Source organism: Thalassophryne amazonica, chromosome 1 (assembly GCF_902500255.1).
Source record: "Thalassophryne amazonica chromosome 1, fThaAma1.1, whole genome shotgun sequence".
NCBI classification, from domain to species: domain Eukaryota; kingdom Metazoa; phylum Chordata; class Actinopteri; order Batrachoidiformes; family Batrachoididae; genus Thalassophryne; species Thalassophryne amazonica.
Window position 1 is genome coordinate 835,098 of NC_047103.1, and position 72,089 is coordinate 907,186.

Consider the following 72,089-nt stretch of genomic DNA (forward strand, 5'->3'; position numbering starts at 1 on the left):
TTTATTTTCCAGATTCCATAAAGATGATGTCAGATAATTAAGTATTTTTGTTGTCACTTGAACTAGATTAAATGCAGCTTTTAATTTTGATGTTACAATGCCAAAAACATCGTGTAACTAAAAACAGAGTTCAATAAATCATTTATGGTTCACAAATGTAAACGTGCAAAACTGAATAAAATGAGAACGACCGTTTATAATGTTTTGTTGGGGGGGGGGGGGGGGGGGGCAGCAAAAGACTCAGCAAACAGGTGTAGTGCGATGGCCTCGATTGGACCTGATTAAATAAAATATATTAATCCTCTCTCAACTACAAAAACCCACTGGAGACAGACTGCGTTTCCACCCCAGTTGAGAAATTCCTGAGTCATCTGGAGATCTTCAGATAAGTTTTGGAGACATCACCCGATGGCCCAATACTGCTTTCTGGAGAAAAACAAGGTTGTAATTTGTGAACTACATGACATGATAATGGCTTAAAGTGGATATGACATTTAAAGACAACATAGTCTTATTACATGTAGCAAAGGTTATATCATTTGGTCAACCTAAGCATTTTGGGAAGATGGACGCGGTTCTCCCGTTATATACAACATTTGAACGTCCCGCCACTGAAAAATGTGCACGCCCCGTGACCAGCTTCCCGCTGAGCACCAAGTCTGAAATATGTCCCTGCGTGTAGACCGTACTGGCTTGTGCGCCTGGCGGCCGTTGTTTACATTTTTTTAGCGGCAGAAACTTTGGTTAAACACAGCTCTCAGGGACTTGTTTGTCAATATGCCTGACCAGTGTGTAGCAGCATATTGCACAAACACAAGGGTGAAAGGTTTTAGCCTTTCAAGTCCAGGCAGATTGACCGAAAGCTGCGGTGTTGTGTGATGCACGAAATGTCCAGCTACCGCTTTGGGATTGACACCTAAAATGTCAATCCCAAATAATATGTTCACAATAATCTTGAAATGGTAAAGGAACTTGTAAAAATATCAGTGCAATACGGAGTAAACATGGCAGCGGCATGTTCACTGTTGTTTTCGGTGATCTTTTTCAAAACTCTCGTCGTTTATTTCCTATTCTTTCGTGAAAATAACATAACTAAACACGGATGAATGCAAGGCCAGGCACTTGAAAATGGCAAAAACCCAAAGATAATGACGGTGGTCCGCAAGTAGTAGCTACACTATCATGCCTCCGGAACAATAACAAAGGCAGTAAACAAATGCTAGAATCGAAAATGCTATAATTAGAGTGTTATAAACAGCAGCAACAAAAATCAAAGCCTCCCTTACCATTCCATATTCTGCAGCCTTTCAGAATCCATCGGAATTGGCACGTCTCTTGCCTCTGCTTCGGCTCCGCCGTAAGCTCCGTCGGCATTATTTTCCAGAATGCTCCTGGTTTGAATGTTCATCTGAAAGATACAGCTCCAATCTGTAGGGTCTAATCACTGCTGCAACATCCTCAGGATCCGAGTCAGTCTCGATTTCCTCACAGAAATAATCCACACTTGAAGAGGAGTCAGAAAAGTTCTCCATCTCGTCACTGTCCATGCTGAGGTCCATCTGTTCCTGTTGTTAATCTAACAGACAAAGACGGGACTCTACACGCTGTGATGTTACGGCATCACGTGACCGCTGATGGAACGCGCTTTCCAAGAAACACACTTTTGAGAAGCTGTACAAACTTTATTTCTCAGTGATAATGATTAAAACCACTTTTAACTTAATATACTGTATGTATATTTTGATATTTATATCAGTTTTACCTCATTTTTTTAGTAGGTGTCATAACCACTTTAACGTCAGAATCTGAGATTTTCCAGGACAGGAGGAGACAAATTAAGGCAGGAACCTCTCCAGACTGCGAAAACTTCCCCCACAACCAGATGGAAGCCATAAATTGTTGATTCTTCACAACTAACTTTTATCTTGAGTAAAGCAAAGACCTTTGGTTTGAAAAAAGAATTTACATGAGTGTCTCTCATTTATATCTCACGACGTATAATGTTGTTGCATTTATTATTCAAATGAAATGCTTTGCATGTAGTCATTCCATTTGATGTGCTCATGTTAACTGATGTGGGTGACCTTTCTGCTGATGTTGAAGTACTCTGTTTATCCAAAGGATGTGTTTAACTGACTATTAATAATATGTCCATTTGAGTGTCTCAGAACAAATAGTATTTCAAATTAATTAATGTGTTTAAAAATAGTTGAATCATTTCTGCCTGCTCTAAGACATCAAGTGTCTGTGAGATACACACCCTCAATGGGCGGAGTTTGGTGATGTAAGTCTCCCTTTAAAAATTAGAACAGTGTCTTGCCTCGCTCTCTTCTGCCAGCCTTCAGCACCCTTCTGCCTTCTCTCTTTCTTTCTTCTTTGTAAACGCTTAATTTTATTTTGGGCCAAGAGCCATTGATAAGCTACGTTAAGCTACCACGTGGCATTCATTCATTCTTTACTTTTGGGACAAACTCAAAGTTTAACCTGATGCTTTAAAGGCGTCGAGCTTTTGAATTTTTAAGAGAACCTCCGAGCTGAACTTTTCAAATTAAGAGCGAATTTACAGAAAGGCAACTTTCCCTTTTTCATGATAAAGTTTTCTAATGCTCTTAAAGTTTTTTTTGTAATTCACAAATCACATAATCTAGTCCAAACAAACTTTATGAAAGCTACTAAGAACCCTTTTTCAACAAACACCTTCCACCTCCGGGTCACTGCAAGCTGACATGTAGCTGATTCCAAACCTGACTGCAGCAGCTACGGTAAAACCAGCCGACACCAGCACTGGGATCAACTGGGGACACCTCTGAGTGAACCCCTCCGACCCAGGTGAGCTCACCCTGCCCGATGTCTACGACGGACAGATGGAACCAGCCCTCCAACAGCAGCTAATCGACCCAGTCCAGGCTCCGTGAAGGAGGTTTGTTGTCAATGGATATAGGTGGCTCCTTATCCCTTTTCTTTAAAACATTCATGTAATATTTTTCTTCATAATTGGCTTCAAAATTCATCACTAAATTCCAATCATATTTATTTACTTAAAGTTTTAAGCTTCACCTCTTTCTTCCAACGTTTCATGAGTGCGTAAGAAAGTTGTTTCCCTGAATGAATTTAATTTTCATCACTGTCTATAAAATGCCTGTCAAATGTTCATTTCTTGTATAAATTGTAAATAAATTATAAATATTTTCTGCTGTGGCTTATTTTGTGTACAGAAGGAAACTCTTGGTCAACTGTATTGTGAAAATTCATGATTTTCAGATCAGAGATTGATTAAATTAAATCAAGACTAATTAATTCATTTGAGACTGATAAATTGTTTAAATTATAGTACTTATGCTATATAAAATAAGAATAAGTGGTGCCCATTAATGCATAATAAGTATTAAACCCTAAATTAATTATTTTGGTGACCCGTTATTTTGGGGCCTAATCCAGTCTAATTCAATTTGTTGTGAAAGTGTAGTGACACGGACCCACAACAGGGGGCGTAAATGAACGGACAATGAAAGAGTCGAATATGAACACTTTACTGTTGTGAATGAGCACAACACAGAGGAATGTGAAATTTTGCAAACAGTCAATCACAAGGGTGACGTGTGGGCAGGCTCGAGGATAGAAGACGTCTGTCCTGAGATGAACCGGAACCACACGATTTCCTCCACCACCGAACCCGGAGAATACTGGAGCCGCCAAGTCCCGAGTCCCCAGGTGGCCACCGTCTTCGAAGGTCGGATCTGGTACTGCTGGCAGGGAGCAGAGACAATAAGATATGGGTGTGTGCACACCCAGTAACAACAACGGTGGGAATTCCACCTCCACCTCTAACACACACTCGTGCAGCTCCTGTCTAACCACTTATCTGGTAGAGGTGTGAAGCGAAGCCGTCGCTGATCACACCAAACGCCAGTCTCTCAGATAAGGAACACCACAGGAAAGCGGCTGCAAAAAGAGTTCAGACTGACACACAGTTTACTTTAAGGCTGAGAATATTACCTGAACGGTTCAACGATATCTCAGCAATGAGGTGGAGATGACGTCCGGGTTTTATGGAGTGAGATGATGAAGCATGGGGATGGGTGACAGCTGTCACCCCCGGCTGTGTCTGTGGTGGCAGCGCCCTCTCGTGCCTGAAGCCCGCACTTCAGGCAGGGCGCCCTCTGGTGGTGAGCCAGCAGTACCTCCTCTTCTGGCGGCCTACACAACAGGACCCCCCCCCTCGACGGGCACCTCCTGGCACCCGACCAGGTTTATCAGGGTGTCGACGGTAGAAATCGGCCAGGAGGGCCGGATCCAGGATGAAGCTCCTCTTCACCCAGGAGCGTTCTTCGGGTCCATACCCCTCCCAGTCCACCAGATATTGGAACCCCCGGCCCATTCGACGGACGTCCAGGAGCCGGCACACTGTCCAGGCCGGCTCCCCGTCAATGATCCGGGCAGGAGGTGGCGCCGGACTGGGAGCACAGAGGGGTGAGGTGTGGTGTGGTTTGATCCTGGAGATGTGGAATACCGGGTGGATCCGCAGTGAAGCTGGGAGTTGGAGCTTCACTGCGGCAGGGCTGAGGACCTTGAGGATTCTGAAGGGTCTGATGAACCTGTCCATCAGTTTCGGTGATTCCACCTTAAGCGGGATGTCCTTCGTCGATAGCCACACCTCCTGCCCGGGCTGGTATGCAGGGGCCGGGGACCGCCGGCGGTCTGCATGGGTCTTGGCCCTCGTCCGGGCCTTCAACAAGGCAGAACGGGCAGTGCGCCACACCCGACGGCACCTTCGAAGGTGGGCCCGGACCGAGGGCACACCGACCTCTCCCTCAACCACGGGAAATAATGGGGGCTGGTACCCCAAACACACATCAAACGGGGAGAGGCCGGTGGCAGAAGACACCTGGCTGTTATATGCATACTCAATCCAGGCCAGGTGGTTGCTCCAGGCCGTCGGGTGCGCGGATGTCACACAGCGGAGGGTCTGTTCCAACTCCTGGTTGGCCCATTCTGCCTGTCCGTTCGTCTGTGGGTGGTACCCGGACGAGAGGCTCACGGTGGCACCCAGTTCCCTGCAGAAACTCCTCCAGACTCGAGAGGAAAACTGGGGACCACGATCCGAGACAACGTCAGTAGGTATCCCATGCAGACGGACGATGTGGTGGACCAGGAGGACCGCTGTCTCCTGGGCCGTAGGGAGCTTCGGGAGGGCCACGAAGTGGGCCGCCTTGGAGAATCGGTCCACTATCGTGAGGATGGTGGTGTTGCCCTGGGACGGTGGGAGGCCCGTGACAAAATCCAGGCCGATGTGGGACCAGGGGCGATGAGGCACAGGAAGTGGTTGGAGCAGTCCTTGGGACTTCCTGTGGTCAGCCTTGCCCCTGGCGCAGGTGGTGCAGGCCTGGATGTACTCCCGGACGTCGGCCTCCATAGACACCCACCAGAAGCGCTGCCGGACAACTGCCACGGTCCTTCGCACCCCCGGATGACAGGAGAGCTTGGAACCGTGACAGAAGTCTAGGACCACAGCCCTGGCCTCTGGTGGGATGTGTAGTCTGTCCTTTGGTCCAGTTCCCGGGTCCGGGCTTCATGCCAGGGCCTCCCGGATGGTCTTCTCCATGTCCCAGGTGAGGGTGGCCACGATAGTGGACTCAGGAAGGATGGGCTCCGGTGGATCCGACAGCGCAGTTTTGACCTCCTCTTCGTGTACCCGGGACAAGGCATCCAATCTCTGGTTCTTGGTCCCGGGGCGATAGGTGATCCGGAAGTCAAAACGCCCGAAGAACAGTGACCAGCGGGCTTGCCTGGGATTCAGCCACCTGGCGGTCCTGATATACTCCAGGTTCCGATGGTCAGTGAAAACCGTGAACAGCACAGACGCTCCCTCCAACAGGTGTCTCCACTCCTCAAGAGCCTCTTTCACTGCAAGGAGTTCTCGATTGCCGACGTCATAGTTCCGTTCAGCCGGGGTCAACCTGCCAGAAAAGTAGGCACACGGGTGAAGAACGTTATCGGTCTCTCCGCTCAGGGATAGCACGGCTCCTATCCCTGAGTCAGAGGCGTCCACTTCAACCACAAACTGGCAGCTAGGGTCGGGCTGCACCAAAACTGGCGTAGTAGAGAACCGTCATTTCAACTCCTTGAACGCGGCTTCGCACCAATCCGACCAGGTGAAGGGGACTTTTGGAGAGATCAGGGCTGTCAGGGGGCTAACTACCTGACTGTAGCCCTTAATGAACCTCCTATAGAAATTAGCGAAGCCGAGGAACTGTTGGAGCTTCCTACGGCTTGTTGGTTGGGGTCAATCTCTCACCGCCGCAACCTTGGCCGGATCAGGGGCGATGGAGTTAGAGGAGATGATAAACCCCAGGAAGGACAAAGAAGTGCGGTGAAACTCGCACTTCCCACCCTTCACAAACAACCGGTTCTCCAACAACCGCTGTAGGACCTGACGTACATGCTGGACATGAGTCTCAGGATCTGGAGAAAAGATGAGAATATCGTCCAGATATACGAAGACGAATCGGTGCAGGAGGTCCTGCAAGACGTCGTTAACCAAGGCTTGGAACGTCGCGGGGGCGTTGGTGAGGCCGAACGGCATGACCAGGTACTCAAAGTGACCTAACGGGGTGTTAAATGCCGTCTTCCACTCGTCTCCCTTCTGGATCCGAACCAGGTGATACGCATTCCTAAGATCCAGCTTAGTAAAGATTTTGGCTCCATGCAGGGGGGTGAACACGGAATCTAACAACGGCAACGGGTATCGGTTGCGAACCGTAATCTCGTTCAGCCCCCTGCAATCAATGCATGGACGGAGTCCGCCATCTTTCTTGCCCACAAAAAAGAAACCTGCACCCATCGGGGAGGTGGAGTTCCGGATCAGCCCAGCAGCTAATGAGTCCCGGATGTAGGTCTCCATTGATTCGCGCTCACGTCGTGAGAGGTTGTACAGCCTGCTGGACGGGAACTCAACGTCTGGAATCAGATCAATGGCACAATCGTACGGACGGTGCGGGGGAAGGGTGAGTGCCAGATCCTTGCTGAAGACGTCAGCAAGATTGTGGTACTCAACCGGCACCGCCGTCAGATTGGGAGGGACTTTGACCTCCTCCTTAGCATGTAAACCAGGAGGAACCGAGGATCCTAAACACACCCGATGGCAGGTTTCGCTCCACTGAACCACCACCCCAGACGGCCAATCAATCCGGGGATTGTGTTTCAACATCCATGGGAAGCCCAAAATCACGCGGGAGGTAGAAGGAGTCACAAAAAACTCGATCTCCTCCCGATGATTTCCAGACACCACCAGAGTTACTGGTTGTGTCTTGTGTGTGATTAAAGGGAGAAGGGTGCCATCTAGTGCTCGCACCTGCAATGGCAAAGGGAGCGCCACCAGAGGGAGCCCTACTGCCCTTGCCCATCTGCTGTCCAGCAGATTCCCTTCTGACCCCATGTCCACCAGTGCTGGGGCTTGAAGGGTTAAATCCCCGCTTAGGATTGTAACTGGGAGTCGTGTGGAAACATGTGTATGTCCCACGTGAATGTCTTGGCCCACCCTTAGCCCAGTTTCTAGGGGCGGGCGTTGGTGTTTAACCGCTTGGGGCAGTCTCTCTGCATGTGCTCATTTGAACCGCAGACAAAACACTCCCCGCGGGCCAGTCTCCGCTGTCTGATAGGTGGTCTAAATGTGGCCCTGCTCGTGTCCATAGCTTTGTCAGCAGGGGGAGCTGTAGCCACACGGAGCGTTGAGGCTGTGGAGCGTGGGGAGGGCGGAACCTTTTCGAACCCGGAAGGGAGAGGGACGGTGCGTGCCCGGCCACGTCCTTCGTCTTGCTCCCGACGGCGTTCCTCCAACGGATTGTCTAACCATATAACGAGATCGATAAGCCCATCTAAATCCCGCGGTTCTTCCTTAGCTACCAGGTGCTCCTTCAGGACCGACGACAGTCCGTTTATGAAGGCGGTGCGGAGCGCAACGTTATTCCAGCCGGACCTCGCAGCCGCGATGCGGAAGTCGACTGCATATTCGGCTGCGCTCCGGCGCCCCTGTTGCATTGACAGCAGCACTGTTGAAGTGGTCTCTCCTCTGTTAGGGTGATCAAACACTGTTCTGAACTCCCTCACAAACCCAGTATAAGAGGTAAGGAGCCGTGAGTTTTGCTCCCAAAGCGCTGTAGCCCAAGCGCCTGCCTCACCACGAAGCAAGTTAATTACATAAGCCACCCTGCTGGCGTCAGACGCGTACATCACAGGTCATTGTGCAAAGACGAGCGAACACTGCATCAGAAAGTCCGCGCACGTCTCCACACAACCCCTGTACAGCTCTGGGGGACTTATGTATGCTTCAGGGGACGGTGGGGGGGTTCGTTGAATGACCAGTGGAACGTTTATATCCGGCACCGGGTCGGCAGGAGGAGGAGCCGCAGCAGCACTCTGATCGCGCACTTCCACCTGTGCGGTGAGAGCCTCCATCCTGCGATTAAGGATGACATTTTGCTCGGTCATCAAATCCAGCCGAGCGGTAAAGGCGGTGAGGATTTGCTGCAACTCACCGAGCACGCCTCCTGCAGACGCCTGTGCACCCTGCTCTTCCATTGGCTGTCCAACAGATGGGTGACACCCCTCGGGATCCATGACGCTGGCCGAGATATCCTGTTGTGAAAGTGTAGTGACACGGACCCACAACAGGGGGCGTAAATGAACGGACAATGAAAGAATCGAATATGAACACTTTACTGTTGTGAATGAGCACAACACAGAGGAATGTGAAATTTTGCAGACAGTCAATCACAAGGGTGACGTGTGGGCAGGCTCGAGGATAGAAGACGTCTGTCCTGAGATGAACCGGAACCACACGATTTCCTCCGCCACCAAACCCGGAGAATACTGGAGCCGCCAAGTCCCGAGTCCCCAGGTGGCCACCGTCTTCGAAGGTCGGATCTGGTACTGCTGGCAGGGAGCAGAGACAATAAGATATGGGTGTGTGCACACCCAGTAACAACAACAGTGGGAATTCCACCTCCACCTCTAACACACACTCGTGCAGCTCCTGTCTAACCACTTCAAGAGATAATGAGTGACAGCTGTCACCCCCAGTTGTGTCCGTGGCGGCAGCGCCCTCTCGTGCCTGAAGCCCGCACTTCAGGCAGGGCGCCCTCTGGTGGTGGGCCAGCAGTACCTCCTCTTCTGGCGGCCCACACAACACAATTTGGGAGTTTAATTACTTATTCACTCAACTAAATGATACATATAATTTGTCCCCATAGTGATGCCTGAATATATGTAAAGCAAAGTGTCTCCACTCAAATCAGTAAAATAAAAACGCTACATATTTATTGGTGTGGAGGCTTTATCACTAAAGACGCTACATTCTTCTGGTGCCTCTGTGTGAAGTTTAACCCATTTTCACTACATTTTGTTGGTGCTCCGTGTGAGCGTGATTCAATAAATTATTAAAAAATGTATTCCAATAAATTTATTAATATTAGATTTTATTGGTGCCCCGGTGTGAGCCAATCCCGGTTTATGCCACACCAATAATCGCTACACAGGGCTGTAGCCAGAAATCTGGGATGAGGGGCTGACTCAGACTTTTTTGTTTTTGTGCAAATATTTTCTCATTTTCAAATGGATGCCTGCAACACATTTCAAAAAAGTTGTGACGGGGCAACAAAAGACTGGGAAAGTTGATGAATGTTCAAAGAACATCAAAATGGAAACGAGTGTCATGATTGGGTATAAAAGCAGCATCCCCAAAAGGCTCAGCTGTTTACAAGCAAAGATGGGGTGAGGATCACCACTTTGTGAACAACTGCATAAAAAAATAGCCCAACAGTTTGAGCAATGCTTCTCAATGTTCAATTGCAAGGAATTTAGCGATTACATCATCTACATTTCAGAAGATTCAGAGAATCTGGAGAACTTTCTACACATAAGCAGCAACGCCAAAAACCAACATCATTGTGTAAAGGATCTTACCGCGTCGGCTCAGGAACACTTCAGAAAACCATTGTCAGTTAACACAGTTCATCACTACATCTACAAGTGCAAGTTAAAACTCTACCATGCAAAGTGAAAGTCATACATCAACAACATGCTGCCATCCAAGCAACGTCTTTTTCAGGGACGTCCCTGCTTATTTCAGCAAGACAATGCCAAGCCACATTCTGCACGTGTTCCAACAGCGTGGCTTCGTAGTAAAAGAGTGCGGGTACTAGACTGGCCTGCCTGCAGTCCAGACCTGTCACCCACTGAAAATGTGTGGCGCATTATGAAGCGCAAAATACAACAACAGAGACCCCGGACTGTTGAACAACTGAAGTCGTACATCAAGCAAGAATGGGAAAGAATTCCACCTACAAAGCTTCAACAATTAGTGTCCTCAGTTCCCAAACGCTTATTGAGTGTTGTTAGAAGGAAAGGTGATGTAACACAGTGGGAAACATACCACTGTCCCAGCTTTTTGGAAACATGTTGCAGGCATCCATTTCAAAATGAACAAATATTTGCACAAAAACAAAGTTTATCAGTTTGAACATTAAATATCTTGTCTTTGTGGTGTCTTCAATTGAATATAGGTTGAAGAGGATTTGCAAATCATTGTATTCTGTTTTATTTACATTTTACACAACGTCCCAACTTCATTGGAGTTGGGGTTGTAGACCCTGGAGTAACACAGGGGGATTAATTTTCTTGTGCCCCTCATAGGTATATAGAATTAGGTACTATAATCTCAGACAAAAGTATTAGCATGCTAACTAACCACAATTCTTCTGTGAAGTTTTATGGCGGTTGGCAGAGTGACAGCTCCATTACTGCCACCATATGGCCAGGAGTATTAATCAGCACTGAATCCAAACACCAGGGCCCTCATGTAGAAAACTTGCATGGATTTCCTACTGAAACATGGTGTACGCTAAAACCTAGAAACTGGCGTAAGCACATTCCGTTTGTACATCCCACTGAATGTGGAATTGAGCACACATGCACACACACCAAGCTCCTCCTTTCCATGCCCCTGTTTAAAAATGCAAATCCATGTAAATAGCCCTGGGAGCTAGGATTCCCCTCTGTCAGATGTCAACATGAACACAGAAAATAATTTATGGTGAGTGTGCTACAGATGACTGGAAATGAAGTGGAGACATGCAGGGATAGTTTATTTGGTACCATGTCAAACAGGATATACATGAAACGGGGAACAATGTTAGTGGGAGTGTGTGTGTAAGGTCGCTGTGAACTCAGAGCAGCGCACACATGAATTGAAAAGAAATTAGGTGTGCAAGCCGACAGTATGTGACATTCACAACTTTTCAAATGTTTGACAAATACTGAACACAGAGAAACAGGGAAAACCTGCCCCCTCTTGGCCCTTTTTATAATACTTTATGCATTTGTGCATCACACGTGTTTTGAACATTGATGGAATGAAAATGTTTTCTATTAGCAAAAATGAATTCTTCATGGTGCCTTCATGGTGCCTTTATAGCAATAGGTGTGCAGTTAATGGCTCAGATTACATTTGGGAAACTGGCTCTCGCTTCAAATTGAGCTTTAATGTTTGAATGCAATGTACCTGGATAACATTCAGATGATTGTGTTCCACACAGCTGGCATGGCTCGGCTCAAGGTTGACTGGCATACTCTTAACTGATTGGCCAGCTCCGGCTGGAATGCTCCTGATGTTGGGAAGCCGATCATGGTTAGCACCTGCGTGGGCACAGACAACCTCTGGCTCATCACCATACTGCGCTTTGGTCCATGTTAATTGTTCATCAGTGTGTCTCTGATGTGAACATCACTCTGAAAAATCTTGTTTTCACACTATTAACAATTCTAAGCATCAACTCTACGAGTCAGCAGAGGAACAATAGCTGTAGAAACATGGGTACGCCAGCCAGGATTTGCGCACTATGCATTTCCACGTTCATTTCACTTTTGATACATCTGAACATTGCCGTGGAGATGGACGCCACACCATGTTTTTGTGTGTTCACAGCCTTTGTACATGAGGCCCCTGGACACTTTGGCCCGGAGCGTTGATAGATACTGAATCCAAACACCCGGCATTTTGGCAGGGAGTGTTAATAGGTACTGAATCCAAACACCTGGCATTTTGTCAAGGAGTGTTAATAGGTACTGAATCTAAACACCTGGCATTTTGGCAGGGAGTGTTAATAATTTACTGAATCTAAACACCTTGCATTTTGGCAGGGAGTGTTAATAGGTACTGAATCTAAACACCTGGCATTTTGGCAGGGAGTGTTAATAGGTACTGAATCCAAACACCTGGCATTTTGTCAAGGAGTGTTAATAGGTACTGAATCTAAACACCTGGCATTTTGGCAGGGAGTGTTAATAATTTACTGAATCTAAACACCTGGCATTTTGGCAGGGAGTGTTAATAATTTACTGAATCTAAACACCTTGCATTTTGGCAGGGAGTGTTAATAGGTACTGAATCTAAACACCTGGCATTTTGGCAGGGAGTGTTAATAGTTTACTGAATCTAAACACCTTGCATTTTGGCAGGGAGTGTTAATAATTTACTGAATCTAAACACCTGGCATTTTGGCAGGGAGTGTTAATAGGTACTGAATCTAAACACCTGGCATTTTGGCAGGGAGTGTTAATAGTTTACTGAATCTAAACACCTTGCATTTTGGCAGGGAGTGTTAATAATTTACTGAATCTAAACACCTGGCATTTTGGCAGGGAGTGTTAATAGGTACTGAATCTAAACACCTGGCATTTTGGCAGGGAGTGTTAATAGTTTACTGAATCTAAACACCTTGCATTTTGGCAGGGAGTGTTAATAGGTACTGAATCTAAACACCTGGCATTTTGGCAGGGAGTGTTAATAGGTACTGAATCCAAACACCTGGCATTTTGTCAAGGAGTGTTAATAGGTACTGAATCTAAACACCTGGCATTTTGGCAGGGAGTGTTAATAATTTACTGAATCTAAACACCTGGCATTTTGGCAGGGAGTGTTAATAATTTACTGAATCTAAACACCTTGCATTTTGGCAGGGAGTGTTAATAGTTTACTGAATCTAAACACCTTGCATTTTGGCAGGGAGTGTTAATAATTTACTGAATCTAAACACCTGGCATTTTGGCAGGGAGTGTTAATAGGTACTGAATCTAAACACCTGGCATTTTGGCAGGGAGTGTTAATAGGTACTGAATCTAAACACCTGGCATTTTGGCAGGGAGTGTTAATAATTTACTGAATCTAAACACCTTGCATTTTGGCAGGGAGTGTTAATAGGTACTGAATCTAAACACCTGGCATTTTGGCAGGGAGTGTTAATAGTTTACTGAATCTAAACACCTTGCATTTTGGCAGGGAGTGTTAATAGTTTACTGAATCTAAACACCTGGCATTTTGGCAGGGAGTGTTAATAGATACTGAATCCAAACACCTTGCATTTTGGCAGGGAGTGTTAATAGGTACTGAATCTAAACACCTGGCATTTTGGCAGGGAGTGTTAATAGTTTACTGAATCTAAACACCTTGCATTTTGGCAGGGAGTGTTAATAGTTTACTGAATCTAAACACCTGGCATTTTGGCAGGAAGTGTTAATAGTTTACTGAATCTAAACACCTTGCATTTTGGCAGGGAGTGTTAATAGATACTGAATCCAAACACCTTGCATTTTGGCAGGGAGTGTTAATAGTTTACTGAATCTAAACACCTGGCATTTTGGCAGGAAGTGTTAATAGTTTACTGAATCTAAACACCTGGCATTTTGGCAGGGAGTGTTAATAGATATTGAATCCAAACACCTTGCATTTTGGCAGGGAGTGTTAATAGTTTACTGAATCTAAACACCTGGCATTTTGGCAGGGAGTGTTAATAGTTTACTGAATCCAAACACCTTGCATTTTGGCAGGGAGTGTTAATAGTATACTGAATCTAAACGCCTGGCATTTTGGCAGGGAGTATTAATAATTTACTGAATCTAAACACCTGGCATTTTGGCAGGAAGTGTTAATAGTTTACTGAATCCAAACACCTTGCATTTTGGCAGGGAGTGTTAATAGATACTGAATCCAAACACCTTGCATTTTGGCAGGAAGTGTTAATAGTTTACTGAATCCAAACACCTTGCATTTTGGCAGGGAGTGTTAATAGATACTGAATCCAAACACCTGGCATTTTGGCAGGGAGTGTTAATAGTTTACTGAATCTAAACACCTGGCATTTTGGCAGGAAGTGTTAATAGATACTGAATCCAAACACCTGGCATTTTGGCAGGGAGTGTTAATAGTTTACTGAATCTAAACACCTGGCATTTTGGCAGGGAGTGTTAATAGATACTGAATCCAAACACCTGGCATTTTGGCAGGGAGTGTTAATAGTTTACTGAATCTAAACACCTGGCATTTTGGCAGGGAGTGTTAATAGTTTACTGAATCTAAACACCTGGCATTTTGGCAGGGAGTGTTAATAGATACTGAATCCAAACACCTTGCATTTTGGCAGGGAGTGTTAATAGTTTACTGAATCTAAACACCTGGCATTTTGGCAGGAAGTGTTAATAGTTTACTGAATCTAAACACCTGGCATTTTGGCAGGGAGTGTTAATAGATATTGAATCCAAACACCTTGCATTTTGGCAGGGAGTGTTAATAGTTTACTGAATCTAAACACCTGGCATTTTGGCAGGGAGTGTTAATAGTTTACTGAATCCAAACACCTTGCATTTTGGCAGGGAGTGTTAATAGTTTACTGAATCTAAACACCTGGCATTTTGTCAAGGAGTGTTAATAGGTACTGAATCCAAACACCTTGCATTTTGTCAAGGAGTGTTAATAGATATTGAATCTAAACACCTGGCATTTTGTCAAGGAGTGTTAATAGGTATTGAATCCAAACACCTTGCATTTTGGCAGGGAGTGTTAATAGATACTGAAACCAAACACCTTGCATTTTGGCAGGGAGTGTTAATAGATATTGAATCTAAACACCTTGCATTTTGGCAGGGAGTGTTAATAGATATTGAATCCAAACACCCGACATTTTGGCAGGGAGTGTTAATAGATATTGAATCTAAACACCTTGCATTTTGTCAAGGAGTGTTAATAGCTACTGAATCTAAACACCTGGCGTTTTGTCAATGGGTGTTATTTTGGCAGGGAGTGTTAATAGGTACTGAATCCAAACACCTTGCATTTTGGCAGGGAGTGTTAATAGATATTGAATCTAAACACCTGGCATTTTGGCAGGGAGTGTTAATAGATATTGAATCTAAACACCTGGCATTTTGGCAGGGAGTGTTAATAGATATTGAATCTAAACACCTTGCATTTTGGCAGGGAGTGTTAATAGATATTGAATCCAAACACCTGGCATTTTGGCCTGGAGTGTTAATAGTTTATTGAATCTAAACACCTGGCATTTTTGCAGCGAGTGTTAATTGTTTACTGAATCTAAACACCTGGCATTTTGTCAAGGAGTGTTAATAGGTACTGAATCTAAACACCTGGCGTTTTGGCAGGGAGTGTTAATAGTTTACTGAATCTAAACACCTGGCATTTTGGCAGGGAGTGTTAATAGTTTACTGAATCTAAACACCTGGCATTTTTGCAGCGAGTGTTAATTGTTTACTGAATCTAAACACCTGGCGTTTTGTCAATGGGTGTTATTTTGGCAGGGAGTGTTAATAGATATTGAATCTAAACACCTTGCATTTTGTCAAGGAGTGTTAATAGCTACTGAATCTAAACACCTGGCGTTTTGTCAATGGGTGTTATTTTGGCAGGGAGTGTTAATAGATATTGAATCTAAACACCTGGCATTTTGGCAGGGAGTGTTAATAGATACTGAATCTAAACACCTTGCATTTTAGCAGGGAGTGTTAATAGATATTGAATCCAGACACCCGGCATTTTGGCAGGGAGTGTTAATAGATACTGAATCTAAACACCTTGCATTTTGGCAGGGAGTGTTAATAGATACTGAATCCAAACACCCGGCATTTTGGCAGGGAGTGTTAATAGATATTGAATCCAAACACCTTGCATTTTGGCAGGGAGTGTTAATAGATATTGAATCTAAACACCTTGCATTTTGGCAGGGAGTGTTAATAGATATTGAATCCAGACACCCGGCATTTTGGCAGGGAGTGTTAATAGATACTGAATCTAAACACCTTGCATTTTAGCAGGGAGTGTTAATAGATATTGAATCCAGACACCCGGCATTTTGGCAGGGAGTGTTAATAGATACTGAATCTAAACACCTTGCATTTTGGCAGGGAGTGTTAATAGATACTGAATCCAAACACCCGGCATTTTGGCAGGGAGTGTTAATAGATATTGAATCCAAACACCCGGCATTTTGTCAAGGAGTGTTAATAGATATTGAATCCAAACACCCGGCATTTTGTCAAGGAGTGTTAATAGATATTGAATCCAAACACCTGGCATTTTGGCAGGGAGTGTTAATAGATATTGAATCCAAACACCTGGCATTTTGGCAGGGAGTGTTAATAGATATTGAATCCAAACACCCGGCATTTTGTCAAGGAGTGTTAATAGATATTGAATCCAAACACCTGGCATTTTGGCAGGGAGTGTTAATAGATATTGAATCTAAACACCTTGCATTTTGGCAGAGAGTGTTAATAGATATTGAATCCAAACACCTTGCATTTTGGCAGGGAGTGTTAATAGATATTGAATCCAAACACCTGGCATTTTGGAAGGGAGTGTTAATAGATATTGAATCTAAACACCTTGCATTTTGGCAGGGAGTGTTAATAGTTTACTGAATCTAAACACCTGGCATTTTGTCAAGGAGTGTTAAATAGATATTGAATCCAAACACCTGGCATTTTTGCAGCGAGTGTTAATAGTTTACTGAATCTAAACACCTGGCATTTTGTCAAGGAGTGTTAATAGGTACTGAATCCAAACACCTGGCATTTTGGCAGGGAGTGTTAATAGATATTGAATCCAAACACCTGGCATTTTGGCAGAGAGTGTTAATAGTTTACTGAATCTAAACGCCTGGCATTTTGTCAAGGAGTGTTAATAGGTACTGAATCCAAACACCTTGCATTTTGTCAAGGAGTGTTAATAGATATTGAATCTAAACACCTGGCATTTTGTCAAGGAGTGTTAATAGATATTGAATCCAAACACCTTGCATTTTGGCAGGGAGTGTTAATAGATACTGAAACCAAACACCTTGCATTTTGGCAGGGAGTGTTAATAGATATTGAATCTAAACACCTTGCATTTTGGCAGGGAGTGTTAATAGATATTGAATCCAAACACCCGACATTTTGGCAGGGAGTGTTAATAGATATTGAATCTAAACACCTTGCATTTTGTCAAGGAGTGTTAATAGCTACTGAATCTAAACACCTGGCGTTTTGTCAATGGGTGTTATTTTGGCAGGGAGTGTTAATAGGTACTGAATCCAAACACCTTGCATTTTGGCAGGGAGTGTTAATAGATATTGAATCTAAACACCTGGCATTTTGGCAGGGAGTGTTAATAGATATTGAATCTAAACACCTGGCATTTTGGCAGGGAGTGTTAATAGATATTGAATCTAAACACCTTGCATTTTGGCAGGGAGTGTTAATAGATATTGAATCCAAACACCTGGCATTTTGGCCTGGAGTGTTAATAGTTTATTGAATCTAAACACCTGGCATTTTTGCAGCGAGTGTTAATTGTTTACTGAATCTAAACACCTGGCATTTTGTCAAGGAGTGTTAATAGGTACTGAATCTAAACACCTGGCGTTTTGGCAGGGAGTGTTAATAGTTTACTGAATCTAAACACCTGGCATTTTGGCAGGGAGTGTTAATAGTTTACTGAATCTAAACACCTGGCATTTTTGCAGCGAGTGTTAATTGTTTACTGAATCTAAACACCTGGCGTTTTGTCAATGGGTGTTATTTTGGCAGGGAGTGTTAATAGATATTGAATCTAAACACCTTGCATTTTGTCAAGGAGTGTTAATAGCTACTGAATCTAAACACCTGGCGTTTTGTCAATGGGTGTTATTTTGGCAGGGAGTGTTAATAGTTTACTGAATCTAAACACCTTGCATTTTGTCAAGGAGTGTTAATAGCTACTGAATCTAAACACCTGGCGTTTTGTCAATGGGTGTTATTTTGGCAGGGAGTGTTAATAGTTTACTGAATCTAAACACCTGGCATTTTGTCAAGGAGTGTTAATAGGTACTGAATCCAAACACCTTGCATTTTGGCAGGGAGTGTTAATAGATATTGAATCTAAACACCTTGCATTTTGGCAGGGAGTGTTAATAGATATTGAATCCAGACACCCGGCATTTTGGCAGGGAGTGTTAATAGATACTGAATCTAAACACCTTGCATTTTAGCAGGGAGTGTTAATAGATATTGAATCCAGACACCCGGCATTTTGGCAGGGAGTGTTAATAGATACTGAATCTAAACACCTTGCATTTTGGCAGGAAGTGTTAATAGATATTGAATCCAAACACCTGGCGTTTTGGCAGGGAGTGTTAATAGATATTGAATCCAAACACCCGGCATTTTGGCAGGGAGTGTTAATAGATATTGAATCAAAACACCCGGCGTTTTGGCAGGGAGTGTTAATAGATATTGAATCCAGACACCCGGCATTTTGGCAGGGAGTGTTAATAGATACTGAATCCAAACACCCGGCATTTTGGCAGGGAGTGTTAATAGATATTGAATCCAAACACCTTGCATTTTGGCAGGGAGTGTTAATAGATATTGAATCTAAACACCTTGCATTTTGGCAGGGAGTGTTAATAGATATTGAATCCAAACACCCGGCATTTTGTCAAGGAGTGTTAATAGATATTGAATCCAAACACCTGGCATTTTGGCAGGGAGTGTTAATAGATATTGAATCTAAACACCTTGCATTTTGGCAGAGAGTGTTAATAGATATTGAATCCAAACACCTTGCATTTTGGCAGGGAGTGTTAATAGATATTGAATCCAAACACCTGGCATTTTGGAAGGGAGTGTTAATAGATATTGAATCTAAACACCTTGCATTTTGGCAGGGAGTGTTAATAGTTTACTGAATCTAAACACCTGGCATTTTGTCAAGGAGTGTTAAATAGATATTGAATCTAAACACCTTGCATTTTGGCAGGGAGTGTTAATAGATATTGAATCCAGACACCCGGCATTTTGGCAGGGAGTGTTAATAGATACTGAATCTAAACACCTTGCATTTTAGCAGGGAGTGTTAATAGATATTGAATCCAGACACCCGGCATTTTGGCAGGGAGTGTTAATAGATACTGAATCTAAACACCTTGCATTTTGGCAGGAAGTGTTAATAGATATTGAATCCAAACACCTGGCGTTTTGGCAGGGAGTGTTAATAGATATTGAATCCAAACACCCGGCATTTTGGCAGGGAGTGTTAATAGATATTGAATCAAAACACCCAGCGTTTTGGCAGGGAGTGTTAATAGATATTGAATCCAGACACCCGGCATTTTGGCAGGGAGTGTTAATAGATACTGAATCTAAACACCTTGCATTTTGGCAGGGAGTGTTAATAGATACTGAATCCAAACACCCGGCATTTTGGCAGGGAGTGTTAATAGATATTGAATCCAAACACCTTGCATTTTGGCAGGGAGTGTTAATAGATATTGAATCTAAACACCTTGCATTTTGGCAGGGAGTGTTAATAGATATTGAATCCAAACACCCGGCATTTTGTCAAGGAGTGTTAATAGATATTGAATCCAAACACCTGGCATTTTGGCAGGGAGTGTTAATAGATATTGAATCTAAACACCTTGCATTTTGGCAGAGAGTGTTAATAGATATTGAATCCAAACACCTTGCATTTTGGCAGGGAGTGTTAATAGATATTGAATCCAAACACCTGGCATTTTGGAAGGGAGTGTTAATAGATATTGAATCTAAACACCTTGCATTTTGGCAGGGAGTGTTAATAGTTTACTGAATCTAAACACCTGGCATTTTGTCAAGGAGTGTTAAATAGATATTGAATCCAAACACCTGGCATTTTTGCAGCGAGTGTTAATAGTTTACTGAATCTAAACACCTGGCATTTTGTCAAGGAGTGTTAATAGGTACTGAATCCAAACACCTTGCATTTTGGCAGGGAGTGTTAATAGATATTGAATCTAAACACCTGGCATTTTGTCAACGGGTGTTATTTTGGCAGGGAGTGTTAATAGGTACTGAATCCAAACACCTTGCATTTTGGCAGGGAGTGTTATTTTGGCAGGGACTGTTATTAGATATTGAATCCATACCATAACCATATGCTGGCTACGACGTGCGGTGTTCCCTGGCTTTTACAGTAGTGTTCAGAATAATAGTAGTGCTATGTGACTAAAAACATTAATCCAGGTTTTGAGTATATTTCTTGTTACATGGGAAACAAGGTACCAGTAGAGTCAGTAGATTCTCACAAATCCAACAAGACCAAGCATTCATGATATGCACACTCTTAAGGCTATGAAATTGGGCTATTAGTAAAAATAAAAGTAGAAAAGGGGGTGTTCACAATAATAGTAACATCTGCTGTTGACGCTACAAACTCAAAACTATTATGTTCAAACTGCTTTTTTATCAATCCTGTGAATCACTAAACTACTATTTAGTTGTATAATCACAGTTTTTCATGATTTCTTCATATCTGCGAGGCATTAATTTTGTTGGTTTGGAGCCAAGATTTTCCTGGTTTACTCGTGTGCTTGGGGTCATTGTCTTGTTGAAACACCCATTTCAAGGGCATGTCCTCTTCAGCATAAGGCAACATGACCTCTTCAAGTATTCTGACATATCCAAACTGATCCATGATACCTGGTATGCGATATATATGTTGTGAAAGTGTAGGAACACGGACCCACAACAGGGGGGCGCAAATGAACGGACAATGGAGAAGGTAAATAACAAGGTTTTACTGTTGTGAAACGTGCACAACCAATACAACAATTGACAATTTGGGGTTAAGCCGAATTCCTCTGGTGTCGTGTGGGCAGGCTCGAAGGTAGGAGACGTCTGTCCAAGTCGAACCAGAACCACCCAGATTTCCTCTGCCACCGAACCCTGGAAGTACTGGAACCGCCAAGTCCCGAATTCCCAGGTGGCCACTGCCTCCGCTCGTCGGATCCGGTACTGCTGGCAAGAGAACAAAACACACAGGTGTGGATGCGGCTGCACCCAGTAACACAGAGAGGGGAGAAGCCGTCTCCACCTCACGTCACAATACTGCAGGAAGGTGAGTACTTATCTGAAGCAACGGCTTTGAGTAGACAGCTGTCCTGCAATGCTCAATAAGAAAGGCAATAATACAGCAGAGAATCGTTACCTCTATCTTAAGGCGATATCTCGGCACTGAGGTGGAGACGCCGTCCTGGTGATATACCTCCGTGCTGAGTGGAGTCAGCTGTGTCCAGTAATGGGTGACAGCTGTCACCCTGGCTGCTCTCGTAAGGCGGCAGCGCCCTCTGGTGCCTGGAGCCCGCACTCCAGGCAGGGCGCCCTCTGGTGGTGGTGGGCCAGCAGTACCTCCTCTTCAGCGGCCCACACAACAATATAGGCCCAACACCATAGTAGGAGAAACATGCCCATATCATGATGCTTGCACCACCATGCTTCACTGTCTTCACTGTGAACTGTGGCTTGAATTCAGAGTTTGGGGGTCGTCTCACAAACTGTCTGCCGCCCTTGGACCCAAAAAGAACAATTTTACTCTCATCAGTGTCATGTGTTGTTGTCCTATATTGTGCTGTTGGTTTTTGTTTCTGGATTATGTTGCTTTTCTGGCTGGGTGTGTCTTGCTTGGGTTTTGTGGTCCGCATTTGTCTTGTCTGCCTTTCTTTGAGCTTGGTGGGGGGCGTTTTACTCTGGTTGGGTCTCGCCTTGTTCTGGATCTTTCTGCACTTATCACTGGGAGTATTTAAACACCACTCGTTACACTGGTTTTTCGCCTGATTGTTGTGCCCTGTGCCATCGCTTCTAGCTCTGTACCTTGTTCATTCTAAGTCCTGCTTCCACGTTGTGTTTTGACCACCTGCCTGTTTTATTGACCACGCCATTGCCTGATGTTTTGGATTTGTGTGCTTCTCTTGGACTGCCTCTCTGTGTACCGAACCCAGCTGAGCCTTTCAGTAAACGCCTCCTTGAACCAGAGCTACATTGTCGAGTCCTGAATTTGTCTCCATCCTTCTTTGTCTGACAGCCCTGATAGAATGATCAGGCCAACAATGAAATCAGCGGACTCGAACCCGTTCCAGTCGGCAGTTCGTCACCATAGCCGCCAGCTGGCAGAACAAGAGGACTGCTTCACTGCTTTAAGCGCCGGAATCTCTGACCTGGTCAAGAGACAGGACGCCTTCATGTCCTTAGTGAGCACACAGATCGACCAGCTTATTACCACCGTGACACATCAGTCTCCGTCCGCCTCAGCTTCCACCAACCAGCCGCTTCCAGGACTGAGTGCTGCCCCTCCGGTACCTACAGCTGCCCCTGTTGTCTGTAACCAGCTGTCTAGACATGAGCATTTCTCCGGAGAATCCGGAGACGTCAAGCCCTTTCTTACTCAATGTGACCTGCATTTCGAGTTAATGTCAGCAATGTTTCTGTCCGACAGGATGAAGATAGCATTCATCATAACTCACCTCACCGGCCGGGCAGTGGCATGGGCCTCGGCAGAGTGGAGCAGGCAGTCTTCGGCGTGTGGATCACTCCAGGCGTTCAAGACTGCGCTCCTCCAGGTCTTCCAGCATACGTCACCAGGCCATGAGGCAGCCCGTTCCCTCATGCGCCTTTGGCAGGGAAACAGACGTGTCGCCGACTACGCCATCGATTTCCGTATTCTAGCAGCGAAGAGTGAGTGGAACCCAGCCGCACTCCATGACGTTTTCTTCCAAGGCCTTTCGATGCAGATCCAGGATCAGCTGATAGTGGTCGATCTCCCGGAACAACTGGATGAGCTAATCGCACTAGCCCTCCACACTGATCGCCGGCTGGTGGACCGGCCCCAACGAGACGTGCATGCCTCGTCCCAGCGCTCGGAAACTTCGTCCACTCATCATGCCGGGTCCTCCTCCTCCGGCTCCAGCTCGTCTCACGCAGACGTACCCGGCTGACCACCAAGGAGCGGCAGTGCCGGAGAGACCAGGGCTTGTGTTTCTATTGTGGTCAGATGGGTCATGTGGTCACTGAGTGTCAAGCCAGGGGTGCCCCTGCGCAGTCAAAATGGGTACGATAGGTGAGTCAAAATTCTATTACTTCTGTTACTCCTCAAAACGTGATCACGGCCAGCTTAATTTCTGATCATTCATCATGCTCTGTTCCGGTATTTATTGATTCAGGTTCAGACGCTTCAGTGCAATCTTCTCTCACCAGGTCTTTACACCTTAAGCTGTACCGTCTCTCACGTCCGCTAGTAATGCATGCCATTGATGGTCATGTGCTTGGTCACATCACCCACCGCACTCAGTCTGTTCAGCTGGTCATAGCCGGTACTCACTCAGAAACGATAAGCTTTCATGTATTTGATAAAATGACTTACTCCGCCATTTTGGGGCATCCCTGGTTAAAAAAACATTGTCCACAAATAAACTGGTCCGACGGATAAATCACTTCCTGGGGCTCCGCCTGTGCGGGGCCCTGTGTCGCGACGTCCGCGCGGATCGCTAGTTCCCTTAATCCTGATTTGACAGGGGTTCCTACTGAGTACCACGATCTTACAGAAGTATTTAGCAAAGCCAAAGCTAAGTCGCTGCTGCCACATCGTGCCTGATTGTGCTATTGACCTACTTCCGGGCACCAGTCCCCCATGGGGGAAACTGTTTTCTCTGACCAGCCCTGAACGCATCGCCATGAACGAATACATCCAGGAATCCTTAGAGGCCAGTTTGATTCGGCCATCATCATCTCCCGCAGGAGCGGGATTTTTCTTTGTAGAAAAGAAAGATAAGTCACTCCGTCCCTGTATTGACTATCGTGGGCTAAACGACGTCACTGTTAAAAACTGTTATCCCTTGCCACTGATAGCCTCCGCGTTTGAACTGCTAGAGGGTGCCATAATCTTCACCAAGCTCGATCTCCGCAATGCCTATCATTTAGTGCGGATCAGACAGGGAGATGAATGGAAGACTGCTTTCAATACTCCCACCGGCCATTATGAATATTTAGTCATGCCCTGTGGCTTAACTAATGCACTCGCAGTATTTCAGAACCTGATCAGTGACGTGTTACGTGATTTTTTAAATAAGTTTGTGTTTGTGTATCTTGATGATATCCTGATTTTTTTCCCCAGATGCAGAAACACACTCTCAACATGTGCGTACAGTGCTTCAGACCTTGTTACGCAATCAGTTATTCGTTAAAGCAGAAAAATGCGAATTTCACAAATCCACTGTATCATTTCTGGGATTCATTATTGCACCAGGGTCAATCCAGATGGACCCAGCTAAGGTAGCCGCTGTGCGTGACTGGACAACCCCAAAAGACCGCAAGGAGGTCCAAAGGTTTCTGGGATTTGCAAACTTTTACTGGAAGTTCATACAAAATTTCAGTTCGGTAGCAGCTCCTCTACATAATGTTACCTCATCCCTTCAGCCCTTTTGCTGGACACTGGAGTGTGACAAAGCATTTCAAGTCCTAAAGAAACGCTTTACAACGGCCCCTGTGCTACTCCTCCCTGACCCCGCCCAACAGTTTGTGGTCGAAGTGGACGTCTCTGATGTGAGAATCGGAGCTGTTTTGTCTCAGATCCATCCCACTGATAAGAAAATACATCCCTGTGCTTTTTTGTCCCAAAAACTAACTCCGGCGGAGCGTAATTATCACATTGGGGACCGCGCACTGTTGGCGGTCAAAGTGGCCTTCAAGGAGTGGCACCACTGGTTGGAAGGGGCACAAGTACCGTTTTTGGTATGGACCAATCATAAAAATCTAGAATATCTACGCTCGGCGAAATGACTCAATTCCAGACAGGCTAGATGGTCTATTTTCTTTAGTCATTTTAACTTTGTATTATCATACTGGCCCGGAACTAAAAATGGTAAAGCCGATGCTCTCTCTCGATGGGAAGAACCGTCGGATGAATCAGCAGAACCTAAGATCATCTTGCCTGCAACCTGCATCCTTTAAGTCCTTACCTGGGACATTGAGACCAAGGTTCAGTCCGCGACGTGCAACATTCCTGTACCTCAGGACTGTCCTCCGGGGAGGCTGTACGTGCCAGAGGCCCTCAGGGGGGAAGTGATTTGTTGGGCACATAGCAGCCATTTCGCTTGCCATCCAGGAATTAGAAAGACAGCCACAATCATCTGGGAAAGGTTTTGGTAGCCTCGATTACTCTCCAACGTAACGGAATACATCGGGGCATGTACTACCTGCGCTATGTATAAATCTTCCACCCGGCCACCTACCGGCAAGCTCCATCCGTTACCTGTTCCCACCCGAACTTGGTCACACATCTCAGTGGACTTTATTACCGGACTGCCTCCCTCCAAGGGACATACTGTAATTCTTACTGTTGTTGATCGACTATCCAAGAAGGCCCATTTTGTACCACTACCTAAGCTGCCATCAGCCAAAGAAACCACTGAGGCCTTGTTAAACCACGTGTTCAGATTACACGGTTTTCCACAGGACATCGTGTCTGATCAAGGCACCCAGTTTGTCTCTCAGTTTTGGGGAGAGTTTTGCCGACTCCTGGGAGTCACCTCCAGCCTCACCTCCGGGTATCACCCTCAGGCGAATGGACAGGCGGAGAGGGTCAATCAGGAGTTAGAGAAGGGACTACGGATTCTCGCCTCACAGCACCCGGCCTCCTGGTCATCTCAGTTATGTTATATGGCTGGGGGGGGGCCTGGCTGCCGGTTTGTTTGTCTGTTTGTTTTCCTCCCAGGTGGCGTGCATTTGGGACTGAGTGGCTGTGTTGCTGAGGCTGTCAGGACCTCACCCTGATCACCTGCGACTCGTCAGGACTCACAGCTGAGGTGCATCTGGATGGATTGGAGCATGTTGGCATTTAAGACTGGAGTGCACAGTGTGTATTTGCCAGAGACTCTACCTTGTGACCAGACGGGTGAGATCGTCATCTCGGGAGCCATCTCATCAGCAGCGGACGCTGAGAATGTCCAGGTTTGATGCACGGTCTGTGAAAGAGGAGGGGGTGAGGTCTCACGCTCGTCAGCACACTTCCTGAGGTACGTTGGATTTTGTGACTAACAGTTATACAGTCAGTAAATGTGGTGTCCCTCACACCTTATTGTATTGAGCTGTATGTTAGTCATGTATCAGCTTCCACTGCGGTGGAGTTTTGTGAACGGGATGTTCCATGCCTGCAGGTTGGGAAGCTGATCAGTAATCAAGCCAGGAAGTGTTTGCTGTTTGTACACCTTTAAGTGTTCTGTGTGTAGAGTGTGGACTCACATAATGGTTCCTTCTTTCACAGACTCGGTTGTTGCGGCCACCTGGGGGGTGTCGGCGGGGTCCTTGGGTCCGAAACAGCTTCTGGCTCCGGACCGTTAGCGCTGCTGGGAGCGCACCACGCCAGACCGCACCTTTTTGTATTATCACTGTTATGTATTAAATTCAGTTAGCCTTTGAACCGTGCTCTGCTTATTTCATACTGGGTCCTTCAAACGCTGGTCGGTTCTCCGAGCTGCGTCCGACACATAACAGTAGTCTCTGGCCAAACATCACGGACCCAGCGGTAGCAGAGACGGTAACGCGCCGGGAAGGCGGCAGCAGACGTTCAGTGGTTATCCGGATCAGTTGCGGGGCTCTCCGCCCGGAAGGTGCGTGTGTGAGACCCATTACTGGATACTAGTTTGTGCTCTCTTGCAGCCGTGTTCCTGTGTTGTGCCTCATCCGTGGATCGTGGTGGAGTGTGACTGGCGACGGCTTCGCGTCACACTCCGACCGGATGGGAGGTGTAAACGGGAGCTGCAAGAGTGCGTTTGTAATGGGTTCACGCGCACGGCGGAGCTCTGTTAGCACGGGTCGCTGGGCTTTCTGTGTTACAGTCGTAGCCCCGTTTCCCCGGATAAAGGTAACTACTGCGTCTGTTGTATCAGCTCCGGCGTTATTTAGTTGAGCACATTTTGGTTGTGTGTTGCACTCAGCTGCGCACACAAAAGCAGCTCGTTTGTTTTTTTCTGTCGCCCAAGGGGTTTTTTCATTTTTAGCACTCTGGTTCCCCCTTGTGGTGACTGAATCACGGTACCGTCAAGCTCTGGAGTAGGAACAGGTGTGTTCCATTTGGTTGAGCTTGACGGTATAACTCACTGATTTGTTTTGTGTTAGTTCATTTTGTGTGGGTGTTTTTTGAGTTGGTTTTTGTGTGGGCTTTTCTTTTTTGTTGTCCACTATTTGTCTGGGGGTGTGACCCTGTAGCCTTTGCTAACCAAGAACAAAAAAAAAAAAAAAAAAAAAAAAAGAAAAACGGGGACCCAAACAACTGTGTGTTGGTCTGTTTTTTTTTTCTTTTGTTTCTTTTTGTTTCACATCCCCAGGGTTAGATGGAGCGGTCCCCTGGGGGGTGATGGGGTGGTATTTGGGTTGTTTTTTTCTCTTTGTTTTTTTTGTTGTGCCCTCTCTTCTCCTCTGACTCCAGCCGGGTGTGCCGTAGTGTCGGCATTGCTGGAGGGGTGCAGTTAGGTTGTGCTGGGCGTTTCCCAGGTGGCCTCTGCACCCGGGAGGGGAGGGGGGGGGGGGTTTGGGGGTTTTTTTTGTTTTCCCTCCCCCAGTTTCCGCCCTCAGGGTTTGACTGTGGTGTCCTCTGGGGGGGAAAAGGCGTTGGGTCCATCTAGCCGTGGACGGCCGGGGCTGGGTCCATTGGTCGTGAGGGGAGGCGTCTCCTGGGGTTGACGAGTGGTCCTCTGGGGGGCGCTGGTAGTCCCCGTGGGTGACGGTGGATCCCAGAGGGACCTCGGCCGTGGTTATTACTCCTGGAGCTGGCGGGTGGCCCTCTGGGGGGTGTTGGTCCCTGCGTGTCATTTGGGGGGGAGGAGGGGGGGTATTTTGGCATTTTTGTTTGTGAGTTTACATGTGGGTTGTTTTTCTTTTCTCCCCTTCCCTGGGGTTTGATGGGACGGTCCCCTGGGGCGGGGGGGGGGGGTGTTTTGGTTGTTTTGTGTTATGACTAATCACACATGTTTGGTTAAAGGCTGACCGCACAGGTGTAGGAACTCCTGGCCACACCTGTGCTGAGACTGTCAAACAAGGGCAAAGATGCAGCCAGTTCAACCAGTCTGTTGGAGGACGAACGCAGACGCGGTTTCCAGTCATGGTCCCTGGAGGGGGGTGTTTCTCCTGGGCCAGGTGTGTGTGGTCGCCGGGAGGCTTCCCGTGAGGGTGGGGTACTGTTATATGGCTGGGGGGGGGCCTGGCTGCCGGTTTGTTTGTCTGTTTGTTTTCCTCCCAGGTGGCGTGCATTTGGGACTGAGTGGCTGTGTTGCTGAGGCTGTCAGGACCTCACCCTGATCACCTGCGACTCGTCAGGACTCACAGCTGAGGTGCATCTGGATGGATTGGAGCATGTTGGCATTTAAGACTGGAGTGCACAGTGTGTATTTGCCAGAGACTCTACCTTGTGACCAGACGGGTGAGATCGTCGTCTCGGGAGCCATCTCATCAGCAGCGGACGCTGAGAATGTCCAGGTTTGATGCACGGTCTGTGAAAGAGGAGGGGGTGAGGTCTCACGCTCGTCAGCACACTTCCTGAGGTACGTTGGATTTTGTGACTAACAGTTATACAGTCAGTAAATGTGGTGTCCCTCACACCTTATTGTATTGAGCTGTATGTTAGTCATGTATCAGCTTCCACTGCGGTGGAGTTTTGTGAACGGGATGTTCCATGCCTGCAGGTTGGGAAGCTGATCAGTAATCAAGCCAGGAAGTGTTTGCTGTTTGTACACCTTTAAGTGTTCTGTGTGTAGAGTGTGGACTCACATAATGGTTCCTTCTTTCACAGACTCGGTTGTTGCGGCCACCTGGGGGGTGTCGGCGGGGTCCTTGGGTCCGAAACAGCTTCTGGCTCCGGACCGTTAGCGCTGCTGGGAGCGCACCACGCCAGACCGCACCTTTTTGTATTATCACTGTTATGTATTAAATTCAGTTAGCCTTTGAACCGTGCTCTGCTTATTTCATACTGGGTCCTTCAAACGCTGGTCGGTTCTCCGAGCTGCGTCCGACACATAACAAGTTAGTGTGGATAGAACTCGCACACAACTGTTTGCCATCGGCTTCTACCGGCTACTCTCCTATCCACGTATCACATGATTATCAACCTTCTTTGTTCTCATCCACAGTCTTAACCTCACGGGTGCCCTCAGCTCTCTCCCTTATCCTCTGCTGCTGTCAGACCTGGGAGCGGGCCCGTCAGACATTACTACGTTCTTCGGCGGCCTACAAGGATGCGGCCAACAAGAGGAGATCACAAGAACCGGGCAACGGGTTTGGCTCTCCACCCACTATCTGCCCATCTGTGGTCTGCCGAGGAAGCTTGCTCCCAGGTTCGTAGGTCCGTTCCCCATCGCAAAGGTTGTTAATCCTGTCTCTGTACATCTGCAACTGCCCAGGTCTATGAAGATACACCTCACCTTCCATGTCAGCCATGTCAAGCCTGCCCGGTCCATTTTCTTATGCCCTCTGCCCGTTCCCCCATCTCCGCCCGGTTTGTGGATGGGGGGCTAGCTTTTATGGTACGGCACCTCGTGGGGTCTCAGCGGCGTGGGAGGGGGGTGCAGTATTTGGTGGACTGGGAGGGATATGGGCCAGAAGAATGCTCTTGGATCCCCTCTCATTTCATTTTGGACCCTGGACTGATCACAGACTTTCATGCTCAGCATCCTGAGTCCCCTGGGCCATCAGGTGCCGGCCGTTGAAGGGAGGTCCTGTCATGTATTGTGTTTTGTCCTATATTGTGCTGTTGGTTTTTGTTTCTGGATTATGTTGCTTTTCTGGCTGGTTGTGTCTGGGTTTTGGGTTTTCTGGTCCGCATTTGTCTTGTCTGCCTTTCTTTGAGCTTGGTGGGGGGCGTTTCACTCTGGTTGGGTCACGCCTTGTTGTGGCTCTTTGCGGGGGATTCTTGCAAATAAATTAGCTTCACACAGGCGTCTTCTGACTGTCACAGCACTTACAGGTAACTCCAGACTGTCTTTGATCATCCTGGAGTTGATCAATGGGTGAGCCTTTGCCATTCTGGTTATTCTTCTATCCATTTTGATGGTTGTTTTCCGTTTTCTTCCACGTGTCTCTGTTTTTTTTTGTTGTTGTTGTTGTCGTCCATTTTAAAGCATTGGAGATCATTGTAGATGAACAGCCTATAATTTTTTGCACCTGCGTATAAGTTTTCCCCTCTCCAATCAACTTTTTAATCAAACTACGCTGTTCTTCTGAACAATGTCTTGAACGTCCCATTTTCCTCAGGCTTTCAAAGAGAAAAGCATGTTCAACAGGTGCTGGCTTCATCCTTACATCAGGGACACCTGATTCACACCTGTTTGTTCCACAAAATTGACAAACTCACTGACTGAATGCCACACTACTATAATTGTGAACACCCCCTTTTCTACTTTTTTTTACTAATAGCCCAATTTCATAGCCTTAAGAGTGTGCATATCATGAATGCTTGGTCTTGTTGGATTTGTGAGAATCTACTGAATCTACTGGTACCGTGTTTCCCATGTAACAATAAGAAATATACTCAAAACCTGGATTAATCTTTTTAGTCACATAGCATTACTATTGTTCTGAACACTACTGTATATTACACTTTAGTCAGGCCTTTAAAATACTTTTGTAGACTCTTGTTGTAATATGTTCTCAGTGGTTGCGATAGTTGCTGTAGGCATCTAAAAATGCTCATAATCGGATGAAACCTAATGGAACTCTCTTTGTGGTGTGTCAGTGATGTATGTCAATCAATCAGTCAATTTTTTTATATAGCGCCAAATCACAACAAACAGTTGCCCCAAGGCGCTTTATATTGTAAGGCAAGGCCATACAATAATTACGGAAAAACCCCAACGGTCAAAACGACCCCCTGTGAGCAAGCACTTGGCAACAGTGGGAAGGAAAAACTCCCTTTTAACAGGAAGAAACCTCCAGCAGAACCAGGCTCAGGGAGGGGCAGTCTTCTGCTGGGACTGGTTGGCGCTGAGGGAGAGAACCAGGAAAAAGACATGCTGTGGAGGGGAGCAGAGATCAATCACTAATGATTAAATGCAGAGTGGTACATACAGAGCAAAAAGAGAAAGAAACACTCAGTGCATCATGGGAACCCCCCAGCAGTCTAAGTCTATAGCAGCATAACTAAGGGATGGTTCAGGGTCACCTGATCCAGCCCTAACTATAAGCTTTAGCAAAAAGGAAAGTTTTAAGCCTAATCTTAAAAGTAGAGAGGGTGTCTGTCTCCCTGATCTGAATTGGGAGCTGGTTCCACAGGAGAGGAGCCTGAAAGCTGAAGGCTCTGCCTCCCATTCTACTCTTACAAACCCTAGGAACTACAAGTAAGCCTGCAGTCTGAGAGCGAAGCGCTCTATTGGGGTGATATGGTACTATGAGGTCCCTAAGATAAGATGGGACCTGATTATTCAAAACCTTATAAGTAAGAAGAAGAATTTTAAATTCTATTCTAGAATTAACAGGAAGCCAATGAAGAGAGGTCAATATGGGTGAGATATGCTCTCTCCTTCTAGTCCCTGTCAGTACTCTAGCTGCAGCATTTTGAATAAACTGAAGGCTTTTCAGGGAACTTTTAGGACAACCTGATGATAATGAATTACAATAGTCCAGCCTAGAGGAAATAAATGCATGAATTAGTTTTTCAGCATCACTCTGAGACAAGACCTTTCTAATTTTTTAGAGATATTGCGCAAATGCAAAAAAGCAGTCCTACATATTTGTTTAATATGCGCTTTGAATGACATATCCTGATCAAAAATGACTCCAAGATTTCTCACAGTATTACTAGAGGTCAGGGTAATGCCATCCAGAGTAAGGATCTGGTTAGACACCATGTTTCTAAGATTTGTGGGGCCAAGTACAATAACTTCAGTTTTATCTGAGTTTAAAAGCAGGAAATTAGAGGTCATCCATGTCTTTATGTCTGTAAGACAATCCTGCAGTTTAGCTAATTGGTGTGTGTCCTCTGGCGTCATGGATAGATAAAGCTGGGTATCATCTGCGTAACAATGAAAATTTAAGCAATGCTGTCTAATAATACTGCCTAAGGGAAACATGTATAAAGTGAATAAAATTGGTCCTAGCACAGAACCTTGTGGAACTCCATAATTAACCTTAGTCTGTGAAGAAGATTCCCCATTTACATGAACAAATTGTAATCTATTAGATAAATATGATTCAAACCACCGCAGCGGAGTGCTTTTAATACACATGTATGTATGTGCAACAAAACCCTACTCCAGGTATGTTTTTGTATTCCTGGGCCCAGAGCTCCTGACAGGATGAAGCACTCAGAGGTCACAAAAATGGACATAGAGAGGACTTGTGACCTTGCCAGAAAGATGCGTCAGCATTGATTAATGGTCTCTGGTCCCCTCCCCTTCCGGGGTACTGATGAGGTGTTTAGCAGGCTGACTTCATTAAATAGGTGGCTGGAACAGTTTTGTAGACAGCAAGGCTTTAGTTTTATTGATAACTGGCCTTCGTTCTTGGGCTGCTGTGGCTTGCTGATGCTGGACGAACTCCACCCTACTGGTTGAAGGTGCCGCCATCTTGACTGCGAACATAGATAGAGCTCTACAGGGAGGGTAACTTAGGAATTTACAGCAGGCCACAGAGCAGGTGATTAGAGACCCTGCAAGGCTTATGACAAATGTGGGTGTGGAATCCATTAGCTTAGCAGAGAAATTAGTGCAGAAAATCCACTATGGTGATAGTGCAGTTTATCTGCCAGGGAGGGAAATTCGACAAGTTGAGAGACTGTGGCCTGCTTCCGTAGACGTGTCCATAAAAATCATAGAGGGATATGCTTTGCAAACTTAATACCCTGCTGGAAAAATTGTGAATATCCCTTATTTTGTTATCACCTAAATGTCTGTAGATCATTTCATAAATGATTCTATGCATTGTTTGTTCACCACTGGCCACCGTACTTGTATTACGTGGCCCAATCGGAATGCTCCTTCCCAGCTCTATTCTGTTATATGTATCTGGCGCCAGCCATATTTTCAGTTGGATTAAATTACAGTAACGGTAAACCTTGTGTGATCATTGACTTATACCCACAGTGAACTTTCTACAATGTCTAAAGGAATTGTTTTCTTCAATTTGAAGTAGAAAGTCTCTCATGGCATGATTAATGCAAAGTGTCTGTTTTTCAAAACGCAGTGTTCAGATACACAAGATATCTGAGGTTTTTGTTTTGCTTAGTCAGAGCAAGTAGAAAAATAAACTGTGGTATTTATCTTATTTTGCTGATGTTGACACTTAACTAAAGATTGAAACTGTCCTTGTTCCCGGGAGAATCTGTACTGCTCACTTCTGCTTTGTAACCATGGTGACGGCATCCTTGTTTGTTTGAATGAATAAAAAGTGAGGGAGGGTGTCACTTGAGAGAGAGAGGGAAGGAGAGAATGAATGAATGAATCTGTTGCTCCAGCGATATACTCTCTCTCTCTTTCCTCGCAACCCAACACTCTGCTCGCAAGCAAAAGAGAAGCAGTGACTCCTGGGGCCTGTACTACGAAGCGGGGTTAACTTACTCAGATGTAACCCAGGGTCAACCTCCTAAACCGGGGTTGACAAAACCTGGTTTCCTCAAGTGGTGTTAATCGGTACTATGACGCTGAATATGATGTTGATTTGTTGAACCTGTGTTAACCTAATTGTGCGCGTTCACATAAAAGGGGCGGGTTGCAGCACACGTCACCATTTTTCAATGATGGCGCGGTCACCTTACTTTACTGAAGAAGAATGCACGATTATTATGCGGAGCTACGAGGAATTTAAATTAATGTTAAGGGGGAAATCGAACACATCGTCTGCCAATAAAGCAAGACAGGCTTGTTGGCAATGTATTGCTGATCGGATAAATGCGTAATTGTTCTCCAAATCTGTTACAGATGATTAACCTGTGGAATGTCTAATATGTGTAAAAAATGACCTCCTTTCATTAATTACGCCCAGATGCAACACGATTCAGAAGTGGGCATAGGCCTACTAATAAATGTTAGGTTAATTTAATGTTTCCTAAATAGGCTACCTTGACTGTATGATTGCTATTCCTAATCCTGTCAATATTTCAGATGTAATAGCAGTGCCAAATGCACCTGGCAGCAGGTGAAGATGAAATATAAAAACATCCTTCAGAACGGTAGGTTTATATTCAGAGCTTGATAAGCCCCACTTCACCTAATTAATGGACATGCATTAGACCTATTTTGATATTAGTAATTACCCGCGATTGCATAAAACCCTTCTTTGATTTGCATTGTGGATAAATGGCCAGGGAAAACGACAAATGCATCCAACAGTTTAGATAGAGCAAGTACTACCTTGCGAATCATACGACATACAGTATTCTTGTTCAGATGTTCAGCATCACCGATGGAATACATAAATTGTCCACTGGCAAAATATCTAAGCGCAAGGTACATTATCTGCTCGATCGTCGGAGCATTGCTACACTGTAAAAAATGACTTTTTTGTACAGGAAAACACTGGCAGCTGTGGTTACCAGGGAATTCCTGTAAAACATACAGCAGCACAGTAGATAACATTACAGACATAATATGTATATGGATTTACAGTGAATGAACCACGGCTGACTGACATTAAAGGAACTGTTAAATCTACAAACAAGAGCTCTCTTTTTTTGTACATTTAACTGCTGTATTTTTTACAGGAATTCCCTGGTAACCACAGCTGCCAGTGTTTTCCTGTAAAAACAACAGCCTGTTTTTACAGTGTACAATGGGTGATGTTACAGATGTCTGGCCCGATCAGCTGACAAAGATAACGAATTCCCTCTGCTGAGAATCTATATCTTTCATAGAGAATATTGTCCGGGTATGTCAGCGGATTCTGGCGGTCTTTAAAAACCCTCGCCCTGCGAAGAGAGCCCCTCACAATTTGTGCCCCAATATCAAACGGATCATCCAGGTAGGCCGGCATTGTCCTTGGAGTGATTGAAGGTGGATGGGCGGTACTTATAAAGGGAGTGGTTAAGCGAAAACCTCAAGCTAACCGAGAACATAACCTGCTTGGAGCAGGTTTGGCACACAGCATAAATTGCCATGGCAGCATACCTCGATCAAAACCTATCCACCTTTCGTAGTACGGGTTAACCGGGAAGTTACTCCACACGTCATCAACTTACTCCCAAAGTTACCCTGATAAGCCAGTAACCCCGCTTCATAGTACAGGCCCCTGGTGTGTTTCTTTGTTTATCAGGTTGACTGTGATTTCTATGACAGGGTAAACCTGACATACCCATTACTACACTGGATGATGTTGAAATTGCGGATGGTCCAGTGGTTGTTCCAGCAATATCAAAGATTTTGTTTCTGCTACCTACAACGTGCGTGGAATGTCTCAAACCTAAACCTACTTCTAGGCATCTTATATATCTACTTTGGAACCACCCCTAAACCCAAACAGTTCAACTGTCACACCAGATCACACCAATTCATTGTTTATTAAATCTAAAATATTAAAACTTCACGATATGATTACATTTAAAACTGTGCAATTAATGGATAAAGTGAAAAATAAGCAATTGCCCCTCAGAATTCAAGAATTTTTTAAGGAGAGAGGGGGAAAATATAATTTAAGGGGCTTGTATCACTTTAAAATTGCTGGCGCTCGGATGACCAGGAAAGGCTTTTGTGTTTCTACTTGTGGCCCTAAAATATGGAATAATCTGGTGAAGAAACTCAAGCGATGTCCAAATGTCAATCAGTTTAAACGCCAGTATAAGGAAATGATGTTCTCTGAATATATGAAAATTGTCTAAATTCTCTGAAAATTCATTATATGGTTGAAGGACTATATAGCTATGGTTAAAGTATGGACAATTAAGTTATTAATTGTGTATTATTTATTTATTTATTCATTTGGATTATGCGATGTGTGCTGTTATTGGTGTGGATATGATGAGGAATTTGAGTTTATTGATTATTTTAAGCTGCTTGTGTTTGCTGTTCTGCTCACTTTGTTTTGTTTTGCTTGGTTTTGCTGTGATAAGTAAAAGTTACTGAGGTAAAAGGGGTCGGTGTATATAAGCTTTGCTTCTACCTACACCCTTTTGGTTGCATGGGTTGACTGGCTGAGAAATCAGTTTTGTTCTGTTTTATTTTGTTTTATTTTATTGCAAAGTACTGAATGAACTTGAACTTGAGGTGGATGTCTAGCAACTTCTTCCTTTTAAACTCTGATAAGACTGAAATGATGTTTCTTGGTCCAGTGAGACATCGGCATCAATTTGACCAGTTAACACTCAGCCTCGGCTCTTGTGTCATACATCACACTGACAAAGTGAGGAACCTTGGGGTAATTTTTGATCCTTCATTGTCCTTTGACCTCCACATTAGAAATATTTCGAGGACTGCTTTCTTCCACCTGTGAAATATAGCGAAGATTCATCCCATCCTGTCTATGGCTGATGCTGAGACCCTGATCCATGCGTTTATCTCTTCTAGATTGGACTACTGCAATGTTCTATTTTCTGGTTTACTGCAGTCCAGCATTAGGGCTCTCCTACTGGTTCAAAATGCTGCAGCCAGACTTTTGACACGAAGCAGAAGGTACAACCACATTACACCCATTTTGGCGTCTCTTCACTGGCTTCCTGTCCCAGTGAGATCAGATTTTAAGGTTCTGCTACTAACCTATAAAATTATTCATGGACTGGCACCTCCCTACTTAGCTGACCTAATTAAACCTTACGTACCGGCCCGGGTTTTACGTTCTCAGGGTGCAGGGCTACTTTGTGTCCCTAAGGTGAATAAGAAGTCTGCAGGTCACAGAGCTTTCTCTTATCGTGCCCCTGTTCTGTGGAATGATCTCCCTGCATCAATAAAACAGTCAGATTATGTGGAGACTAGAGCACCAGGGTCTAGTATTGAAGCATTCACTGACTGGATGGAGAAATGTTCTCAAAAACCAATCAAAAAGTTGTCTTCATTTGTGGTGACTTAAATATTGATCTACTTAATCCAAACACGCATAAAATAACAGATGAATTTATCAATACAATGTACAGCATGAGTTTATATCCAAAAATCACTAGGCCAAGTAGAATCACATCCCATTGTGCCACCTTAATCAATAATATATTCACCAATGATATTGAAAACAATACAGTAATCAGTGACATCAGTGACCACTTACCAGTTTTCACTGTTTATAATAGAAACCACTGGAGGAATCAGCCAGAGGAAAAACTAAAATACAGGCGAGAGCGGACAGAGGAAAAGATGAATACACTGAAGTATGATTTACAGGTGCAAAACTGGGAAGAGGTCTACAGTGAAGGTGATGTTGATAGAGCATATGGAGCTTTTAAAAAAATATTTACATCACTACATGAAAAAAATTGTCCAAAAAAACAATACGGTAGAAAACAAAAATTCAAAGATCGACCATGGTTGACGAAAGGAAAAGGATTACAAAATGCATGTAAAAAGAAAAATACACTATATAAAGAATTCATAAAACTAAGGACTAAGGAGGCAGAAAATAGATACAAGAAATATAAAGTATTTATTTAATGCAGACTCAACAAAGTCCATAGAATAAAAGAAATGAACAAGTATTAAAAATTATATTAACAGTCTCTCCATCCAGTGATTTCTCAGTACAGAGGTGTAACGACAGCAGCTCAGTTGAGGATTTGTCCGTCTGTATGATGGCATTTTCAGAGTCTTCTAATCGTTGCATAAATTTAAACATTAAATGCCTCACAGGTGGGAATATGTGCATCCACAAACAGCTGACTAGCACTGTGCCATCTTGGCATCTTCATCAACAGCCTAAAGGTGTCATTATAGGCCACAATCAGTCTCCTAAAGGTGCACCGCCTGTAGTTCCACCACAAGGGGGCAGTATACAGTGGAGTGCAAAGGGCTCTGAACAAGGCACATTTCACATTAGGAGAACACATACTGAACTTGCGCAGCAGCATATTTGCCGGGCATACAGCTTACAATATTGTCTTTTAATGTCTGTCATCACACCAGTCATCAGTCACATAATGTCCAAGATATTTGACCTCATTAAAGACCATGAGCGGTTTATCACACAAAAAGCTGGGAAGATCATATTTTTGTCCTCCTTACTTCTCACAATCATCATGCTTCTCTTTGTAGGATTATACATAACATCATATTCTTTCCCAAACACAGAACAGATTTTTAACAGTTCTTGCATCCCAGCACTGTATGGACAGATTAACACCAAATCATCTGCATACATGAGATGTTTAACAATTGTTGCACCAGTGACACAGCCAGTTTTACATCTGTTTAACTTTGAGGACAATTAATCAGTGTTAACATTAAAAAGAACTGGAGAGAGAATCCCCCCTTGTCGGACACCACTGCTGACATGAAAGGGTTCAGGACACTGTCCCACTTTACATACATGGCCTGATTGGCATACCAAAATGATAGAATATGAACCAGATATTTTGGCACACCCCTATTGTTCAGTTTGTTAAGTAGTTTGCTATGATTAACTATATCAAAAGCCTTTGTAGCATCAATAAAGCACAAAAAAACAGTGGAATTCATACTAAGATATTTTGCAACTATGTCTTTTAGTGCATAGATGCACATGTCAGTGCTGTGCCTCTTTTTAAAGCCAAACTGATTATCACTTGTTTGAATATAGAATTCAAGCCTTGAGTACAATATATTCTCTAAAACATTTGACACAGTGCTGGCAAGGGCAATGGGCCTGTAATTTTGCAAGCTACTCAATTTTTCTGCCTTATCTTTAATGTTAGGAACCAAAACAACAGATGTAATAGATTCAGGCAAAAATCCATGGATTAAGAAACCAGTAAAGCACATTGATAAGAGGGGACATAATCTATAGCTGGAATATTTCAGATGTTCTGCTGTAATACAATCCAGCCCACAAGCTTTATTATTTTTAAGCTTCAGGATTGATTCATAGATTTCACTAGTACGAACTACAAAGTCCTCAGTCATAGCAAGATTTTCAGGTACAACAGTCTTCACTTTTTACAGAATTAAATAAGTCACAGTAATGTTTGCGCCACAAATCTGTGATATTTTCTAGGCCATGTACGCCTTCCATGCTAAATGGCAAAAGGGTTTTAGCATTGTTCATGACTTTAACTTCATTCCAAAATTCATAATAATTATTATCCTGTAGTCTTCTAGTACTATCGGTCAGCCTCGAAGAGATTCTGGCAAACTGTCCGACGCCTCAGGAGGTGGAAGCAGCTCTTCACCAGCACTGTTTACGGTGCAGGTGGGGAGCTGTTGACCCTGACTGGGGATGTTGTCGGGCGGTGGAAGGAATACTTCGAGGATCTCCTCGATCCCATCGTCACGTCTTCCGAAGAGGAAGCAGAGACTGGGGACTCAGAGGCGGACTCATCCATTACCCTTGCCAAAGTCACCGAGGTGGTTAGAAAGCTCAGCGGTGGCAAGAATTCTGGGGTGGTTGAAATTCGTCCTGAGTACCTTAAGTCTCTGGATGTTGTGGGACTGTCTTGGCTGACACGCCTCTGCAGCATCGCGTGGCGATCGGGGACAGTGCCTCTGGATTGGCAGACCGGGGTGGTGGTTCCTCTGTTTAAGAAGGGGTACCAGAGGGTGTGTTCCAACTATAGGGGGCTCACACTCCTTAGCCTCCTCCGTAAGGTCTATTCCAGAGTACTGGAGAGGAGAATTTGACCGATGGCCAAACCTAGGATTCAGGAGGAGCAGTATAGTTTTCGTCCTGGTCGCGGCACACTGGACCAGCTCTACATGCTCCATCAGGTGCTCGAGGGTTCATGGGAGTTTGCCCAACCAGTCCACATGTGTTTTGTGGATCTGGAGAAGGTGTTCGACCGTGTCCCTCGGGGCACCCTGTGGGGGGTGCTCTGGGAGTAGGGGGTCCAGGGTCCTTTGCTAAGGGCTATCCGGTCCCTGTACGACCGCAGCAGGAGCTTGGTTCGCTTTGCCAGTAGTAAGTCAAACCTGTTTCCAGTGCACGTTGGCCTCTGCCAGGGCTGCCCTTTGTCACCGGTTCTGTTCATTATTTTTATGGACAGAATTTCTAGGCGCAGCCAGGGTGTAGAGGGGATCTGGTTTGGGAACCACAGAATCTCATCTCTGCTGTTTGTGGACATTGTGGTTCTGTTGGCTTCGTCAAATCAGGACCTTCAGCGTGCACTGGGGCGGTTCCCAGCCGAGTGTGAAGCGTCCGGGATGAAAATCAGCACCTCCAAATCCGAGGCCATGGTTCTCGACCAGAAAAAGGTGCTTTGCCCTCTTCAGGACGGTGGAGTGTTTTGCCTCAAGTGGAGGAGTTTAAGTATCTTGGGGTCTTGTTCACGAGTGAGGGACGGATGGAGCGTGAGATCGATAGACGGATCGGTGCAGCATCTGCAGTGATGCGGTCGCTGTATCGGACCGTCGTGGTGAAGAGAGAGCTGAGTAGGGGGGCAAAGCTCTCGATTTACCGATCAATCTACGTTCCGATCCTCACCTATGGTAATGAGATTTGGCTCATGACCGAAAGAATGAGATCGCGAGTACAAGCGGCTGAGATGAGTTTCCTCCGCAGGGTGGCTGGGCGCTCCCTTAGAGATAGGGTGAGGAGCTCGGTGACTCTGGAGGAGCTCGGAGTCGAGCCGCTGCTCCTCCACGTTGAAAGGAGTCAGTTGAGGTGGCTCGAGCATCTTTTCCGGATGCCCCTTGGACGCCTGCCGGAGAGGTGTTCCGGGCACGTCCCATCGGGAGGAGGCCCCGGGGAAGACCCAGGACAAGCTGGAGGGACTACATCTCTCGGCTGGCTTGGGAATGCTTTGGGGTTCCCCCGGAGGAGCTGGGGGAGGTGTGTGTGGATCGGGAGGTCTGGGCGGCTTTGCTTGAGCTGCTGCCCCCGCGACCCGACTCCAGATAAAGCGGAAGAAAATGGATGGATGGATGGATAGTCTTCTAGCAAGAGAGTCTGCTCGCATTGTATTTTCATTTCTTTTAATGTAACGAAGTGCATTTTTAAATCTGGACGTAGTGGCTTTTTTAAGATCAAACAATGGCCCCTGTCTAGGCTTCCCAGCTTCACGCCACATTTTAAAGGCTTCTCTGGCTGATGCATAATGTTCAGCCACAAACTCCTTCCATCCAGGTTTACTAAAATTTATATCTTTTCTACAATGACGGCATACACTGCTATCTTTGAGCACTTGTATTATATTTTCATATAATATACACAGTTCACTAGTATGTTGCAGATTCTTACAGTTTGGGTTTAGACACATCAATGCCTCTCTGGGTAATTTAACAGTTTGAAACAACTCCCCTGTCACTATTTTATATTTATTAATCTCTTGTTCTGTTACTTTAGACCAGTCAAGTTTGAAAGTACAACTGCCATTTGTTTTTTCCAAAACTGCTGGCATTCTATCCACATTCAGATTAATACTTAAAGGTATATGATCAGATAAAGCATGATTATATAAAATATCAACTTGACACAAAGAAGCATGGGCATCTGTAGTACAGACACAATGATCCAGCCAGGAGGTGGAATGGCAAGCTTCACTAATATAGGTGAAGCTAGTATCTGGTAGGAACACTTTACTCGACAGAAACATATAAAAATAAGTTAACTAATATTATAAGGGTATGTAGGAAGGAATACTATAGTAAGATATTATATAATAACAAAAATAATATCAAAGGAATATGGGATATATTAAATAGCATTATCAAAAATGGTACCAAACAGCAAAGCTATTGGCTTTAATAATTTTTTTGTAAATGTTGGCCCTAACTTGGCAGAAAAGATTCCTGATTCATTGTTATTTGAGGACTGGAATGATAATCTTATAGAAAGGAATCCCTGTTCAATGTTCCTCACAACAGTGGAAGAAAAAGAAATCATAGATACTGTTAACAACTGCAAATACAAAACATCTACTGATTTAAATGAAATTGACATGATAGTTGTAAAACAGGTCATTGAAGGGATTTCAGAACCATTAACATATATTTGTAATTTGTCATTTCAAACCGTTAAATTTCCCAATGAAATGAAAATAGCCAAAGCTGTACTGCTGTATAAGACTGGGGATAGACACCACTTCACAAATTATAGGCCTGTTTCTTTGCTTCTACAATTTTCCAAAATATTAGAAAAAATATTCAACAATAGATTAGATAAATTTATAAACAACCATAAATGACTTATTGACAGTCAATATGGATTTAGAGCAAATAGTTCAACATCACTGGCATTAATAGAATCAGTTGAGAAGATCACAAATGCCATAGATCATAAATTACATTACAAAAATGGGAAAGCTGAAAATATGGTTTGACAGAAACAAATTATCATTAAACTTAAGTAAAACAAAATATATGGTATTTGGCAATTGTAATAAAGACATAGAAGTACAGTTACAAGTACAGGGGGTGGATATTGAAAGAGTATATGAAACTAAGTTTCTTGGGCTGATAATTGATGATAAAATAAACTGGAAGTCTCATATAAAACATATACAGAGCAAACTGTCAAGAAGCATTTCAACAATTTAAAAAGTTACTGATCTGGTTCATTTTCAGACAGTACAAATCACGTATAAAGCAATAAACAATTTACTTCCTGGAAATATTAAAATCATGTTCTTTAATAGAGTAGGGGATTATAATCTGAGGGGGGAGTTTAACTTCAAACATCAGTGGGCACGTACAACATTAAAAGGTTTTTGTCTTTCTGTTTGTGGAGTGAGGATGTGGAACAGACTCAGGGTGGAGCTCAAGCAAAGTCCAAGCATGAACCAGTTTAAGCAGCGGTATAGGTACATGGTTTTTTCTAGGTATAGGGAGGAGGAAAGGTGTTGAGGGTTGGGGTGTTTTGTTGATCATTGTTTAGTTGTGTGCACTTTGTTTTTCTATCTTTTAAATATGTAGTATAAAATCACATGCATTGCGTATGTATCAATCAATCAATCAATCAACTTTTTTCTTATATAGCGCCAAATCACAACAAACAGTTGCCCCAAGGCGCTCCATATTGCAAGGCAAGGCCATACAATAACCATGAAAAACCCCAACGGTCAAAACGACCCCCTATGAGCAAGCACTTGGCCACAGTGGGAAGGAAAAACTCCCTTTTAACAGGAAGAAACCTCCAGCAGAACCAGGCTCAGGGAGGGGCAGTCTTCTGCTGAGACTGGTTGGGGCTGAGGGAAAGAACCAGGAAAAAGACATGCCGTGAAGGGGGGCAGAGATTGATCACTAATGATTAAATGCAGAGTGATGCATACAGAGCAAAAAGAGAAAGAAACAGTGCATCATGGGAACCCCCCCACAGTCTACGTCTAAAGCAACATAACCAAGGGATGGTCCAGGGTCACCCGATCCAGCCCTAACTATAAGCCTTAGCGAAAAGGAAAGTTTTAAGCCTAATCTTAAAAGTAGAGAGGGTATCTGTCTCCCTGATCTGAATTGGGAGCTGGTTCCACAGGAGAGGAGCCTGAAAGCTGAAGGCTCTGCCTCCCATTCTACTCTTACAAACCCTAGGAACTACAAGTAAGCCTGCAGTCTGAGAGCGAAGCGCTCTAATGGGGTAATATGGTACTACGAGGTCCCTAAGATAAGATGGGACCTGATTATTCAAAACCTTATAAGTAAGAAGAAGAATTTTAAATTCTATTCTAGAATTAACAGGAAGCCAATGAAGAGAGGCCAATATGGGTGAGATATGCTCTCTCCTTCTAGTCCCCGTTAGTACTCTAACTGCAGCATTCTGAACCAACTGAAGGCTTTTTAGGGAACTTTTAGGACAACCTGATAATAATGAATTACAATAGTCCAGCCTAGAGGAAATAAATGCATGAATTAGTTTTTCAGCATCACTCTGAGACAAGACCTTTCTGATTTTAGAGATATTGCGTAAATGAAAAAAGGCAGTCCTACATATTTGTTTAATATGCGCTTTGAATGACATATCCTGATCAAAAATAACTCCAAGATTTCTCACAGTATTACTAGAGGTCAGGGTAATGCCATCCAGAGTAACGATCTGGTTAGACACCATGCTTCCAAGATTTGTGGGGCCAAGTACAATAACTTCAGTTTTATCTGAGTTTAAAAGCAGGAAATTAGAGGTCATCCATGTCTTTATGTCTGTAAGACAATCCTGCAGTTTAGCTAATTGGTGTGTATCCTCTGGCTTCATGGATAGATAAAGCTGGGTATCATCTGCGTAACAATGAAAATTTAAGCAATACCGTCTAATAATACTGCCCAAGGGAAGCATGTATAAAGTGAATAAAATTGGTCCTAGCACAGAACCTTGTGGAACTCCATAATTAACTTTAGTCTGTGAAGAAGATTCCCCATTTACATGAACAAATTGTAATCTATTAGACAAATATGATTCAAACCACCGCAGCGCAGTGCCTTTAATACCTATGGCATGCTCTAATCTCTGTAATAAAATTTTATGGTCAACAGTATCAAAAGCAGCACTGAGGTCCAACAGAACAAGCACAGAGATGAGTCCACTGTCCGAGGCCATAAGAAGATCATTTGTAACCTTCACTAATGCTGTTTCTGTACTATGATGAATTCTAAAACCTGACTGAAACTCTTCAAATAGACCATTCCTCTGCAGATGATCAGTTAGCTGTTTTACAACTACCCTTTCAAGAATTTTTGAGAGAAAAGGAAGGTTGGAGATTGGCCTATAATTAGCTAAGATAGCTGGGTCAAGTGATGGCTTTTTAAGTAATGGTTTAATTACTGCCACCTTAAAGGCCTGTGGTACATAACCAACTAACAAAGATAGATTGATCATATTTAAGATTGAAGCATTAAATAATGGTAGGACTTCCTTGAGCAGCCTGGCAGGAATGGGGTCTAATAAACATGTTGATGGTTTGGATGAAGTAACTAATGAAAATAACTCAGACAGAACAATCGGAGAGAAAGAGTCTAACCAAATACCGGCATCACTGAAAGCAGCCAAAGATAACAATACATCTTTGGGATGGTTATGAGTAATTTTTTCTCTAATAGTCAAAATTTTGTTAGCAAAGAAAGTCATGAAGTCATCACTAGTTAAAGTTAATGGAATACTCAGCTCAATAGAGCTCTGACTCTTTGTCAGCCTGGCTACAGTGCTGAAAAGAAACCTGGGGTTGTTCTTATTTTCTTCAATTAGTGATGAGTAGAAAGATGTCCTAGCTTCACGGAGGGCTTTCTTATAGAGCAACAAACTCTTTTTCCAGGCTAAGTGAAGATCTTCTAAATTAGTGAGACGCCATTTCCTCTCCAACGTACGGGTTATCTGCTTTAAGCTACGAGTTTGTGCGTTATACCACGGAGTCAGACACTTCTGATTTAAAGCTCTCTTTTTCAGAGGAGCTACAGCATCCAAAGTTGTCTTCAATGAGGATGTAAAACTATTGACGAGATACTCTATCTCCCTTACAGAGTTTAGGTAGCTACTCTGCTCTGTATTGGTATATGACATTAGAGAACATAAAGAAGGAATCATATCCTTAAACCTAGTTACAGCGCTTTCTGAAAGACTTCTAGTGTAATGAAACTTATTCCCCACTGCAGGGTATGTAGGTATGTATCTACACTAGAGATGTTTATGATGATGGGACTTGAGTTTGTGTTGTTAAATGTGTTTGTATCATGGCCCAAGCAGAGGGTCACCCCTTAGAGTCTGGTCTGCATGAGGTTTCTTCCTCAATACATCGGAGGGAGTTTTTCCTTACCACTGTCGCCTGTGTGCTTGTGCTGGAGGTTAGTAATGAGTATATATGTATGTTTGTATGTATATAAGGGGTGGGCGTTTATAAGCTTTGCTTCTGCTCACCCCCTTTTGGTCACACATGTCACAGTGGAATTGTTTTGCGTATCAGTTTTTTGTTACTGTTGAGTTTGTGTGCCATATAAATTCATTCATTCATTCATTCATTCATTCATTTATTCATTCATTCATTCATTCAGACTTTCAAGTCCAGACTTAACACACACTTATTTTCCCTTTCGTATGACTAGCACACTGGTATAGTATGTTACTATGCTTTTTACTCTTTTAATTCATTTTATTAGTAAACGGAGCGTGCCGTGGCCTCAACTTTATCTAAATTCTGAGTCTGTTAGTGAAGTTTAGGGCTAGTGGCCGGCGATCACCTTAGTATTTCTTCTGTTTTTCTTGTTGTTTAATGTTGACAAATTATACTGTATTTCTTGTCTTTCTGATGCCTGATTCTGTTTTTTTCTCTCTGTTTAAGGTGCAGCTCCATCCAGAGATGGGTGTGGTATTTGTGCTGGAGACCCTCCTGTCCTGTGCACCAACAGCATTTCCTGTATATTCTTTTTGTGAATTGTTCTGTAATTTATGTTTGTATCATGGCCCAAGCAGAGGGTCACCCCTTTGATTCTGGTTTGCTTGAGGTTTCTTCCTCAGAGGGAGTTTTTCCTTACCACTGTTGCTCTGCTGGTTAGTAAGGTTAGACCTTACTGTGTGAAGCACCTTGAGACAACTCTGTTGTGATTTGGCACTATATAAAGGAAAATAAATTAAATTGAAATTGAAATCCTAAAACCTGGCATTTTGACAGGGAGTGTTAGCTGCTACTGAATCCAAACACCTGGGCCCGTATCCACGAAGCAGCCGAAGGCTAAAAATCACTCCTCGTAATGTTATTCTCAGAAAAATCTTAGAATTCCTCAAATTCTTTGACATTTCTTAGAATTTGCCTTTGGTAAAATGAAAGTTGTCCACAAACCACCTCAGGCCTTAAGATAAGATGCCAAACTGGTCAGAGTTGTGCGGAGGACTTTTAAGAAGCCTGACTGTCTGAAGCAGAGGAGATGGTGGAAAAGGCGCAGAGGAAGCAGAGAAATTCTCCGTATGTAGGATAACAGTGAGTCAGTAACATGCCACCGGCTTGATCTGTGTAATTATTTTATGTTAATTTACTGTCTTAATGTATTTATATATTGTTTAGGTTCTTCTTGTCATATTCACACAATCATTATTTGTATTATTATTATTATTATTAATAGTTGTATTATTATCAGCATTAGTCTTGTTATTAGGGCCCAAGTGAAGACAAAGTCGTCCACACGAGGACCCCATTAGAATCACACTGTCTATTATTAGGACCGAGTGAAGTGCCCCCCAGTGGTAACAAGAAATGTCTTAGTTTTACTTTAACAGGTACTGATGTCCATTTCTAAAACATGCAGAACATGTTGGTGAATGTAGGCGATGATCGCCGTGAAGTTACGAGTAACTGCGTCTGTTTGGTGGCGTGCCAAATATCGACCTTTCACCGTGAAATTACGTTCTAACTTTTGACAGCTTTAATTTTGTCATATCATCATCAAAATTGATACACAGGTCGAGCACGACAACCTCTTACACTTCATAGGGGCGTCGCCCATGGGTGGGACAAAATGCCTCAATAGCGCCCCCTTGCAACCTTCAAAACCCCTCCCCATAGGGGTTTTTTTGGAGTAGGGAGATGAAAATTGGTACACGTGTGACTTCCATAGATGTACAAAAAAGTCTCTTGCACCATGGGTCTACTCCAAACAGGAAGTCGGCCATTTTGAATTTTCTTGTCATTGTGGTGTGATTTCCACATGTTGTATTTGAACGAACTCCTCCTAGGGATTTTGTCCAATGCACTTCACATTTCTTTCACAGCATCCAAAGATGATACTGACCAAAAGTTATCGAAAGCTTTTCTCTATGTTGAAGGGTGTGGCCACTATGGTGCCGCCATTTTGACCCTTTGCCATGGAATATCAAGTCATGATAACTCCTTCATGCTTTGCCTGATTGACTTGAAACTTCACATGTGTGATGACAGTTGGCCCCTCAACACACCTGGCCCCTCTGTTTATGCTCTGAGCACCCACTAGTGGATGACCCATCAACATGTCATAACTCCTTCATGCATTACCTGATTGACTTGAAACTTCACATGTGCAATGAGGGTCAGCCCCTGAACACACCTGGCCCCTCTGTGCTCTGAGTGCCCCCTACTGGATGAACAATCAACTTGTCATAACTCCTTCATGTATTGATTGCTGATTTGCTTGAAACTTGAAGTATGTGATGAGTGTCTGCCCCTGTACGCACCTGCCCCCATCTGGTCACAAGGGGACGTGATGGCCTGGGGAGGTGGTGGCGCAGACACGAGGACCCGTATATGACTGCTTGCAGTCCTAGTTATTATTTATTATTATTATTATTCACACTTTTGAGATACAAATTGCGGCCTTTTCCCATGCTCAAAAACTCCCTAAACTTTGCAAAGTCGTCCAGCCGGATCTGAAATTAGATATTTTGGGGGCCGCGCACATAGTCGCAGTGAAATGGCGAAATAGCGCTCCCTACAAATTTTCAAAAAAACCCTCCCCATTGTGGTTTTTTTTTTTTGTCGTAGCCTCACGAAATTTGGTACACATATTTACCATGCTAGCATGCCCAAAAACAGTCTGTTAACATCATGGTGAAATGTCAACAGGAAGTCGGCCATTTTGATTTTAAGTTTCGATTTTGAGGTAATTTTTGCCATTTTTGGCCATTTCCACTAGTTACATTTGAAGGAACTCGTCCTCGGGTTTTCATCCGATTGTCTTCAAATTTGGTACATATCATCATGACCCCATTCTGATCAGAAGTTATCAAAAGAATGTAATTAGGTCAAACGGCGTGGCTGCTAGGGGTCGTCAAACTTTGGCGAGCTTTTCGGAGCACGCCGTTTCACTTTGAACGGCTGTCACGCCCACATACTTCATCGTAGATCCTTCAAACTTGCTGGACATGATGAGGGCTCCGCCCTGAACGTCTACATATCTTAAGTTCCCACCTGTGCCATAGCGCCCCCCGGTGGTGGCAGGAAATGTCCTATTTTTACTTTAAGAGGTCCTGATGTCACATACTTAACCCAATCAACTTCATTCCACTTCTAAAACATACAGAACAAATTGGTGAATGAAGGCGATGAACGCCGTGAAGTTACGAGTAACGGCGCCCTTTGCCATGAAATTACGTTCTTCCTTTTGAGGGCTTTAATTTTGTCACATCATGTAAAGAATAAATGAAAATAGATGCTCTTTTACTCATACTTAGCTTTGCATGCTAACAATGCTAAAAGTTACCAAACTAAATAAAAGGTTTTGTGTTCATTATTTTCAAAACGTAACAAATGTTTAGATGTATGTCCACCATGCAGGTATTGTATTGAGTGAATGAAGTTGAATAGAGTGTATACTTGTGCCATAATGTGATTAAGGGTTTTGTCATGATGTCAAATGAATGAAAATGTGTATGTCTATACTTTGATGGGTGTTCAGTTGATTTATGATGGTTTTGAAATGATACAATATTATATGGATTGATTAATGATTAAAATATGTGCTTAGGATAAATTGTATTGAACATGTGTGTCAGATTGTTCTTCCGTTTTCTCTGTGTTGGTCATTTTTCTCTGAGCCACACTTTCTTGCCAGGATTTACAGACACGAAGCTGTATTACAGCGTTGTGATAATGAATATGATTTTTCTCAGCTGTTTTGCACAATTTTTTTGGTCTTGATTTTAAACAGGTCCTTATTTTCTGCTTTTAATTTTTGTGCTTCAAATTTTTTTTCTCAGAACTACTCTGTACTGGTGTTCCAGTGCAGTCAGCATTTTTTCATTTCAGGCCATTTTAACTCCTCTCCTCCCTGCATGTCACTGAGAATTGTCTCAAAAATTTTTTCTTCTGGTTTACGATTTCTCTCTTCTACAGATTTCAAATAGAATGTCTTGAAAGTGGACCAAAGGTCCATAAATGATCTGGGTTCAGACATTGTCAGTTTTAGTGTTACAACACTGATACGGAGACACACAAACTACTCTCAGAAATGCATGAAAAATTTAACAGTTGCCAGTAATGTCCCCATTGTGCTCACATGGCCTCAGATCAAGATCAATGATCAAGCTTCTACTACAATCATGCAATGGAGAGAACCCCTGATTGCAGCGGATCAATTCTGGGTGTTACTTCACAATCTTGATCTGGTTTTAACAAAGGGAACAGTCCGACTGTTCAACCACCCACATTAAATACCCACTGAAACTCCTCAGTGCACCCTTTATTGTTTCAGGAATCTTCAGTCGTAGAGGAATGTTGAATTCTTCTCTGGTACCTCTGAACACAACACTTTTCAGTACAGGGGACTTATCACTGAGGAGCGAACCAGCCCAGCACAAAGTACCACCAGAAAATACAAACCCAAACAAAATAGCAATTATAAAGTAACACAGGACCAACAGATCAACAGATACTTGTTCTCTTTTAGTTTTTCTGAACCTAATTATAATTAATTAATTATATAAATAAATCTATATACATAAAGGGCTAATTCTGTCTGTCCGGGATAAACTCCCAAACTATAATATGTAGCCCTAAAAAACTATATATATTCCGAATCCTCATGACATGGGGAACAAACTGGTACCATTTTCTTAAAAGTTGAATGTAACCAAAAAAATCTTTGCTTTAATCGATTCTCTTTGATTCTATTCTCTTTGATTCATTGATATTTACATTTACTGTTACCTATCTTTTCTGTGGAATTTTGTTATAAATTTGATTGCAAAACAAAGTCTGCATGAAGGACTTCAAATGTGTTTGTCTTTTAACCAAGTATTTCCACTCAGTTTAGGGAGTCGACCTCTTATAGTTCTGCTGGACAAACTTTAGCCCATTAAATATTATATTTACAGTGAGGAAAATAAGTATTTGAACACCCTGCAGTTTTGCAGGTTCTCCCATTTAGAAATCATGGAGGGGTCTGAAATTTTCATCTTAGCTGCATGTCCACTGTGAGAGACATAATCTAAAAAAAAAAAAAAATCTGGAAATCACAATGTATGATTTTTTTTTTATATAATTTATTTGTATGTTACTGCTGCAAATAAGTATTTGACCTCCTACCAACCATCAAGAATTCTGTCTCTCACAGACCTGTTAATTTTTCTTTAAGAAGCCCTCTTATTCTGCACTCTTTACCTGTATTAATTGCACCTGTTTGAACTTGTTACCTGTATAAAAGACATCTGTTCACACACTCAGTCAATCACACTCCAACCTGTCCACCATAGCCAAGACCAAAGAGCTGTCTAAGGACACCAGGGACAAAACTGTAGACCTGCACAAGGCTGGGATGGACTACAGGACAACAGGCAAGCAGCTTGGTAGAAGACAACAACTGTTATGATTATTTATTAGAAAGTGGAAGAAACACAAGATGACTGTCAATCTCCCTCGGTCTGGGATTCCATGCAAGATCTCACTTTGTGGGGTAAGGATGATTCTGAGAAAGCTCAGAACTACACAGGAGGACCTGATCAATGACCTGAAGAGAGCTGGGACCACAGTCACAAAGATTACATTAGTAACACATGATGCTGTCATGGTTTAAAATCCTGCAGGGCAGCAAGGTCCCCCTGCTCAAGCCAGCACATGTCCAGGCCCCTTTGAAGTTCACCAGTGACCATCTGGATGATCCAGAGGAGGCATGGGAGAAGGTCATGTGGTCAGATGAGACCACAATAGACCTTTTTGGAATCAACTCCACTTACCATGTTTAGAGGATGAGAACAACCCCAAGAAAACCATCCCAACCGTGAAGCATGGGGGTGGAAACATCATACTCTGGGGGTGCTCTTCTGCAAAGGGGACAGGATGACTGCACCGTATTGAAGGGAGGATGGATGGGGTCATGTATTGTGAGATTTTGGCAAACAACCTCCTTCCCTCAGTAAGAGCATTGAAGATGGGTCATGGCTGGGTCTTCAGCATGACAATGACCCCAAACACAGCCAGGGCAACTAAGGAGGGGCTCCGTAAGAAGCATTTCAAGGTCCTGGAGTGGCCTGGCCAGTCTCCAGACCTGAACTCAATAGAAAATCTTTGGAGGGAGCTGAAACTCCAAACCTGAATGATCTAGAGAAGATCTGTATGGAGGAGTGGACCAAAATCCCTGCTGCAGTGTGTGAAAACCTGGTCAAGAACTACAGGAAACGTTTGACCTTTGTAATTGCAAACAAAGGCTACTGTACCAAATATTAATATTGATTTTCACAGGTGTTCAAATACTTATTTGCAGCAGTAACATACAAATAAATTATTAAAAAATCATACATTGTGATTTCCATTTTTTTTTTCTTAGATTATGTCTCTCACAGTGGACGTGAACCTAAGATGAAAATTTCAGACCCCTCAATGACTTCTAAGTGGGAGAACTTGCAAAATCGCAGGATGTTCAAATACTTATTTTCCTCACTGTATAAGACATCAGCATCACAAAAACAAATGTTGGGCAATTGTTTTGATTAAAATAATTGGCATTTGTCCTATGTCTAAAACAGGTTAACCTTGGCAGAGCCGAGTACCCCAGCTAGTTAAATATGTAAAACTAATTAAATCTAATAATTAAATTTATTATAATAAATTACTGTGCAACTTATTACTCTACTCCGGAATTGTTTTTGAGACATACGAACATTTAAGGTTTCAGGGATCACACACCCTGTTCCTATTGAGGGATCAAATACCCTCCTTCCAGGATCGCACACCTGGGTTTCAGGGATCACACACCCTGTTCCTAATGAGGGATCAAACATCCTCCTTCCAGGATCGAACACCTGGCTTTCAGGGATCACACACCCTGTTCCTAATGAGGGATCAAACAACCTTCTTCCAGGATCGAACACCTGGGTTTCAGAGATCACACATCCTGTTCCTAATGAGGGCTCAAACATCGAACACCTGGGTTTCAGGGATCACACAGCCTGTTCCTATTGAGGGATCAAACACCCTCCTTCCAGAATGGAACACCTGGGTTTCAGGGATCACACACCCTGTTCCTAATGAGGTATCAAACACCCTTCTTCCAGGATCAAACACCTGGATTTCAGGGATCACACTCCCTGTTCCCAATGAGGGATCAAGCACCCTTCTTCCAGGATGGAACACCTGCGTTTCAGGGATCACACACCCTGTTCCTAATGAGGGATCAAACACCCTCCTTCCAGGATCGAACACCTGGGTTTCAGGGATCACACACCCTGTTCCTAATGAGCGATCAAACACCCTCCTTCCAGGATCGCACACCTCCGTTTCAGGGATCACACACCCTGTTCCTAATGAGGGATCAAACATCCTCCTTCCAGGATCGAACACCTGGGTTTCAGGGATCACACATCCTGTTCCTAATAAGGGCTCAAACATCGAACACCTGGGTTTCAGGGATCACACACCCTGTTACTAATGAGGGATCAAACATCCTCCTTCCAGGATCGAACACCTGGGTTTCAGGGATCACACATCCTGTTCCTAATAAGGGCTCAAACATCGAACACCTGGGTTTCAGGGATCACACACCCTGTTACTAATGAGGGATCAAACACCCTTCTTCCAGGATCGAACACCTGGGTTTCAGGTATCACACACCCTGTTCCTAATGAGGGACCAAACACTCTTCTTCCAGGATCGAACACCTGTGTTTCAGGGATCACACACCCTGTTCCTAATGAGGGATCAAACACCCTCCTTCCAGGATCGAACACCTGGGTTTCAGGAATCACACACCCTGTTCCTAATGAGGGCTCAAACACTGTCCTTTCAGGATTGAACACCTGGGTTTCATGGATCACACACCCTGTTCCTAATGAGGGATCAAACACCTTTCTTCCAGGATGGAACACCTGGGTTTCAGGGATCAATCAATCAATTTCAATCAATTTTATTTATATAGCGCCAAATCACAACAAACAGTTGCCCCAAGGCGCATTATATTGTAAGGCAAGGCCATACAATAATTACGTAAAACCCCAACGGTCAAAACGACCCCCTGTGAGCAAGCACTTGGCGACAGTGGGAAGGAAAAACTCCCTTTTAACAGGAAGAAACCTCCAGCAGAACCAGGCTCAGGGAGGGGCAGTCTTCTGCTGGGACTGGTTGGGGCTGAGGGAGAGAACCAGGAAAAAGACATGCTGTGGAGGGGAGCAGAGATCAATCACTAATGATTAAATGCAGAATGGTGCATACAGAGCAAAAAGAGAAAGAAACAGTGCATCATGGGAACCCCCCAGCAGTCTAAGTCTATAGCAGCATAACTAAGGGATAGTTCAGGGTCACCTGATCCAGCCCTAACTATAAGCTTTAGCAAAAAGGAAAGTTTTAAGCCTAATCTTAAAAGTAGAGAGGGTGTCTGTCTCCCTGATACGAATTGGGAGCTGGTTCCACAGGAGAGGAGCCTGAAAGCTGAAGGCTCTGCCTCCCATTCTACTCTTACAAACCCTAGGAACTACAAGTAAGCCTGCAGTCTGAGAGCGAAGCGCTCTATTGGGGTGATATTGTACTATGAGATGCCTAAGATAAGACGGGACCTGATTATTCAAAACCTTATAAGTAAGAAGAAGAATTTTAAATTCTATTCTAGAATTAACAGGAAGCCAATGAAGAGAGGCCAATATGGGTGAGATATGCTCTCTCCTTCTAGTCCCTGTCAGTACTCTAGCTGCAGCATTTTGAATTACTGAAGGCTTTTCAGGAAACTTTTAGGACAACCTGATAATAATGAATTACAGTAGTCCAGCCTAGAGGAAATAAATGCATGAATTAGTTTTTCAGCATCACTCTGAGACAAGACCTTTCTAATTTTAGAGATATTGCGTAAATGCAAAAAAGCAGTCCTACATATTTGCTTAATATGCACATTGAAGGACATATCCTGATCAAAAATGACTCCACGATTTCTCACAGTATTACTGGAGGTCAGGGTAATGCCATCCAGAGTAAGGATCTGATTAGACACCATGTTTCTAAGATTTGTGGGGCCAAGTACAATAAACTCAGGTTTATCTGAATTTCAAAGCAGGAAATTAGAGGTCATCCATGTCTTTATGTCTGTAAGACAATCCTGCAGTTTAGCTAATTGGTGTGTGTCCTCTGGCTTCATGGATAGATAAAGCTGGGTATCATCTGCGTAACAATGAAATTTTAAGCAATACCGTCTAATAATACTGCCTAAGGGAAGCATGTATAAAGTGAATAAAATCGGTCCTAGCACAGAACCTTGTGGAACTCCATAATTAACCTTAGTCTGTGAAGAAGATTCCCCATTTACATGAACAAATTGTAATCTATTAGATAAATATGATTTAAACCACCACAGCGCAGTGCCTTTAATACCTATGGCATGCTCTAATCTCTGTAATAAAATTTTATGGTCAACAGTATCAAAAGCTGCACTGAGGTCTAACAGGACAAGCACAGAGATGAGTCCACTGTCTGAGGCCATAAGAAGATAATTTGTAACCTTCACTAATGCTGTTTCTGTACTATGATGAATTCTAAACCCTGACTGAAACTCTTCAAATAGACCATTCCTCTGTAGATGATCAGTTAGCTGTTTTACAACTACCCTTTCAAGAATTTTTGAGAGAAAAGGAAGGTTGGAGATTGGCCTATAATTAGCTAAGATAGCTGGGTCAAGTGATGGCTTTTTAAGTAATGGTTTAATTACTGCCACCTTAAAAGCCTGTGGTACATAGCCAACTAATAAAGATAGATTGATCATATTTAAGATCGAAGCATTAATTAATGGTAGGGCTTCCTTGAGCAGCCTGGTAGGAATGGGGTCTAATAGACATGTTGATGGTTTGGAGGGAGTGACTAATGAAAGTAACTCAGACAGAACAATCGGAGAGAAAGAGTCTAACCAAATACCGGCATTACCAAATACCAGCATTACTGAAAGCAGTCGAACATGGTTATGAGTAATTTTTTCTCTAATAGTTAAAATTTTATTTGCAAAGAAAGTCATGAAGTCATTACTAGTTATACTTTATACTTTTTACTATAGTTATACATTACTAGTCATTACTAGGAATACTCGGCTCAATAGAGCTCTGACTCTTTGTCAGCCTGGCTACAGTGTTGAAAAGAAACCTGGGGTTGTTCATATTTTCTTCAATTAGTGATGAATAGTAAGATGTCCTAGCTTTACGGAGGGCTTTTTATAGAGCAACAGACTCTTTTTCCAGGCTAAATGAAGATCTTCTAAATTAGTGAGATGCCATTTCCTCTCCAGCTTACAGGTTATCTGCTTTAAGCTGCGACTTTGTTGGTTATACCACGGAGTCAGGCACTTCTGATTTAAGGCTCTCTTTTTCAGAGGAGCATCCAAAGTTGTGCTCAATGAGGATGTAAAACTATTGACGAGATAATCTATCTCACTCACAGAGTTTAGGTAGCTACTCTGCCCTGTGTTGGTATATGGCATTAGAGAACATAAAGAAGGAATCATATCCTTAAACCTAGTTACAGCGCTTTCCGAAAGACTTCTAGTGTAATGAAACTTATTCCCCACTGCTGGGTAGTCCATCAGAGTAAATGTAAATATTATTAAGAAATGATCAGACAGAAGGGGGTTTTCAGGGAATACTGTTAAGTGTTCAATTTCCATACCATAAGTCAGAACAAGATCTAAGATATGATTAAAGTGGTGGGTGGACTCATTTACATTTTGAGCGAAGCCAACTGAGTCTAATAATAGATTAAATGCAGTGTTGAGGTTGTCATTCTCAGCATCTATGTGGATGTTAAAATCACCCACTATAATTATCTTATCTGAGCTAAGCACTAAGTCAGACAAAAGGTCAGAAAAATCACAAAGAAACTCACAGTAATGGCCAGGTGGACGATAGATAATAACAAATAAAACTGGTTTTTGAGCCTTCCAATTTGGATGGACAAGACTAAGAGTCAAGCTTTCAAATGAATTAAAGCTCTGTCTGGGTCTTTGATTAATTAATAAGCTGGAGTGGAAGATTGCTGCTAATCCTCCTCCTCGGCCCGTGCTTCGAGCATTCTGTCAGTTAGTGTGACTCGGGGGTGTTGACTCATTTAAACTAACATATTCATTCTGCTGTAACCAGGTTTCTGTAAGGCAGAATAAATCAATATGTTGATCAATTATTATATTATTTACTAACAGGGACTTAGAAGAGAGAGACCTAATGTTTAATAGACCACATTTAACTGTTTTAGTCTGTGGTGCAGTTGAAGGTGCTATATTATTTTTTCTTTTGAATTTTTATGCTTAAATAGATTTTTGCTGGTTATTGGTGGTCTGGGAGCAGGCCACCGTCTCTACGGGAGGGTAATGAGGGGATGGAAGGGGGAGAGAAGCTGCAGAGAGGTGTGTAAGACTACAACTCTGCTTCCTGGTCCCAACCCTGGATAGTCACGGTTTGGAGGATTTTAAGAAAATTGGCCAGATTTCTAGAAATGAGAGCTGCCCATCCAAAGTGGATGGATGCCGTCTCTCCTGAACAAGACCAGGTTTTCCCCAGAAGCTTTGCCAATTATCTATGAAGCCCACCTCATTTTTGGACACCACTCAGCCAGCCAGCAATTCAAGGGAACATGCGGCTAAACATGTCACTCCCGGTCCGATTGGGGAGGAGCCCAGAGAAAACTACAGAGTCGGACATTGTTCTTGCAAGTTACACACCGATTCAATGTTAATTTTAGTGACCCTCCGTTGGCGTAAACCGGGGTGTCCATTACTGCCGACGTGAATACAGTCTTACCAATTACGCTTAGCCTTAGCCAGCAGTTTCAAATTTCCTTCAATGTCGCCTGCTCTGGCCCCCGGAAAGACAATTGACTATGGTTGCTGGTGTCGCTAACTTCACATTTCTCAAAACAGAGTCGCCAATAACCAGAGTTTGATCCTCGGCGGGTGTGTCGTCGAGTGGGGAAAAATGGTTAGAAATGTGAACGGGTTGGTGGTGTACACGGGGCTTCTGTTTAGAACTACGCTTCCTCCTCACAGTCACCCAGTCGGCCTGCTTTCCCGGCTGCTCGGGATCTGCCAGAGGGAAACTAACGGCGGCTAAGCTACCTTTGTCCGCACCGACTACAGGGGCCTGGCTAGCTGTAGAATTTTCCACGGTGCGGAGCCGAGTCTCCAATTTGCCCAGCCTGGCCTCCAAAGCTATGAATAAGCTACACTTATTACAAGTACCGTTACTGCTAAATGAGGCCGAGGAATAACTAAACATTTCACACCCAGAGCAGAAAAGTGAAGGGAGAGACAGGAGAAGCCGCCATGCTAAACCGGCTAAGAGCTAGTAGCTGCACTAAGCTAGCGGATTCCTAAAAACACACAAAGTGAATAATGTGTAAATAATTTAGAGGTGATTCAGCAGAGGGAGTGCTTTAGTTAAGGCACGTGAAGATTACACTGTGAAAACAAATCGTTATCTAGGTAACTAGATCAATCTAACTGCACAGATTAAACAGCTAACAGATACAGCAAAACACCGCTGTGCTCCGGAAACAGGAAGTGATACAATACCGCAGTGAGAGCCAACCACCAGGTAGAGGCAAGCAAGAGCTCTTTGGTGGTGCAGTTGAAGGTGCTATATTATTTTTTCTTTTTGAATTTTTATGCTTAAATAGATTTTTACTGGTTGTTGGTGGTCTGGGAGCAGGCACCGTCTCTACGGGGATGGGGTATTGGGGGGATGGCAGGGGGAGAGAAGCTGCAGAGAGGTGTGTAAGACTACAACTCTGCTTCCTGGTTGTCATCCCCACCAAAAAGGAAGATGCTGCATCAGTTTGCAAATATCTGATCAATCAGTTCATACTTAGACATGGTTTTGAGAGATCAATCAGATCAGACAATGGGTTCACATTTCAAAAATGAAGATTTGTTCTAGAGTTGAGAAAAGTATGGGCATCAAACACAGATTTGGCTCTGTTTATCACCACACAGTCCCAAGGACTGGTGGAGAGAGCAAATCGGACACTAAAGGAGAAGCTGGCAAACATTTGTGCTGAATCAAAGCTGACCTGGGTACAGGCCTTGGCCAATTGCCTTCTGCTAACTCATCAACAGGATTCTCCCGGCATGAACTTTGCACAGGAGGACTTTTCCCAACCCAGCGCCCACTGGCATAAGGGGGACGCCCCTAGATCTCAGCCAAATACAACACGCTACCTATTATTCACTACTAACTACATTGGTAGCCTTGCTCTCTTTCCAGTTGCAGCAACGAGAAGGCAATCCTCCACAGGGAGCTGTGGGGAATAAAGTAGATCCAGGAGATTGGATCAATCAATCAATCAATTTTTTTATATAGCGCCAAATCACAACAAACAGTTGCCCCAAGGCGCTTTATATTGTAAGGCAAGGCCATACAATAATTATGTAAAACCCCAACGGTCAAAACGACCCCCTGTGAGCAAGCACTTGGCTACAGTGGGAAGGAAAAACTCCCTTTTAACAGGAAGAAACCTCCAGCAGAACCAGGCTCAGGGAGGGGCAGTCTTCTGCTAGGACTGGTTGGGGCTGAGGGAGGGAACCAGGAAAAAGACATGCTGTGGAGGGGAGCAGAGATCGATCACTAATGATTAAATGCAGAGTGGTACATACAGAGCAAAAGAGAAAGAAACAGTGCATCATGGGAACCCCCCAGCAGTCTACGTCTATAGCAGCATAACTAAGGGATGGTTCAGGGTCACCTGATCCAGCCCTAACTATAAGCTTTAGCAAAAAGGAAAGTTTTAAGCCTAATCTTAAAAGTAGAGAGGGTGTCTGTCTCCCTGATCTGAATTGGGAGCTGGTTCCACAGGAGAGGAGCCTGAAAGCTGAAGGCTCTGCCTCCCATTCTACTCTTACAAACCCTAGGAACTACAAGTAAGCCTGCAGTCTGAGAGCGAAGCATTCTATTGGGGTGATATGGTACTACGAGGTCCCTAAGATAAGATGGGACCTGATTATTCAAAACCTTATAAGTAAGAAGAAGAATTTTAAATTCTATTCTAGAATTAACAGGAAGCCAATGAAGAGAGGCCAATATGGGTGAGATATGCTCTCTCCTCCTTGGTTGAAGGTCACCAAGAGGAAGTGGACAGAACCAAGGTGGACTGGTCTACACAAAGTGATAAAGGCAAACTCACACTCAGTACAGGTGGAAACCAAGGAAGGTACTTGGTATCATCTGTCTCAGTGTGCTCCAGCAAGAACACCTGACAGAACATTGAACACAATCAGAAACATTTTAGCTGACCAAAGATTTGACAAACCATTAGATGAGCTAATTGAAAGGGAGTTGGACGAGCAACCAATTCTAGATTACGACCCAGGAAGATCAGACTAAAAATCCAAAAATGAACCAAGCAGGTCTTGAAGGATGGGGTGTGAAAAGACAGGAGAGTTGCTCAAGAGACATTCTAATTTAGACACCTTTCCATGGTCCGATGACACCCCTCAAAATCCCTACCAATCAAACTTGTGTTACATGCATGCTAAATTTTTAGCTGAGCAGCAAAATGGCATCAACTGCTATGTGTGCTCAGCTATGCCCATTTCTGTGCATCATCCATGTGTCACTCCAATACCAGTATCAAATCTAAGTGGATATTTTCCCCACATTCTGAAGTCAGCGGTTTTCACGCTGACCCTTAATGCCTCACTACAAACAGCCACCGGAATGGGCATTTCAAGGGGACCTGACCGCATTCAACTGACAGGAATCCTTAGGTTTGACACCACGCAAAAAGTCCAGCTGCTATCCAATTTATTTCTAACTTTGCGCACCAGATTGCCATGCTATGAAAACAGCATACCACAAATGGGAACTCCACTCACTAATCTGGGTAAAATAGTAGTCTCACTGTGCAGCTCTATACTAGCCCCATGCACCAGACTAAGTAATGGGTCATTTAATAATACTCGAAGGCCAACAGAAGGACAATGTGTTGATTATTTTAAGGTCCCCGATGCCCTGGGTACTGTACCCTGGAAGGGATTGATGTGGCTTTGTGGTCATGATGCCTACATCTCCATCCCACCGAGTTGGAATGGCAGATGTGCTCCTATTTCCGCAGCCCGTCACTCCTTTATCGTTTCGCTCCGAAATGTTCCCCACAGAATCACGGGGTTCTGACGTCCCATCTACCCATAAGCTGTGGACTACTGATACAAAAGTTGTGTTATCCATATTTCCTTGACTGGAAGTAGGAAAAGTAATGCTTAGGGTAGAGGCCTTAAATTACTAATTCTCATTGTTCGCTAACAGCACCATCACAGCATTGGAAGTGATTAGGCAGGAATTACATGCCCCCCCGGTTAATGGAAATGCAAGATAGATTGGTGCTGGATCAATTAACTGCTGCACAGGGTGATGTCTGCTCAATTGTGGGACTTGAATGTTGTATATTCATTCCAGACAATTCAGGTGACATTGGTGTCATTGCTCAAGCCAAAGCTAATCTGACTCGAATACGGGATGCAATTGAAAAGGGACATGTGCAAGATGAAGGGGGATTTTTTAACTGGTTATTTTCAGGAGGTTGGAAACAATGGATGATCAAGTTGGCTATGATATTTTTGTTTGTGTTCTTGGTAATGACATTGATTGGATGTTGTGTTGTTCCATGCCTTAGAACTCTGATCACCAAGTTCATTGATAGTACTACTGCTAGTCAACTACTTGTATTGGGAATTAATCCTGAAGAAGAAATGTCATGTGTACCGAAACCAAGCCTGGAATAAAGACCATGATTTCTCCTACACCAAAGCCTTGTCTGGGAGTTTGCATTGCGGGTCCATGTCCCTTCTGGTGACGGGCTCCTGCCCATCCTGACAGTACAATCTGGGCAGAATATGGACTCCGCAGACTCCATTCCTGTCAAGGATTCTGCAGGTGTACTCCCAGATATTGAGGTGATAAAGAGGATTTTTTTCTGACCTCTCATTTCTTTTGTCTGTTTTTGAGACTGTTCCACCCCTGGAGAGAAATTTGATTATCTTGACCAGGCCTGGGATCTGGTAAATGCAAATCTCTGGCTGTTTGATTATTTCCCAGAGCTTCTGAGCCTGGATGATGTTTTTTGTCTTCAAAAGCGTCCAGATTGGATGAAGCAACCTGAGGCCTACATGCCATCTGAGGATGATGATAACGAGTCAGACTGGACAGATTTGGATGAGGACGAAGACTCAGAGTCAGAGCATTTAGCTTTGCCGAACATGGCTACGTCTTTGTTCAAGATACAAGACTTATTTTTTGACTATCAGGACTGCTACAGTAAGCAGGAAAAACAGCGCATTTTGTTGGCACTTGACCAGATCTTTATAGCCGAACCAGAGCTGCTAACCAGATTCCCTGAGCTGAGTAACATCAAAACGCAGTTTAAGCAAGGGTGGGTCCCCACCTGCATTGAGGACCCCATGGACTTTTTGTTCGATGCCGAGCTCACCGCCACCTGTTGTGAGGAGCCGCACGTCATTACACTTTCAGACGCTGCCCTCACTCCACCCTGGTATGACATAACACTGAAGCCCGCTGCTTACCTTATGTCTCCTGTTCCAGAGATGTCACCTCCGAAGCCTGCTCCACGGAGAAACCCAGTGGTGTCCAGAACCTCGCACGCAGAACTCATGGAGCCGCTCATCCTGGCCGCTAGCTCCACAGCGCGTCCGGCACTCATCACGCCAGTGCCAGCACCGTGAAGATTGCGAATACCACGGCCTGAGCCCCAAGTTCCAGCTTCAGAGATCCCGGCACCGATGATCACCTCCGGTCCTATGTTGTCTGACTCCTCTATGGGTGTTCACACTTCCAAGTTCTGCTGATCACATGCCTCCAAGATCGCAGATGGAGCCATCGGGAAATGCTCTATCATCCTGGAGCTCAGCCTCAGTTGCGGTGCGCGGCACGCTGCCAGAAGCTGGTTTCGTCTCGGCGCGCGGCCCGCCACCTGAAGTTGGTGACATCTCGGCGCGCACTGTGTCGTCTCATCCACCGATCGATGCTACCACAGTCGGTCCAGCTTCGCTGCCACCTACAGCCTGCTTAGACTCTGCTCCCGCATATACCGCGGCCACCTCGCTAGTGATGTCACGTCCATCTGCTTCCTCACCCTTGCCTACTGTCATCGTGGCTTCTCCATGCTCCGCCTCCGCATCACCCTCGCTGGCTGCTGAAGGAATCTCTCCGCACCTGGTGTCTCGACCAGCGGCGGCTCCAGAGGGGGGAGCCCACCCACACACAGACAGTGCCACCATTCCTGATCTTCACCAGCCTGCTCCAATCCCAGACTTGACCACAGCCTCTGTGAACTGCGACCGCGGGACAGTCAGTGACTTTTCTTTTTCCATCTGGTTTATAATGTTGTGTTTACTTGCCTGTGACTCTGTCAGAAGTTTGTTAAAGATGCCTCATCTGAACCTGAAACAGTTTTTTTATGCATCTGTTGGAAATAAGTTAAAAGCACTACGTCCGAGCTTGAGATGGCTTCCTTGTGAACCCTTTACAAAATTGCTAAAATTTCCATGTCCCACTCTGAAACTTGCTTCATGCAAGCTTCTCTTGCAATTACTGATTGCCATGTGTGCTTCTGAGCTGCAGATTTATTTCTGTGTTTGGTTCCTCCCCAGAGAAACTTCATCATTTTGGGATATGCAACTCCACTCATGCAGGTGCTGTGTCCATTTATTGGTTCCCAAATTATTTTTTCAGTCTGGATCATATTACGGATTATCTGGAAGGATCAGTTATTGTGTGAATTGTTTGAAGGAAAAGAGCTACAAAATTGGCCTGTTCTCTGGTGGACTTTCATTGGTTTGGCTGTGTTGTAAGTGGGGACGGGATCTTTCGGGTCCTTGGATTTTGCACCTGTATACTTTATATGAGCTGGGTTTTTCAGCTTATTGTAAAGCATTGTGGAAGCTGACAGAGTCCCATCTGCATAGATTTGTTCTCTGGCACTTGTATTTATTTGAACAGACGGCTGAAATGATTTTGAGTTTTGAGACAGGCCTCGGACAGTGGACTCATCTCTGTGCTTGTTCTGTTAGACCTCAGTGCTGCTTTTGATACTGTTGACCATAAAATTTTATTACAGAGATTAGAGCATGCCATAGGTATTAAAGGCACTGCGCTGCGGTGGTTTGAATCATATTTGTCTAATAGATTACAATTTGTTCATGTAAATGGGGAATCTTCTTCACAGACTAAAGTTAATTATGGAGTTCCACAAGGTTCTGTGCTAGGACCAATTTTATTCACTTTATACATGCTCCCTTAGGCAGTATTATTAGACAGTATTGCTTAAATTTTCATTGTTACGCAGATGATACCCAGCTTTATCTATCCATGAAGCCAGAGGACACACACCAATTAGCTAAACTGCAGGATTGTCTTACAGACATAAAGACATGGATGACCTCTAATTTCCTGCTTTTAAACTCAGATAAAACTGAAGTTATTGTACTTGGCCCCACAAATCTTAGAAACATGGTGTCTAACCAGATCCTTACTGTGGATGGCATTACCCTGACCTCTAGTAATACTGTGAGAAATCTTGGAGTCATTTTTGATCAGGATATGTCATTCAAAGCGCATATTAAACAAATATGTAGGACTGCTTTTTTGCATTTACGCAATATCTCTAAAATCAGAAAGGTCTTGTCTCAGAGTGATGCTGAAAAACTAATTCATGCATTTATTTCCTCTAGGCTGGACTATTGTAATTCATTATTATCAGGTTGTCCTAAAAATTCCCTAAAAAGCCTTCAGTTAATTCAAAATGCTGCAGCTAGAGTACTGACGGGGACTAGAAGGAGAGAGCATATCTCACCCATATTGGCCTCTCTTCATTGGCTTCCTGTTAATTCTAGAATAGAATTTAAAATTCTTCTTCTTACTTATAAGGTTTTGAATAATCAGGTCCCATCTTATCTTAGGGACCTCGTAGTACCATATCACCCCAATAGAATGCTTCGCTCTCAGACTGCAGGCTTACTTGTAGTTCCTAGGGTTTGTAAGAGTAGAATGGGAGGCAGAGCCTTCAGCTTTCAGGCTCCTCTCCTGTGGAACCAGCTCCCAATTCAGATCAGGGAGACAGACACCCTCTCTACTTTTAAGATTAGGCTTAAAACTTTCCTTTTTGCTAAAGCTTATAGTTAGGGCTGGATCAGGTGACCCTGAACCATCACTTAGTTATGCTGCTATAGACGTAGACTGCTGGGGGGTTCCCATGATGCACTGTTTCTTTCTCTTTTTGCTCTGTATGCACCACTCTGCATTTAATCATTAGTGATCGATCTCTGCTCCCCTCCACAGCATGTCTTTTTCCTGGTTCTCTCCCTCAGCCCCAACCAGTCCCAGCAGAAGACTGCCCCTCCCTGAGCCTGGTTCTGCTGGAGGTTTCTTCCTGTTAAAAGGGAGTTGTTCCTTCCCACTGTAGCCAAGTGCTTGCTCACAGGGGGTCGTTTTGACCGTTGGGGTTTTACATAATTATTGTATGGCCTTGCCTTACAATATAAAGCGCCTTGGGGCAACTGTTTGTTGTGATTTGGCGCTATATAAAAAAATTGATTGATTGATTGATTGTGGTTTACTTCGGAAATTGTCCTCTTTGAGTTTTTGGATTAAACACCTCGGTGCATCTTGTCAGCTTACTTTTTGTGCCCTCTCTAGCACCACCATTACTTTGAAAAATGTCATTTCAGAGCTATGGTTAACTGGTTTTCGTACTCCTATGAGGGGGTTGTGATCTGGAATGGGGTTTTGGAAACAAATGGGGGAATTTCGGCTCATTTGGTTTCCGGGATATGTACTACTGTTTCTTTGGTTTTCTAGCATGGTGGTCTCTTCCTTTACACGTCTGGTTCTCTCCCTTTGGGGTTCCTGGTGTTTCGCCCCTAGGTTGGCCCCCTGTTTGTGCCCCCCTCTCTGCTTCTGGGCCTGCTGGCCTCGTTACCCGTCAATCTGACACTAGGTTGCATCTAGAGGGTTTTTCTGGTCGCCCCCCGGACCCTGTCTTAGTTCGGTCTCCTGACACGTTCATGCACTGGGTCCCATTGTATGGCTGTCCTCCTGCTGCAGTTTTTCGTCCTGTTTTCCGCCCGCTGGTTCCCTGGCCTGTTTTTGGTCATGTTCTCAGTCTTCCTCAGGGTCTCCAGCCTTGTGGGCCTGGTGGGGTGCCCCCTGTCTCTGTTTGCCCCCCGTCCTGGGTCCCCTGCCGTTCCGCCCATTGTCTGGGGTGTGCGGCATTGTGGGGGGGTTGTTGTGGCAGCCTCCGGGGATTGGCTGCCTTGGGGGGGAGTTCTGTCACGACCGGCCGTGATCCAGGCTTTGATCCCTTTTTTGCCCCTTTCTTTGCTGCATCTTCTGTTCCCACTTTGATTTATTAGTGGTTTATTTTCATCATGTGTTTCTTCTATGTTCTGTTTTGCTTTGTCACTTTGTTTCTTTGCTACTTTTATTCTTTAGCCATTGTCCAGTTCCGTTCTTGTTTTGTTCAGCCAGTTTGTGTTTTCATTGTTTACCACTTGTTTATTTTGTTCTTCTCATTTGTTATATTACCTGTTGTGATTTAGTGTCAGGTTTTGTTATCCCAATCTCTGTTTTATTTTTAATTTGTTTAGTCACTTTGGTTTCTTAGTCTGTTCCAGTTTAGTTTTGTCTTAGTGGTATATTTTCTATTATTCTTGGAGCACTTTTTATGAAGTTTATCTTCTGTGTTTGTAATCCTCTGGTTTGCTTTTCAGTTTTGTTCTCAGATTGCGCTCACATTCAGTTATTTATGTTCACTCCACGCCCTGCACCTGACTATGTTTTTCCATCACTTTGATTCTGTCTGCTTTGTTTCTCCTCACTCACACTCCCTACACCAGCCCAAGTATCTTTGCTCCTTACGTCACTCTCTTACACAGTGTTTGATCTTTGTCTACTAGCCACGCCCCCTTTCTGGAATCTTCCCTCCACACCTGCACCTTGTTACCTAATTAGTCTGCACATGCACATTGTTCACAGCACCCGTTATTTAAGCCCTTACAGTCTCACAGCACACCACCAGATTGTTGTCACAGTACACTTTCCAGCGCTCTTCACAGTCCTGTTTTTGTCTTGCTGTGTTCTGAACCTGGCTCTGTTTACCTCGACCATGACTTTTGCTTCATCCCGGATGTCTGAGTTTGCTTGTGCCTCTGAACTCTGCTCGTTTGTGACTGCGTCTCAGCCTGATCCTGTTTGTAACTCTGCCACGCTGACTGATTACATGTGTACCGAAACTAAGCCTGGAATAAAGACCATGATTTCTCCTACACCAAAGCCTTGTCTGGGAGTTTGCATTGTGGCTCCAGTCGCTCCTGGTGACGGGCTCCCACCCGTCCTGACAAGGAGAAGAACTGTTAGAGGTTGATGAATGTCTGTAAGGTGTTGTTCACAGTTTAAATGTGGACAAAAGCGGTGGTGGGCACAGTTCAGATAATCTGATAACAGACAATTATCAAAGATAATGTTTTTATTATCAGATTAGCTTTTCAGATCAGTTTTAAAACCATTATCGAACAATTATCTTCCGATAAATTCAGTTCCGATAACATTTTTTTTGGTGGTGAAGTGAGTAAGGTTTAACAGTCAAAAAGGTTAGTAAAGAGCTAAAATGTTCCTGGCTCGAGGCTGTCTGCAACAGTCAGGCCGTTGTGGGAGGAGCTCAGAAGGGGGAGGGCACTCTCACTGTGCCTTCACTGCACGTGGGTCCTTTCAGTGCTTCAGCAACAATTCATAGGTTATCGCTTCGTTTCTGCGTAAAACTGCGCTCCAGTCATCATCGATCTCAGCGACAGTTATCTGAAGCTTTTCTACAACAGTCATTTCCACATAAATTCATAATAACTGATGTGAGCGCTCTCAGAGCCTGACAGAGTTATAGATTTTACCAGTCACATTGAACGCAACATGGGTGATGTTATACAGAGATGAACTGTGACTCCTGTGATTTACTGTTTTTTATAGAAATAGTCTTTAACATACATATATATATTATATTATATCAATAGATAAAAACAAGATTACAAAATAAAACCTTCACTGTGCTCTGCGCATGCTCTGACTGGCTGTTGCTGGCTGATGACGTCAACATTATCAATCAATCAATTTTTTTATATAGCGCCAAATCACAACAAACAGTTGCCCCAAGGCGCTTACAATATGAATTACAATAGTCCAGCCTAGAGGAAATAAATGCATGAATTAGTTTTTCAGCATCACTCTGAGACAAGACCTTTCTGATTTTAGAGATATTGCGTAAATGCAAAAAAGCAGTCCTACATATTTGTTTAATATGCGCTTTGAATGACATATCCTGATCAAAAATAACTCCAAGATTTCTCACAATATTACTAGAGCTCAGGGTAATGCCATCCAGAGTAAGGATCTGGTTAGACACCATGTTTCTAAGATTTGTGGGGCCAAGTACAATAACTTCAGTTTTATCTGAGTTTAAAAGCAGGAAATTAGAGGTCATCCATGTCTTTATGTCTGTAAGACAATCCTGCAGTTTAGCTAATTGGTGTGTGTCCTCTGGCGTCATGGATAGATAAAGCTGGGTATCATCTGCGTAACAATGAAAATTTAAGCAATACCGTCTAATAATACTGCCTAAGGGAAGCATGTATAAAGTGAATAAAATTGGTCCTAGCACAGAACCTTGTGGAACTCCATAATTAACTTTAGTCTGTGAAGAAGATTCCCCATTTACATGAACAAATTGTAATCTATTAGACAAATATGATTCAAACCACCGCAGCGCAGTGCCTTTAATACCTATGGCATGCTCTAATCTCTGTAATAAAATTTTATGGTCAACAGTATCAAAAGCATCACTGAGGTCTAACAGAACAAGCACAGAGATGAGTCCACTGTCCGAGGCCATAAGAAGATCGTTTGTAACCTTCACTAATGCTGTTTCTGTACTATGATGAATTCTAAAACCTGACTGAAACTCTTCACATAGACCATTCCTCTGCAGATGATCAGTTAGCTGTTTTACAACTACCCTTTCAAGAATTTTGAGAGAAAAGGAAGGTTGGAGATTGGCCTATAATTAGCTAAGATAGCTGGGTCAAGTGATGGCTTTTTAAGTAATGGTTTAATTACTGCCACCTTAAAAGCCTGTGGTACATAGCCAACTAACAAAGATAGATTGATCATATTTAAGATCGAAGCATCAAATAATGGTAGGGCTTCCTTGAGCAGCCTGGTAGGAATGGGGTCTAATAAACATGTTGATGGTTTGGATGAAGTAACTAATGAAAATAACTCAGACAGAACAATCGGAGAGAAAGAGTCTAACCAAAAACCGGCATCACTGAAAGCAGCCAAAGATAACGATACGTCTTTGGGATGGTTATGAGTAATTTTTTCTCTAATAGTTAAAATTTTGTTAGCAAAGAAAGTCATGAAGTCATTACTAGTTAAAGTTAATGGAATACTCAGCTCAATAGAGCTCTGACTCTTTGTCAGCCTGGCTACAGTGCTGAAAAGAAACCTGGGGTTGTTCTTATTTTCTTCAATTAGTGATGAGTAGAAAGATGTCCTAGCTTTACGGAGGGCTTTTTTATAGAGCAACAGACTCTTTTTCCAGGCTAAGTGAAGATCTTCTAAATTAGTGAGACGCCATTTCCTCTCCAACTTACGGGTTATCTGCTTTAAGCTACGAGTTTGTGAGTTATACCACGGAGTCAGGCACTTCTGATTTAAAGCTCTCTTTTTCAGAGGAGCTACAGCATCCAAAGTTGTCTTCAATGAGGATGTAAAACTATTGACGAGATACTCTATCTCACTTACAGAGTTTAGGTAGCTACTCTGCACTGTGTTGGTATATGGCATTAGAGAACATAAAGAGGAATCATATCCTTAAACCTAGTTACAGCGCTTTCTGAAAGACTTCTAGTGTAATGAAACTTATTCCCCACTGCTGGGTAGTCCATCAGAGTAAATGTAAATGTTATTAAGAAATGATCAGACAGAAGGGAGTTTTCAGGGAATACTGTTAAGTCTTCTATTTCCATACCATAAGTCAGAACAAGATCTAAGATATGATTAAAGTAGTGGGTGGACTCATTTACTTTTTGAGCAAAGCCAATAGAGTCTAATAATAGATTAAATGCAGTGTTGAGGTTGTCATTCTCAGCATCTGTGTGGATGTTAAAATCGCCCACTATAATTATCTTATCTGAGCTAAGCACTAAGTCAGACAAAAGGTCTGAAAATTCACAGAGAAACTCACAGTAACGACCAGGTGGATGATAGATAATAACAAATTTGGATGGACAAGACTAAGAGTCAAGCTTTCAAATGAATTAAAGCTCTGTCTGGGTTTTTGATTAATTAATAAGCTGGAATGGAAGATTGCTGCTAATCCTCCGCCTCGGCCCGTGCTACGAGCATTCTGACAGTTAGTGTGACTCGGGGGTGTTGACTCATTTAAACTAACATATTCATCCTGCTGTAACCAGGTTTCTGTAAGGCAGAATAAATCAATATGTTGATCAATTATTATATCATTTACCAACAGAGACTTAGAAGAGAGAGACCTAATGTTTAATAGACCACATTTAACTGTTTTAGTCTGTGGTGCAGTTGAAGGTGCTATATTATTTTTTCTTTTTGAATTTTTATGCTTAAATAGATTTTTGCTGGTTATTGGTAGTCTGGGAGCAGGCACCGTCTCTACGGTGAAGCCCACCTCATTTTTTGGACACCACTCAGACAGCCAGCAATTCAAGGAGAACATGCGGCTAAACATGTCACTCCCGGTCTGATTGGGGAGGGGCCCAGAGAAAACTACAGAGTCCGACACTGTTTTTGCAAAGTTACACACCGATTTAATGTTAATTTTAGTGACCTCCGATTGGCGTAACCGGGTGTCATTACTGCCGACGTGAATTACAATCTTACCAAATTTACGCTTAGCCTTAGCCAGCAGTTTCAAATTTCCTTCAATGTCGCCTGCTCTGGCCCCCGGAAGACAATTGACTATGGTTGCTGGTGTCGCTAACTTCACATTTCTCAAAACAGAGTCGCCAATAACCAGAGTTTGATCCTCGGCGGGTGTGTCGTCGAGTGGGGAAAAACGGTTAGAGATGTGAACGGGTTGGCGGTGTACACGGGGCTTCTGTTTAGGGCTAAGCTTCCTCCTCACAGTCACCCAGTCAGCCTGCTTTCCCGGCTGCTCGGGATCTGCCAGGGGGGGAACTAACGGCGGCTAAGCTACCTTGGTCCGCACCGACTACAGGGGCCTGGCTAGCTGTAGAATTTTCCACGGTGCGGAGCCGAGTCTCCAATTCGCCCAGCCTGGCCTCCAAAGCTACGAATAAGCTACACTTATTACAAGTACCGTTACTGCTAAAGGAGGCCGAGGAATAACTAAACATTTCACACCCAGAGCAGAAAAGTGCGGGAGAGACAGGAGAAGCCGCCATGCTAAATCGGCTAAGAGCTAGTAGCTACGCTAAGCTAGCGGATTCCTAAAAACACACAAAGTGAATAATGTGTAAATAATTTAGAGGTGATTCAGCAGAAGGAGTGCTTTAGTTAAGGCACGTAAAGATTACACTGGGAAACAAATCGTAATCTAGATAACTAGATCAATCTAACTGCGCAGATTAAACAGCTAACAGATACAGAAAAACACCGCTGTGCTCCGGAACAGGAAGTGATACAATACCGCAGTGAGAGCCAACCACCAGTAGAGCAGCCGCGTGCTCAGTAACTAGTCTTGCAGCGTGCGTTTCGGACGTGACTACTAGCGAGCGAGCGAGGCAGCATTATTGTTTTTCTGTGAGTAGTGAGTTTACGGTGCTTTTATGGAAAATGAGTGAGGAAAACATCGTTTGTGTTCCACGGCCTGAGGATGATGTCCAGGAGGAGTCTGGATCGAGTGGGGAGGTATCTGGGAAGACTGCTGCTGCTGCAACACTCGGTGGAGAACAAGCTGAAAGAAGTTACACTGTGGACAAAAACGGTATGTAAGCAGCTCAAAAGTC